Raw genomic sequence first — 72,089 nt, forward strand, 5'->3', positions numbered from 1 at the left:
CTTTTTAAATTCAGTTGGGGTAATTTCTATAACATCATCGGAATTCTCGTCGGAATCTGATTCATCGGAGAATTGGTAATCCTCCCAATATTTTGCTTCCTTGGCGGAAACACCATTGACCATAATTAACCTTGGTCGGTTGGTTGAGGATTTTCTTTTACTTAACCGTTTTATTATTTCCCCCACCAGTTCTATTTCTTCATCCAGTTCCGATTCTTCTTCCGGTTCCGATTCTTCTTCCGGTTCCGACTCTTCTTCCGGTTCCTCTTCGGGAACTTGTGAATCAGTCCACGAATCATTCCAATTTACATTTGACTCTTCATTATTATTAGGTGAGTCAATGAGACTTGTTCTAGAGGTAGACATCTATCACATAATATCAAACGCGTTAACAGATTAATATATCACATAATATTCACATGTTAAAAATATATAGTTTCCAACAAAATTTGTTAAGCAATCATTTTTCAAGTAAACACGGTCGAAGTCCAGACTCACTAATGCATCCTAACAAACTCGATAAGACACACTAATGCAAAATTCTGGTTCTCTATGACCAACGCTCTGATACCAACTGAAATGACCCGTTCTTATTGATTAAAAACGTTCCATATTAATTGATTTCGTTGCGAGGTTTTGACCTCTATATGAGACGTTTTTCAAAGACTGCATTCATTTTAAAACAAACCATAACCTTTATTTCATCAATAAAGGTTTAAAAAGCTTTACGTAGATTATCAAATAATGATAATCTAAAATATCCTGTTTACACACGACCATTACATAATGGTTTACAATACAAATATGTTACAACAAAATAAGTTTCTTGAATGCAGTTTTTACACAATATCATACAAGCATGGACTCCAAATCTCGTCCTTATTTAAGTATGCGACAGCGGAAGCTCTTAATAATCACCTGAGAATAAACATGCTTAAAATGTCAACAAAAATGTTGGTGAGTTATAGGTTTAACCTATATATATCAAATCATAATAATAGACCACAAGATTTCATATTTCAATACACATCCCATACATAGAGATAAAAATCATTCATATGGTGAACACCTGGTAACCGACATTAACAAGATGCATATATAAGAATATCCCCATCATTCCGGGACACCCTTCGGATATGATATAAATTTCAAAGTACTAAAGCATCCGGTACTTTGGATGGGGTTTGTTAGGCCCAATAGATCTATCTTTAGGATTCGCGTCAATTAGGGTGTCTGTTCCCTAATTCTTAGATTACCAGACTTAATAAAAAGGGGCATATTCGATTTCGATAATTCAACCATAGAATGTAGTTTCACGTACTTGTGTCTATTTTGTAAATCATTTATAAAACCTGCATGTATTCTCATACCAAAAACATTAGATTTTAAAAGTGGGACTATAACTCACTTTCACAGATTTTTAATTCGTCGGGAAGTAAGACTTGGCCACTGGTTGATTCACGAACCTATAACAATATATACATATATATCAAAGTATGTTCAAAATATATTTACAACACTTTTAATAAATTTTGATGTTTTAAGTTTATTAAGTCAGCTGTCCTCGTTAGTAACCTACAACTAGTTGTCCACAGTTAGATGTACAGAAATAAATCGATAAATATTATCTTGAATCAATCCACGACCCAGTGTATACGTATCTCAGTATTGATCACAACTCAAAATATATATATTTTGGAATCAACCTCAACCCTGTATAGCTAACTCCAACATTCACATATAGAGTGTCTATGGTTGTTCCGAAATATATATAGATGTGTCGACATGATAGGTCGAAACATTGTATACGTGTCTATGGTATCTCAAGATTACATAATATACAATACAAGTTGATTAAGTTATGGTTGGAATAGATTTGTTACCAATTTTCACGTAGCTAAAATGAGAAAAATTATCCAATCTTGTTTTACCCATAACTTCTTCATTTTAAATCCGTTTTGAGTGAATCAAATTGCTATGGTTTCATATTGAACTCTATTTTATGAATCTAAACAGAAAAAGTATAGGTTTATAGTCGGAAAAATAAGTTACAAGTCATTTTTGTAAAGGTAGTCATTTCAGTCGAAAGAACGACGTCTAGATGACCATTTTAGAAAACATACTTCCACTTTGAGTTTAACCATAATTTTTGGATATAGTTTCATGTTCATAATAAAAATCATTTTCTCAGAATAACAACTTTTAAATCAAAGTTTATCATAGTTTTTAATTAACTAACCCAAAACAGCCCGCGGTGTTACTACGACGGCGTAAATCCGGTTTTACGGTGTTTTTCGTGTTTCCGGGTTTTAAATCATTAAGTTAGCATATCATATAGATATAGAACATGTGTTTAGTTGATTTTAAAAGTCAAGTTAGAAGGATTAACTTTTGTTTGCGAACAAGTTTAGAATTAACTAAACTATGTTCTAGTGATTACAAGTTTAAACCTTCGAATAAGATAGCTTTATATGTATGAATCGAATGATGTTATGAACATCATTACTACCTTAAGTTCCTTGGATAAACCTACTGGAAAAGAGAAAAATGGATCTAGCTTCAACGGATCCTTGGATGGCTCGAAGTTCTTGAAGCAGAATTATGACACGAAAACAAGTTCAAGTAAGATCATCACTTGAAATAAGATTGTTATAGTTATAGAAATTGAACCAAAGTTTGAATATGATTATTACCTTATATTAGAATGATAACCTACTGTAAGAAACAAAGATTTCTTGAGGTTGGATGATCACCTTACAAGATTGGAAGTGAGCTAGCAAACTTGAAAGTATTCTTGATTTTATGTAACTAGAACTTGTAGAATTTATGAAGAACACTTAGAACTTGAAGATAGAACTTGAGAGAGATCAATTAGATGAAGAAAATTGAAGAATGAAAGTGTTTGTAGGTGTTTTTGGTCGTTGGTGTATGGATTAGATATAAAGGATATGTAATTTTGTTTTCATGTAAATAAGTCATGAATGATTACTCATATTTTTGTAATTTTATGAGATATTTCATGCTAGTTGCCAAATGATGGTTCCCACATATGTTAGGTGACTCACATGGGCTGCTAAGAGCTGATTATTGGAGTGTATATACCAATAGTACATACATCTAAAAGCTGTGTATTGTACGAGTACGAATACGGGTGCATACGAGTAGAATTGTTGATGAAACTGAACGAGGATGTAATTGTAAGCATTTTTGTTAAGTAGAAGTATTTTGATAAGTGTATTGAAGTCTTTCAAAAGTTTATAAATACATATTAAAACACTACATGTATATACATTTTAACTAAGTCGTTAAGTCATCGTTAGTCGTTACATGTAAGTGTTGTTTTGAAACCTTTAGGTTAACGATCTTGTTAAATGTTGTTAACCCAATGTTTATAATATCAAATGAGATTTTAAATTATTATATTATAATGATATTATCATGTATGAATATCTCTTAATATGATATATATACATTAAATGTCTTTACAACGATAATCGTTACATATATGTCTCGTTTAAAAATCATTAAGTTAGTAGTCTTGTTTTTACATATGTAGTTCATTGTTAATATACTTAATGATATGTTTACTTATCATAGTATCATGTTAACTATATATATATATATATATCCATATATATGTCATCATATAGTTTTTACAAGTTTTAACGTTCGTGAATCACCGGTCAACTTGGGTGGTCAATTGTCTATATGAAACTTATTTCAATTAATCAAGTCTTAACAAGTTTGATTGCTTAACATGTTGGAAACATTTAATCATGTAAATATCAATCTCAATTAATATATATAAACATGGAAAAGTTCGGGTCACTACATCCCTCGACCCATTTAATTTTTTCAGCAACCGAAATATACTTGTTAAGTTCCAATCTGTAGAGTCTTGGAAAAGCAGTTCGAAAGCTTTCATCTCCTAAGTTCCAATCTGTAGAGTCTTGGAAAAGCAGTTCGAAAGCTTTCATCTCCACACCGTGATTAGTCTCAAATGCTTGTCTCCATTCCCTGACCTATAACCTTAACAAAAGCGTTAGAAATATCACACCCTAACTTGTTTAGAGTGTGTTCAACATTTATAATATTGTACCAAGTTCTTCCCAAGAGTTTATTATTTCCATTACATGATAAGTGTGAAATACAACCCAAACCCCCATTTTTTCCATAAATGCTTTTGATAATTCTTTCCCAAAAAGAGTTGTTAAAGCTAAGAAACCTCCACCACCACTTTGTTAATATATCAAGGTTTTTTGTTTGAAGTTAGCCGACATTTAAACCACCATATTCATAGGGTAACATGATTTGGTTCCAATTAACCCACACCATTTTCCTTTGATCAAAGGAACCTCCAAAAAAAATCACAACGCAAACCTTCTAATTTTTAATTTTAATGAAACTAAGCGGGGCTTTGAAAAGCGAGAAATAATAAATAGGAAGACTATTTAAGACCGAGTTAATTAAAGTGAGTCTTCCTCTAAAAGAAATGGATTTCGCTTTCCAATCCGATAGACGATTCTTGAATTTTTCATAGACGGGTTTCCAACTTTTTTGTATTTTTAAATTTTCACCTATCGGGAGCCCGAGGTAATTAAAGGGAAAAGGAGCCCTCCTTGCATCCAAACCAAAATGCTAACAAACTTAATTCGTCTTTTGAGGTTCCAATCTTGTAAGACCCTGTTTCTGTTTCAGTCCTTTTCAGTTGATTGGGACGCCGTCCAGATTGGAGGACGCCGTCCAGCAATGAAGGGTTGGACGCCGTCCAAGTTTTGGGACGCCGTCCAACAGAACTAACGGGCCAGCTGTGATAAATTGAGTTAATAAGGGGTATTTTAGTATTTTCACTTGAGGGTCAGTTTATGAGCCACAAAACTGATCCATGGGCTATCTTATCCTCATTTCACCTCTTTTCACTCACACACTTGTATCTAGAGAGAGAGGAAGGGTTTAGAGAGAGAGAAAGAGAGCTTGATTTGGAGAAGAAGGAGTCGGATTCTCACCAAGGCTCGGGTTTTAAAGTTGTTCATCTCGCTCCTAGCTACGTTGTGGTAGTATTGGTAAGCTCAAACCCTAACTTGAATATCAAATCTAACAATTGAAATTCAGAGTTTGAACTTACCAATACTACCACAACGTAGCTAGGAGCGAGATGAACAACTTTAAAACCCGAGCCTTGGTGAGAATCCGACTCCTTCTTCTCCAAATCAAGCTATCTCTCTCTCTTTCTCTAAACCCTCCCTCTCTCTAGATATAAGTGTATGAGTGAAAATAGGTGAAATGAGGATAAGATAGCCCATGGATCAGTTTTGTGGCACATAAACCAACCCTCAAGTGAAAATACCAAAATACCCCTTATTAACTCAATTTATCACAGCTGGCCCGTCAGTTCTGTTGGACGGCGTCCCAAAACTTGGGCGGCGTCCAACCCTTCATTGCTGGACGGCGTCCTCCAATTTGGACGGCGTCCCAATCAACTGAAAAGGACAGAAACAGAAACAGGGTCTTACAACTCTCCCCCACTTAAACATGATCGCGTCCTCGCGAAATGTGTCACTTAACCGAACGGACCACACTCAACGATCCTCAATCATAAGTCCCAATCTGACCTTCCTAGGCAATTCTTCTCTATAAATCACCTTTAACAACTAAATCGTCATCCGCGATTTATCAAGTCCGCAAATTCGAGCACTAAAACTTGCCCAATCCCTCACATCGGGAAAAACTCAACCAATCTCTTACCGAGATATCAATCCCTTAGCGTACCCTTACCAAGTACAATGCTAAAAGCAACCAAGTCTCAACCTAAGGTCAACAACCCGAAATGATGAAGACCGAACAAAAACAAATCCTTACGGATATCACTTATCACAAAACATCCCTTGTAGTGCGCAATACGACCAATACGCATCTATCACAAAATCGTAAGCAACGACTAAATCCGATAGCGCCAAAAATGACTATGGCAACGCTAAACCCAAGGTGTACAAAATTGACTATTGTCACACCCGTAACAACATGTGAGCGAAACACGACTATCGCATCACTAATCGCACAACATGGTCCTCACGACCCCACCATAGGCGTATAAAACAACTAATAGTTCACACAACATGGTCCTTATGACCCCATCATCGGTGTATAAAACAACCAATAGTTCACACAACATGGTCCTTACGACCCCACCATCGGCGTATAAAACAACCAATAGTTCACATAATATGAAGGCTGGCCGAAAACTACACGCGCCCTAGTGAATCCGCACCACACGCGACTCAACTACCTCCACCGCACAACAATCGGGATTTGCCGAACTACACGCGCCCCAGTGAATTCAAACTACACGAGAATCACTATCCCAAAAGAATGATCGCATCCACACGTGTCATTGTGAATCCAAACTACATGCACTTTGACCCGAAACTAGCTTCTTCCTCTTTGGATTGAGCTTTCTCACACTAAAACCCTTCTCTCTCTCAAGAATTTAAGTGGATAAGAAGTGGTGGTTTAAAATGGAGTGATGACACTCAATAAACTGATCTAGGGGCCTTAAACTCGTTCCATAAGTAAAATTACCAAAAAGCCCCTTTTATATATCCAAAGTAAGACAGCTGGCCCGTCCAGATTTGATATTCAAGTTAGGGTTTGAGCTTGTTTAGTTGTAAAACCCTTTTAGATGATGAAGTGGGTTTATGGTGACTAGGTATTTTTGTTACTTGGCGGGTTTTGGGTTGGTTGACGTTTTGGCCATGTCTAGGCCTTGATATTGCGTTTAATCACTAGGTTTAGTGATTATGGAAGTGTTGGAACCCTTTTGGGAGCATTTGGTTGACTAATTTTAAAATGAGTCAAAATTAGGGCTTGGTGTCAATTTGGGCAAGACGAGTGTTTACCACTTGTGTTCGGGTTTAATTAGTGTGTTAGGACCATTTTCACTCGTGCTGGTGATTACTGGTTAGTTTGGGCGCGGTTTGTGTTTGGAAGTGCATTTGGGTCGAAATTACACTAAGTGTCAATTGGGTTGGTTTGTAAATCCACCTTAATTGTGTTGTTGTATTGTGATATTGGAATAGGTACATTCCATCGGCGAGTTGCGGATTATTCGGTTGCATTCATCAAGGCGACAAGGTGAGTGTTAATATCATATGTGCATATGTATGTGTAGGATGGGTGCGGGTCGGGTAAAGTGGTTCTCGGTTATAGAGCTCACTTCACATATAGGTGGATTTGATGGATTTGCGTATAGTTCCAATTGGCACGGTTGTGCGTTTTGGTTGACCACCTTTGGCGAGGTGCACACTTTGTGTGTACGTTATCACATGTGCTTGTGATGTGGATTATACAACCCTAATGGCGAAGGGTTGGTATTGAGTATGTGATTGGAGAAGTGGATCACGTGTGGATGCGGATTCACGATGACGCGTGTAGTTTCGGTCATCTTATTGAGAAAATGATTCTCGTGTATTTCGGGTTCACGATGACGCGTGTAGTTCGGTCATCTTATTGAGGTAGTGGTCTCGTGTAGTTCGGATTCACTAAGGCTCGTGTAGTTCGGCCAACCTCGATGTTGTTGTGGTATTAAAGATAGTAGCCTCGTGTGGATGCGGATTTACTAAGGCTCGTGTAGTTCGGCCAATCTTCTTTTGGTATTTGGGTTAAGGGGTTAACCTTGGGCGTTTTACGCTTTATTGTTATATATATATATATATATATATATATATATATATATATATATATATATATATATATATATATATATCTTCGTATTGTTGTGATGTAGCTAGCCCTCCGGGTGTAGCTTGTGGGTGTTGTTCATAGCGTCGTTGGTGAACTTACTTGTTGATTATTAGCTTGTTATATAGCGATTGAACGGTATGCTTAGTTTGCCTTATACGTGGATGCTCCGGTATGTGTTAATTGATTATTCGTGTGGCGTGTCCATTTTATGCATATATATGTATGTAATATATTCTCACTCACTAAGCATTAGCTTACCCTCTCGTTGTTTACTCTTTTTAGGTTCCGGCGTGGACAAGGGTAAGGGTGTTCGGTTGGATTAGTGGCCTCCCGCTTTGTTTTGATAGGGGACGCATTTGGAATGTTTAGCTTTTGAAGTTTGGCCGAGATGTGGGTAGTTTAACCCCAAACACCATGCTCTAGGTGTCGTTTGGAATTTAAACTCTTATGGTCGAACTTGTATTTTTGAACGAAACTCGTAAAACGGCCGATATGAGCCAGATGTTGTAAAACTTGGTTTTATTGTGGAAACCTCTTAGTTTTAATTATGTTAACATGTTGTGAAAAGGGTTTCGTTTAAAAGTGTCGGGAAGCGGGTTTTCCTCTCGAGTAAGTTGGAACCGAGGTCAGAAACTTACAGTTCATTTGGACGCCGTCCAGATCTTCTGGACGCCGTCCAAGTCTTCTTTGCTGGACGCCGTCCAGATGTGTTGAAACAGAAAAAAAAATTTGGGGTCATATTTTGGTATAACGAGGTTTGGGTCGTTACAAATCTCGTAAGCACAACTTTTGTTTAGATTGATTTTTAGACCCGAGAGGTCTTCAAAACATTTTAAAATTTTGAAGGTGTTTCTCACTTTCATTTTGTTTAATTTTCCAAAAATAATTGTATCGTCGACATATTGTAAATGAGATATGACGACTTTATCATGACCAACCTCAACACCACTTATTATATTTTTCTTTATTGTCAAATTAAGAAGATAGTTTAGTCCTTCGCTAGTAATGATGAAAAGAAAGGGAGAAAGCGGGTCTCCTTGTCTTACTCCTCTTTTCGAAAAAAATTGCTTGGTTGGGGATCCATTGATGAGCACGGAAATAGAGGTGGATGTAAGACAAGCGTTGATCCATTTGATCCATTTCTCTCCAAAATCCATAAAACACATGATTTTTAAAATAAAAAAAATTCTAATCAAGACAATTAAAGGTTTTTTCAAAATTAACTTTAAAAATGAAACTCTTTTGTTTTTTTCCTTTTAGGTCGTCTATTGTTTCAAGTGCGACTAAAACACTGTCAAGGATATATCTATCACTAATAAAGCGTTTATGCTCCTCACCTATTACCACATCTAGACGACTAGACATCTATTTCATTTTGATGTTATATTTTACAACACAATTACCATATCTATACATCTATTTCATTTTTTGATGTTATATTTTACAACACAATTACCATATCTATACATCTATTTCATCCTTTCCTTTCATAATTGATAAAAATAAAAATAAATAAAAATATTGGGTGTTTGTGTTTTCTGTTCGAACCAAACATAAATCACCATCATCAAAAAACTTGTACGCACATAGAAAATCATCAAACACGTGTATATTTACTTCTATTATTCAAGTATGTCAAATTACTCTTACATTTATATAACTTATAAGTAGTAAAGTAGATGTCAGTGATGCGATAACATACAAGTTGAAATAAAATCATAATTATCGGGTTCAACAAGGTTCAATTCAAATTGCGAAACACCAATAACATTACCATATTACCTATTAGACAAAGGTTATGAATAGTACCGAGAGCATTTTCGTCCTTTCATTTTTTTTCTTCTCCAAAAAAACCCCACACTTTGTTTAAAAATTAAAATCGACCCCCCAAACAGGGGGGTAAAAAGTCAAATCAACATTTTCATAAAAAATCTTAAATAAACCTCACTTAAATATTCAACTGGTCATATCTTCTCGCCCGCAACGAGTTAAATTTTTTCCGACACTATCGTTAAGCTCGAAATAACTTTACAAATACAATGTCACTAACTATACGCAAAACGGACGCTTTTTAAAAAACGTTAAATATTTGAGTCCACCTTTAATACACGTTGATTTTTTCCTCACAGGCTCCGTAGCTATTTTCATCTATTAACAACATATACATATGGGTCTTATTATTTTAAAAAAAAATTATTTAGTAATTTTTTTGATATTACTCAGTAGATATTATATTCTTAAATCATACGCAGTGTTAATATAAGATAACGAGTTAATTGCGTTAAGTTTTAAAAAGTCAACAACTCCATAGCGAAACGCGGAAATACACATATATTGTTAATTTAAGATAACATCTAAATCTTTGACGGGTTATACCTTTTCGTTCGACTTGATTTGCGCTTCAACGACATCATCGTTAGCCACGAAATAATTTTGCAAAATAAACGCAATAAAATACATTGTAAATCGAACCCGGCGCAAAGCGAGGGTTAAAAAACTAGTTTTTACTAAATTGGTTAAGTCATCGTAGTGATCATATTCCGTGAAGTCCGGATATTTTTACAGTTTAACAGCTTTTTTCCAGAAATGCTTACACCATAAGTCCTCTACACGAAAACTTAATATTTAACCTACATAAAATAACTTAACCTTGTTCCATGGAATACTCCGAATACTTGGCCTTCTTAACAAAAACAATCGATTTTATTAACCTCATTGGTTGATCTAATCTCAAACTGACTTTGCATGTTAATCGTAATGTTCAAAATCAATCACCCATATAACCTAATTAGTTACACTCAAGCCTGTTTGATTAAATATTATCCTCACTTCATTATCATTCATTTTTGTCGAAAAAACTGCCCGTACAACTTAAAGTTTGTACTGATAAGAACCCTACGTCAAATTAAGTTGTTAGAAACATACTTTATACTTTAAAGATTGCTATGTAGGAGTCACTTGTCTTGATTCTATCTAAACAAATTACAATTCCATTAATTTCTTCCCCCTCCTTTCTTCTCAAATTGTCAAACACACACATACACTTTCTATATTGATATTTTTTTTGAACAATTGAGAATTTTATAAATAACACCCCCTAGCAAGAAGCTACGAAAGACCAAAACTTACAACGACTTAATGAGCCAATAGTTCCAAGATACGTTACATTTACTTCTACTTTTAAACCATAAAAAAGCAGTAAAACAAATAGTATCAAACGGAGAGTTTTTCTTCATAGTCGGCTAAAAAATCACTCTGTTCATGTATCTATACAAAAACCAAACCACGGCTGCAACAATTGTGTAAAATTTGTTCTTTACCTCCGATCTAACTTGCCAACTATCGAACAAAGCAATCCATTCGGGCCAATCTTTGAACCTCAGAAAATCAATGTCGACCCATCTTCGAACCTTACTCTAAATATCTATATCTATATGACGATCGAACGATACATGATTAATAGTCTCGACGAAACAACCACACGACACGCACCCAATATGTTGAATCTCTACACAAAATTAGAAATTCACTGAGAGCAAGTGTCACCCCCGTCCCTTAGTAGTTTCGCCCTTGATTACAAGACCAGGTCTATATTGATATTGATTAAAATGAATAAAATTAAATGGATATCGATTAAAATGAAGAAAACTAAAGAATAAAAGATTTAATTTTTCTATATTACCTACCTTAAAGTAATCTAAACATACACCTTCAACCCCTTTAGCTTTGTCACTTGACAGATGCACATTTAGTCCCCCATCTTAGTCTGTAGCCATATTTACAACCAAAACTTCTGTGACGCCCCGTACAAAACCATCATGTACGGATCATCAACAACAGGTCCATTACACGGTACAATACTACATGTTGCTTTAAAACAAGTTTTGCATTCATGAAAAGGTGACGTATTTACCAACGTCAAATGTTTTACAAAGATATCGTGCTTCTACGAATAGAAAGCATTAACATAAGTACGTGACACAAAGGTCATTACAAGCCATTGTTCAAATGTAACATAAGTTGTGAATGCAAAGTAAAAGTTCCATGATTGAGTCATCTCTAAGTAATGCAGCGGAAGTCTAACACAGCAAGTCTATAACACCAAGACTATAACAGCAAGTCTAACAGCAGAAGCAACAACGTCTAAGCACCTGAGAAATACATGCTTAAAAAGTCAAGACGAATGTTGGTGAGCTATAGTTTATTTGTAATCAATAATGTAATGTAGACCACGAGATTTCAGTGCTTCAACCAGCGTTTCAAATCAGTATGATAAAGTATATGCTTATCCGTGGGCACCCGGTAACTAACTTAACGTAATATTATCCCTTAAAAGTACACTTGGCGAGTGTGTCTGTTTACGAAGTATTAAACACCCGTTGAATGCTAGCGCGACTAGCCCGAGTGGGGATATCAAACCCTATGGTTCCATATCTAAGATTCGCGTTCACCGGTTCATAAACCAATGACTAAACGTTACCGAGCTAAGGGGAATCTTTGTGTCGTTATGTCACCCACACATATATAAAGTTTAAGTACTCGTGTCTAGTATGTAAAACATAAAAAGCGCATGTATTCTCAGTCCCAAAAATAGTAAAGTAAAAAGGGAAGCTATAACTCACAGTGAACAATGCGGTACAAGTCGATATGAAAAGTATGCAAGTAGTAAGTCGGTCCAAATAAGTAAGTTGGTCGATCCAAAAGGTCCTCAACCTAAGTCAAAGGTTACTACGTCAGTAAATTGTCAGAAAAAGTTTAAACGTGAATAAATTAAGTCTTAAGTATCATCATCATCATCATCATCATCATCATTTGTAAAAGCTAAAGTAAGTTTTCAACAAGAATAGAGATCGAAACAAAAGGCTGACTTCGGACAGCTTCTACGACCTCTATACAAACCTAAAAGACGCGTGGTCAGTGGCCAAGGCTCTGTATGTGAGTCCTCTAACCGCTGTCCAATTTTCAGATCCTAACTCGATGTCATTTGACTGTGGCGACTGTTCAAGCACGAGTAGGTCAGAATTTTCAGCACGTCGTTACAAAGGCGTAGTGATTTTTGGAAGGCTATAAATCCTAAACCGTATATCGGATTTAGGCGAGTCCTAAACGAAAAGTCATCTGCTCGAAACGAACTATCTGAAAATCAGTTTTTCAGAAGTCCCAGGAGTCTGATCAGACCCCGAAAAATAGAAAGCAAGTGCTCCAGTGGGTTTCTTGGTGCTTGATGCTCATCACGGTTCTCATCCTTGATGCGTATAATCTTCAAGCGTACAACTCTTTGACGTTTTAGCATCATTATGACCAAGTTTCAACCATCAAAATACAACTAAGAGTAAAGCTAACATTCTACAAGTTTTGAACATCAAGGTTGTCTCTTTATTGCATAAACACAATAAAGCTTCAACCTTTGTCCTTTTGACACAAGTTTATGCATCTTCATCATATGAGATGATGAAGACTTGATTTTTATCACCATAAAAATCATAAAAGGTTCCAAGTAAGTGAGATCTACAATAATAACTTAGATCTTCAAGTATTAAGAAACCCTAAGCTAGAAAGCTTGGATCTTTACAAGATTAATGAGACCATAAGCTAGAATACTAAGATCTAGTAAAAGTAATGAGACCATAAGCTAAAAAGCTAAGATCTTCAATAAAATAATGAAATCCTAAGCTAGAAAGCTTGGATCTTTAATGTTCTTGAAGATCCTTAAAGCAAAAGGCTGGATCTTCAAATTTCATGAAGATCATAAACACAAGTTTTGATCTTTTTAACAAAATAAAGAGATCAAAAGCTAGAAAATTTAGATCCAACAAAGTGATGAAGATTCAAAGCTAGAAAGCTTGAATCTTTCATGTTCTTGAAGGATTCAAATCAAAGTTTGAATCTTCAAGATATAACAAGATCAAGAAGCTAAAAAGTTTGATCCTTTAATGATGATGATGATGTCGTGTAGAAGAAGAGAAGAAGAAGAAGAAGAAGAAAATTTAAACTTACAATTTTTAGTGTGAGAAAGACTAGAGAGAGAATTAGAGAGCATGTGTGTGTAAAATGAGAATGAGATCAAGTGTAAAATGGATGAAATGAGCTTGGTATTTATAGTGTGGTGGTGGTGCTTGTGGCCGTGGGTAATGGGGGGACAAGTGGGGGACAACTTTTTCTTTTTGCATGGTGGTGGTCTAAAGGTGGTGCTTATTGTTGGGATCCCATGCAACATGTGTGGTAATGGTTAACAAAAATGCTAGTATGTTAGCTCACCTAAATGGGTTTTTGTCTTACATTTTAATGTGTCATAATTCCATTAAAATTGGGTTAATTTAAAAGTCCATTAGCTAGAGTAGGGTGGGCTTAAGTCCATTAAGGTAAAGAGTCCATCAAGACTAACTAGTGTGCATTAGTAAATTACTAAGCGTAATTAAGCAACCAATAAACCAAGTAATTGTCATTAGAAAATAACAATTAGTATTACGTAGTCATAATATTCCAATTATGACAAAAGTTAAACGTGTACCAAGTACGTAGCTCGCTTTAAACGTCAAGTGACACTAACGGTCGTAAAAGCATTCGAGGATCAAGTTAAGTGATTAAACACTTAATAGCACGTTGCAAGGTATTAACGAAAGTTTATCGTGAAATAAGATCCCAGAGCATAAACTAGCTCAGTACGCACGAATATGCAGTTTCGTGAAAGTATTGCCCACAAAAATATAAGTCGAAAAAGTCGGGTCGTTACAACTTCTATATTGTTTTCATTAGTAATTTAATATAATCCATTCCCTTATTTATTTAAAGTCCGTTATATGATTATAACATCTTCCATTAAAATGCGTTTTAAAATAACTCGTTTAGGTAATTCACGCACCCACTTTTAAAGTCGAGGGACTAAACTTGCCAAGAAACCAAACTCTTGACTAGGTCAACTAGTCAACTATGAACTCTCATCCATTCATTCACCTCCTTCTCTCTTTCAATACTTCAAATTTTTCTCTCAAACACCAATTAAAAGATTCATCATCCATTTCCAATCTAGCAATCAAACATTAAAACAAATTACATATTTGGAATCCTTGCATCTTTTTCTTCAATTCCATACCGATTTCATCAAGTTTGGGTAACTTTCTAAAATCACTAGATTCTTTGTTCTTGATGTTTTTAACTTATAAAAGTGTTAATTAGTGTCTATGGCTCAAGTCCAACATGAATATATGATTTGTATGCTTGTTCTTGTCATTTTGATGTAACTAGCTTAAACTTGAAATGAGTGTGTTTGATCTTGAGATTTGGTTGCTTAAATGTTGTTAGAGGTTAAAAGTGCATGTATTAAATGTATTACTAGCATCACTAGCTTCAATTTGGTATGTAGGTTGGCATGGATTAGCTTCATAAATAAAATTGTTAAATTTGTGATTTTGAGTTAGGGTTTTGGTAGAAGTAAAATGAGCTTTTGATGCATTGAATGTTTTTCAATGTGGTTTGTAAGTGTTTAGTTGTATTGTATGCGTAATTACCTACAAAATGGCGTATTATATGTGTGCATTTAATTCCCGAATCATAAATGTGCATTTATGAACTTGAAAGTATTTATGATGAACATTAAATGAGCATTCAACTTGGATTTTGATTTTTGTAAATGATGTTTTTAATTGATGAAAGGTGTTTAGTTATGTTCCTTGTTAAATTACCTTTACAACGATGTATGGTATGCATTTTAGGTATTTACGGTTCATTAGTTATGATAAATTGAAGTTTGGATGAGACTTGAACAATTGAAACAGCCCAGGTACCAGCTCCCGCACATCGTCGCGTCGCGGCGTGGCCCTTCTGTGTCGCGACGCGGCAATAGCCGCGTTCAGGGACTGACAACCTTGTCACTTTTACGAAAAATGTTTGCTATGCTACGCACCTTCGATTCACATGTAACTTGTTCTAACATGCTTATATATGATTAAAAACCTCAGAAAAATAGTTCGGGACCCGACCCGAACGTGTTGACTTTGACTTGACCAAAGTTGACTTTTATTCAAACTTAACCAAACACTTACGCAATCGTTCTAACATGCTTATATACTTATATCTTGCATGAAACTTGGCAATTTGATTCACATGCTATATAATCGAGTCGTAACGAACCATAGGACTAATTGAACAACTTTGACCAATCGTGTTTACCGTTATAGATACAACCTACTTGTTTAGGTCAAGACTAGAAATTGTCCTTGCACACGTTTACTTGTGAAGTACTTTATTACTCGTGCACTCAAGGTGAGATCATAGTCCCACTTTTACTCTTTTAAACTTACATTTGGGATGAGAAAACATAAACGTTTCATTTTACAAAGTGAACACAAGTACGAAAACAAACATTCTACATACGAGTTAGAACAAAATCCTCAATTCGATTATCATTAGTTACACTTGCCGGGTGTAAGCGAGAACTTATGTTGTATGGCCATACGGGTTTGACAAACCCTCATTTGGACGGTTCGCTATCGTTATTGGATGAAATATCTTTTCGAGAAACAGTATATGTTCTAACACTATTGTGATGGGGTTCTATGGATGGAAAGTTAAGCCTTGATAATTAGGTGCTCGTGATAACAAATTTTAGAATGGTTTACTATTATTTCAATGTTATAAATCTTGTGGTTCATTTGTACTTACTTACTTACTTACTTAAACCTATGATTTCACCAACGTTTTCGTTGACAGATTTCTATATTTTTCTCAGGTCCTTGAACGTTTTGTGATACATGCTTCCGCTCATTATTTTGATACTTGCATTGGATGTCAAGTATATATGCATACATGGAGCGTCTTTTGGCTACTTTTAAATTGTGTCGCATAGGTTTCATTTGTACTTATAACGTTATAACGTAACTTGTGGTTGAACTATTCTTGTAAACTTTGAAACAATCCTTACATTTGAAATGAATGCGACATATTTTTGGTCAAACGCTATTTTAAAGACTTACGACCACGTAATGGGACGTAAGTAGACGGCGCCGTCAATGACGATTTTGTCGGGTCGCTACAGATGGTATCAGAGCGTTGGTTGTAGGGATTTAAAGTTCATTGGTGTCAACCCCGAGTCATAGGGTACATTAGTGAGTCTAGACTACAACCGACATACAGACTTGAAGTAGGAATTACTTGACTACTTGTGCATTTATACTCGAACTCTTTTATTAATACCTAACTCTTATTCTATCTTTATCTCACGTTATTTAATTTGATTGACACGCCACCTTGACTTAGTGAAATAATGTCGAATGCACATATGAATTAGGGTAATATAATTGCCAGGATTATATTACGGTGACTCATATGAATGTTCCGACATTATGACATAAAGAATTTAAGGCGAGTCAAGGAAAATTTTCTCTTTATCCTCATTCCATATCACGGTTAGTATTATTGAGAATACTAATCAACGATATTCTTGTGTTTTGAAGGAACAATGCCTCCTCGCCGTATACCACGCCATGAAACACCCGAACAAGCTCTATAGCGAATGATAGCCACCGCTGTGGATGCGGCCATGGCCAGTCACTCATCCAACAACAATAACAATAACAACCACAACAACAATAATGGAGCCGGTAATTCAAACGAGGGATGCTCCTATAAAGCTTTCATGGGGTGCAAACCTCACACCTTCGATGGAACCGGGGGACCGGTTGTGCTCACCCGATGGTTTGAGCAAACGGAAGCCGTCTTTAGCATAAGCAGTTGTCGGGACCAAGACAAGGTCAAGTACTCCACCCACACTTTCGCCGGTGTCGCGCTCACTTGGTGGACACCTATGTACAATTGGTGGGTACCGATGAAGCCCACGCCCTCTCTTGGGCCGATTTAAGGGAAAAGATAATCATCGAATATTTTCCTCGTGAAGAAACCTGAAGGCTCGAACAAGAGCTAAGAACTTTAAAAGCGGTCGGAAACGATCTCAAGGCCTACAATCAACGATTTTCCGAACTAGCCTTGATGTGCCCAAACCTTGTGAACCCCGAGTCTTTAAGGGTTGAACTTTACATAGATGGTCTTCCAAAGAGCATCAAACACGGGGTAATGTCATCCAAACCCGCTAATCATCAAGAAGCTTTGAAGATGGCCCGCAAATTGATAGAAACGGTGGACGAAATTGTAGTACCGGCACCTAAGGTAGAGGATAAAGCGGGTGGCAACAAAAGAAAGTGGGAAGCCCCCAATCAAGCAACAACAACAACAACAACTTCGCCAAGAAGTCTTTCACCTCCGACGGCAAGAAGGGTTATGCCGGAAACCTACCTCTTTGCAACAAATGCAACAAGCATCACTCTGGTGAATGTGGTAAGCTAATTTGCCATCGGTGCTAAGGAATTGGTCATAAGGCCAACGATTGTAAAAGTGCCGCCCCCGTTACTCGAAAGGGGCCCAATACACCAAAGACGGTCACTTGTTACGAATGTGGTCAAACGGGTCATTATAGAAATGCATGCCCAAAGAAGAAAGATAACCCCAATATGCTTGGCCGAGCTTTCAACATTAACACCGAGGAAGCCTGAGATGACAATGAACTAGTCACTGGTACGTTTCTTCTCAACAATTCTTATGTCACTTGCTTATTCGATTCGGGTGCCGATAAGAGTTTTGTATCCAAGACTTTGACTCATTCTTTTAGCACTCCACCACTCCCACTAGATACTACTTATACCATTGAAGTGGTCAACAGGAAACTATTGAGTGCCGACAAATTTTATCGGGGGTGTACGTTGAACTTAATGGGTAAAGAGTTTGAAATTGACTTGATACCTATAGAACTAGGGAGCTTCGATGTAATCATTGGTATGGATTGGTTAGCCAAAACGAAATCTCACATTCTTTGCGATCTTAAAGTGATTCAAATTCCTATCGAGAATGGTTAACCCTTGATTGTCTATGGCGATAAGAGTTGCACCGGACTCAACCTCGTCTCGTGCCTTAAAGTTGAAAAATACCTTCGTAAAGGTTGTTTCGCGATTCTAGCCCATGTTAAGAAAGTCGAGATCGATGAGAAGTATATCGATGATGCGCTAATTGTTAGTGACTTTTTCGATGTATTTCCCGACGAATTGCCAGGTCTTCCACCTCATCGACCGATTGAATTTAAAATCGATCTTGTTCCGGGAGCCACACCCGTAGCACGTGCACCGTATAGACTTGCTCCATCCGAGATGCAAGAATTACAAAGTCAAATCCAAGAAGTACTTGACCGTGGTTTTATCCAACCTAGCCATTCACCATGGGGCGCTCCGATTTTGTTCGTTAAGAAGAAAGATGGATCCCTACGAATGTGCATTGATTATCATGAACTAAACAAATTGATGGTTAAGAACCAATATTCTCTTTCTCGCATCGATGACCTCTTTGATCAACTACAAGGGTCTTGTGTATATTCAAAAATCGATCTCCTCTCGGGTTATCATCAACTAAGGGTTAAGGGGGAAGATGTCTCCAAAACTACTTTCCGGACTCGTTATGGTAGTTATGAATTTCTTGTAATGCCATTTGGTCTCACTAACGCACCGGCAGTGTTCATGGACCCCATGAACCATGTGTGCAAACCATACCTCGACAAATTCATTATCGTGTTCATCGATGATATTTTGGTCTATTCTAAAAGCGAAGAAGAGCACGAACAACATCTCCGACTTGTGCTTGAACTCTTGAGACAAGAACGACTCTATGCCAAATTCTCCAAGTGTGAATTTTGGTTGAAGGAAGTTCAATTTCTTGGTCATGTTGTGAGTGATCAGGGTATTAAGGTCGATCCATCAAAAATCGAAGCCATTAGAAAATGGGAAACTCCTACAACTCCTACTCACATTCGTCAATTCTTGGGTCTCGCCGGATACTATCATAGATTCATCAAAGATTTCTCCTTGGTTGCTCGTCCTATAACCGTGTTAACTCACAAGGGAAAGAAATTCATTTGGGCAACCGAACAAGAATCCACATTTCAAACCTTGAAGACAAAGCTAACCACCGCTCCTATCTTGTCACTTTCTGAAGGTAATGATGATTTTGTTGTATATTGCGATGCCTTGAAACATGGTTTTGGGTGTGTATTAATGCAACGAAAGAAGGTCATTGCTTATGTCTCTCGACAACTAAAAATTCATGAACGAAACTACACGACACATGATCTTGAACTCGGAGCCGTTGTCTTTGCACTTAAAATGTGGAGACACTATCTTTATGGAACCAAGAGTATTATCTTCACCGATCACAAAAGCCTCCAACACATCTTCGATCAAAAGCAACTAAACATGAGACAACGAAGGTGGATTGAAACTTTGAACGATTATGATTGTGAGCTTCATTACCATCTTGGAAAGGCAAATGTAGTAGCCGATGCCTTAAGTCGAAAAGAGAGAGCGGTGCCTCTTCGTGTTCGAGCTTTAAACATCACCATTCACACCAACCTCAATAGTCAAATTCGGGTAGCCCAAGATGAGGCTCTCAAGGATGAAAATATTCCTCATGAACATTTGAACGTCCTCGCCTCTCGATTCGAAGTTAAGGAGACCGGGCTCCGATATTTCGCTGGAAGAATTTGGGTGCCTAGTTATGGGGAGTTACGAAGCCTTATTCTAGACGAAGCCCATAAGTCAAGATACTCGATTCATCTCGGTGCCAATAAGATGTACCATGACCTTAAAGAATAATATTGGTGGCTGAATATTAAAAGGGACGTTGCTACCTATGTTGCAAAGTGTTTGACTTGTTCCAAAGTCAAAGCCGAACACCAAAGGCCATCCGGGTTACTTCAACAACCCGAAATCTCGCAATGGAAGTGGGAAAGAATAACGATGGACTTTATCACCAAACTACCAAGAACGACGAGCACTAAATCCGCCCACTTCCTAGCCATGAAGGAAACCGACAAAATAGAGAAACTTGCACAACTTTACATTAAAGAGATCGTAGCCCGTCACGGTGTACCTTTATCGATTATTTTAGATCGAGATGGCCGTTTTGTTTCTAGATTTTGGCGTACCTTACAAGAAGCATTGGGAACGCGTTTAGACATGAGCACCACATATCATCCACAAACCGACGGACAAAGCGAACGCACAATCCAAACTTTGGAAGACATGTTACGAGCTTGCGTTGTCGATTTTGGAAAAGCTTGGGACAAGCATTTGCCACTAGTCGAGTTCTCTTACAACAATAGTTATCACGCGAGTATTAAAGCCGTACCTTTTGAAGCGTTATATGGCCTCAAATGTCGTTCTCCTCTTTGTTGGGCCGAAGTAGACGACACACAAATCACCGAACCTGAACTCATTCATGAAACAACCGAGAAGATCGTTCAAATCCGAGATAGACTCCGGACGGCCCGTAGTCGTCAAAAGAGCTATACGGACAAAAGACGCAACGACCTCGAATTTCAAGTCGGTGACCGCGTAATGTTAAAAGTCGCACCTTGGAAAGGTGTAATCCATTTCGGGAAACGCGGGAAACTAAATCCGCGGTATATTGGTCCTTTCGAAATCTTGGAGCGTGTTGGAACCGTTGCTTATCGTTTAGATCTTCCGCCTCAACTGAGCTCCGTCCATCCTACTTTCCATGTATCGTACTTGAAGAAGTGTTTTGCCGAACCCGAACTCATCATCCCTCTCAAGGAGCTTACTATTTGTGACAAACTTCATTTTGTGGAGGAACCGGTTGAAATTGTGGACCTCTCCGTCAAAACGCTAAAACAAAGCCGAATTCCAATTGTCAAGGTCTGTTGGAACGCCAAAAGGGGACCCGAGTTTACTTGGGAAAGACAAGATCAAATGCAAAGGAAGTACCCTCATTTATTCGTGGATTCGGAAACGCAAGATCTCGAGGAAGAAACAACGACTACTACGCTTACTTAAATTTCGGGACAAAATTTCTTTTAAGGAGTAGGTAATGTAACATCCCGCCTTTTTCCGTTTACTTTCCGTTTATTTATTTAAAGTCCATTATATGATTATAAAATCTTCCGTTAAAATGCGTTTTAAAATAACTCGTTTAGGTAATTCACGCACCCGCTTTTAAAGTCGAGGGACTAAACTTGCCAAGAGACCAAACTCTTGACTAGGTCAACTAGTCAACCATGAACTCTCATCCATTCATTCACCTCCTTCTCTCTTTCAATACTTCAAATTTTTCTCTTAAACACCAATTCAAAGATTCATCATCCATTTCCAATCTAGCAGTCAAACATTAAAACAAATTACATATTTGGAATCCTTGCATCTTCTTCTTCAATTCCATACCGATTTCATCAAGTTTGGGTAACTTTCTAAAATCACTAGATTCTTTGTTCTTGATGTTTTTAACTTATAAAAGTGTTAATTAGTGTCTATGGCTCAAGTCCAACATGAATATATGATTTGTATGCTTGTTCTTGTCATTTTGATGTAACTAGCTTAAACTTGAAATGAGTGTGTTTGATCTTGAGATTTGGTTGCTTAAATGTTGTTAGAGGTTAAAAGTGCATGTATTAAATGTATTACTAGCATCACTAGCTTCAATTTGGTATGTAGGTTGGCATGGATTAGCTTCATAAACAAAATTGTTAAATTTGTGATTTTAAGTTAGGGTTTTGGTAGAAGTAAAATGAGCTTTTGATGCATTGAATGCTTTGCAATGTGGTTTGTAAGTGTTTAGTTGTACTGTATGCATAATTACCTATGAAACGGCGTATTATATGTGTGCATTTAATTCCCGAATCATAAATGTGCATTTATGAACTTGAAAGTATTTATGATGAACATTAAATGAGCATTCAACTTGGATTTTGATTTTTGTAAATAATGTTTTTAATTGATGAAAGGTATTTAGTTATGTTCCTCGTTAAATTACCTTTCCAACGATGTATGGTATGCGTTTTAGGTATTTACGGTTCATTAGTTATGATAAATTGAAGTTTGGATGAGACTTGAACAATTGAAACAGCCCAGGTACCAGCTCCCGCACATTGTCGCGGCATGGCCCTTCTGTGTCACGACGCGGCAATGGCCGTGTTTAGGGACTGATCAACCTTGTCACTTTTATGAAAAATGTTTGCTATGCTACGCACCTCCGATTCACATGTAACTTGTTCTAACATGCTTATATATGATTAAAAATCTCAGAAAAATAGTTCGGGACCCGACCCGAACGTGTTGACTTTTTCGTTGACTTTGACTTGACCAAAGTTGACTTTTATTCAAACTTAACCAAACACTTATGCAAACGTTCTTACATGCTTATATACTTATATCTTGTATGAAACTTGGCAATTTGATTTACATGCTATATAATCGAGTCGTAACGAGCCATATGACTAATTGAACAACTTTGACCAATCGTGTTTACCGTTATTGATACAACCTACTTGTTTTGGTCAAGACTAGTAATTGTCCTTGCACACGTTTACTTGTGAAGTACTTTATTACTCGTGCACTCAAGGTGAGATCATAGTCCCACTTTTACTCTTTTAAACTTACATTTGGGATGAGAAAACATAAACGTTTCATTTTACAAAGTGAACACAAGTACGAAAACAAACATTCTACATACGAGTTAGAACAAAATCTTCAATTCGATTATCATTAGTTACACTTGCCGGGTGTAAGCGAGAACTTATGTTGTATGGCCATACGGGTTTGACAAACCCTCATTCGGACGGTTCGCTACCGTTATTGAATGAAATATATTTTCGAAAAACAGTGTATGTTCTAACACTATTGTGATGGAGTTCTATGGATGGAAAGTTAAGCCTTGATAATTGGGTGCTCGTGATAACAAATTTTAGAATGGTTTACTATTATTTCAATGTTATAAATCTTGTGGTTCATTTGTACTTACTTACTAACTTAAACCTATGATTTCACCAACGTTTTCGTTGACAGATTTCTATGTTTTTCTCAGGTCCTTGAACGTTTTGTGATACATGCTTCCGCTCATTATTTTGATACTTGCATTGGATGTCGAGTATATATGTATACATGGAGCGTCTTTTGGCTACTTTTAAATTGTGTCGCATAGGTTTCATTTGTACTTATAACGTTATAACGTAACTTGTGGTTGAAATATTCTTGTAAACTTTGAAACAATCCTTACATTTGAAATGAATGCGACATATTTTTGGTCAAACGCTATTTTAAAGACTTACGACTACGTAATGGGACCTAAGTAGACGACGCCGTCAATGACGATTTTGTCGGATCGCTACACTATTAATAAGGAAACAAAGAAAAATATACTCGTTCCTAGCATTCTGAAAGAGAGTGTTTGCTTTAAGTTGCAGGTTTTTCGCCGTTTTCCTAGAAAGGCGTATGGATATTAAAAACCAAGAACCTTGACACATTCATTTCATTAAGAGAAAAAAAAATTAGAAAGTAAACAAGAAAAACAACAAAGAAAATCCATCACGAAAATTAGTAGTAGCAAGGAATAAATCTTAGCCTGCTAGTAAATTGTTCAAAGCCTCTAGGGGCAAACTCGTAAACCATTACCCATGTCTCCATTGTCGGACACCCTTTGTTATGTCTTGCCGTTTAACGTGCGCTTCACTTGTACAGAACCTTTTATAAACACCTGCATCACAACTTATAAACCTTGTTGAAACTCTGGAAGTCTAAAAGGTAATTTCTCTACTAAAACGAAAGCATTCAGTAACAAACGAAAAATATACTTTGAAACGTGGATAACAGTATTTTGGTCCACATAAAATTGATCAAGCTAATTGCTACAGAGTATTAGTTTTTTTCTATCTAAATGGAGGATATTGCAAAATACATAACAAAAACCAATTGCCAAAGTTTATAAAAAGAAAAAAAAACGAACTTCAATCACAGTAATTAACCACTAATTTGTTAAAAAATTATTGGTTCGGGACTTACATCAAACACCTTGAAGGCAACTTCCCGTTGATAAAAAAACTCATCAATAAACCTGACCAAATTATCATCATCATTATATCCCTCTTCACACTGTTCCATTTTCCTTTTTGCTTTACTTCAACACACAAATCTATAGTTAATATTAAAATGCTATAATGATGATGTCATTATTAGGCTAATTCTTTTGTTAAGAAAAAATCAAAAAGAAAAGGAAAAAAATCTAAGCATGATGGGTGATGTCATTAATCTAAATAATTTTGAATTAAAATTAAATCTTACTAATTAATTATTATTATTAAATCTTATTAATAGTTATTTTAATTACTAAAATTAAATAATTTTGAATTATTTAATAATATTAACTATAGATTATTTTTAATTGAGTACGAAAAGGTATAAAAGCTAGGCCGAAGGAAACCAATTTTGAATTTATATTTTAATTTACATTTTTAAAATAAAATGACAACCAATATTATCTCTTATGATTGGATGTGGATTGTTTAATATGCATTTTAGGTTTTTAATGAAATGTTCAACTGTCGAGTTTCTTAGTCGGACTTTGTGGTTCCACAGGTCATTAAACTAAATAACTTTAGTATTTACTGTTAAATTTATACAATCTTATTCCTTCTGTTACAGTCTGAGTTTTTTGGTTTCTCTGTCAGGTTGCAGGTATATTTCTGGACTTATTTTGCTATAGTTTTGAAGGCTAAGGTGCTGGGCTGCTGATATAATTCTTGAGGGTGCATTTTGTCAATTTCTTCTTTGTTCAAGGGGTCCAGCTGTCTTCTCCAGCTCATACGCTCCACTTTCCATTCGTATAAATGGCTCCTCTTTCCTGCCCTTTTAGCAGCAATACGATCTGCACTCCCTAAATCCAAAATTAGGGTTATTGTTCATCATCTCTGTTATTTCAATTATTTACTTCTTCAAGAGTTCTTTTTTTTGTAATTTCTATTCAAGTGTGTTTAAGTGTGTAGTGCTGCTCTCACTGAAGTGTAATTAAGTTTGGATCGGTTTATTAATTTATGGTTGTGATTTGGATTTGGTGATTCATTGTGATTGTTCTTGTAATCTGGTGATTTCGTTCATGGTATCAGAGCTATAGGCTCTCGATTATTGGTGTTCCGTTTGCTCATGTGAAGAAATTGAAACCCTAATTCCATAATTAGGGCTTGAACGAGTTCATCTGTGCTTCATCTTCTGTCTTCCGCCGTTCACTTATTGCTTTACCAGAGTTTATGCTCTGTAGGGGAGTTCCGTTCTCTCTCTTTTTATTTTCTGTCTCTGCTGATCTTTACACCCTGTCTGACCTAATCCCAGTGCCCAACTCTTGATCTACGTTCCTGAATCGTATGAATACCTGATCAAGCACTGGTTGATTTTTGGCCCGTTTATATATTTATTTATATTTTTCTGTTATCTGTCTCTGTGTTTGTTTCTGTGCATCTTTGCTGCTTGTGTATTTTTTCGTGCTTAATCTGTGTACTTTGCCTTTATGGCTGGTGATGATGGTGATGGATCATCAAAGATTACTCAAGTGAGTAATCTTGATTTCGGTGACCCTCTCTATCTGCATGCCAGTGATACTAGCACCACTGCTCTTGTCTCCTTAAAACTCAAGGGGACAGAAAACTACAATGTCTGGAGTAGAGCTATGACCTTAGCCTTGCAAACTAAAAATAAATATGGATTTGTTGATGGTACTTGTAAAAGAAGTCAAACTGATAATGTTCTTATGCTTCAATGGGATAGATGCAACTCTGTTGTACTATCCTGGATTTTGAACTCTATTTCTGAAGAATTGTTTTCTGGGCAAGTGTTTGCCAAATCTGCTCAAACTGTTTGGGAAGAATTGAAGGAAACCTATGATAAAATAGATGGATCTGTCACTTTTAGTCTGCATCAAAAGCTAAACTCTTTAACTCAGGGTAGCACTACTGTGTCTGATTATTATCACAAATTAAATGCTTTATGGAAACAATTTGATGCTCTTGTTAAATTACCTACTTGTGTTTGTGATGCTAATAAGGAATTCAAATCTCACAATGACCTAATCAAACTTATGCAATTCCTTATGGGTCTTGATGAATCCTATTCCTCTGTAAGGAGCAATATTTTGTTAATTGACCCTTTGCCAAGTGTTAAAACTGCTTTTGCCATTGTGTCAAGGGAGGAGTCCCTTAGGATCTCCTCTCAATCCAGTGGGTCTGGTCCTATCAAAAGTCAAAACTCTGCCTTTCTTGTGTCCAAAACCTTTGATAACAAAAGAAGAATTGGTAATGGCCCTAACCCTAATCTTAAGTGCACTAAATGTAAAAGACTTGGTCACACAATTGATAGATGTTATGAAATTGTTGGTTATCCACCTGGGTGGGTTAAGAAGAGTGATCACAGACCTGCTGTGAGTAATAATTCTGTCTCCAATGTTGCTACTACTCAAAATGTGTCTCAACCTTTTACCACTGAACAAATTTCTCAACTTATGAGTCTGCTACACAACCAATCCACACAAGGGAATGCTCAGGCCAATATGGCAGGTAGTTTTTTAAACTGTAATGTTGTCTTTAATTCTAAGTTTGACACTTTTTTTAAATCCAATGGCACTACTGATAATTGTTTTAATGATAAATGGATAATTGATTCTGGAGCAACCAGACACATGACTGGATCATGTGATGGTCTTGTTAATGTGTTTGATGTGTCAAAACTCAATATGACTGTTGGACATCCAAACGGCACTTTAGCTAAAATTACCAATATTGGAAACCTTCAGCTGTCAAAAAATTTTGTCCTAAAGGATGTTCTTGTCATACCTGGATATTGTGTCAACTTACTGTCTGTTAATAAACTTTCAAAAGATTATAACATGTTCATTGGTTTTACAAGTGGCAACTGTTTTATTCAGGACTTGGATCTAAAGAAGATTGTAGGGATTGGTAATGCTGTTGATGGTTTATACTTGTTTGATAAATGTAGAGGTATTGTTTCTAATAAGAGTAGTATCTGTCCAAATTTAAGTGACAAATGTTATGGATCTGCTACTCTATGGCACAACAGATTGGGACACCCTGCCATTCAAATCCTTAAGGTCCTTAAGGATAGAATAGGGGTCAATCCTGAATCTGCTAATGAGGTGTGTGACATTTGTCATAGGGCAAAACAATCAAGGGATCCTTTTCCCTTAAGTGACCACACATCCTCCAATGTTGGTGATCTTGTTCATCTGGATGTGTGGGGCCCTTATAGGGTCAATAGCCATGGTGGGTTCAAATCTTTCCTCACTATTGTTGATGACTACTCTAGGGCTGTGTGGGTTTATCTTTTGAAAACCAAATCTGATGTCTTTGATAATATTATGTGTTTTGTGAATCTCATCAAAACTCAGTTTAATGCCAAGGTTAAAATTTTTAGAAGTGACAATGGGTCTGAATTCATTAATAAAAGAATGGAAGATTTTTGTGCTCAAAATGGGATTATTCATCAAACTAGTTGTGCCTATACACCTCAACAAAATGGGATTGTTGAGAGAAAGCATAGACATTTATTAAATGTGGCAAGATCCTTGTTATTTCAAAGCAAATTACCTTTGTGTTATTGGTCTGACTGTATCCTGACTGCTACTTATATCATCAACAGGCTGCCATCATCTGTGTTACAAGGAAAGTCCCCTTTTGAAATGATTTATGGTTACTCTCCTAATCTCTCCCACATGAGAGTGTTTGGTTGTCTGTGTTTTGCCAGTGTTTTAAACAATAATGATAAGTTTAGCAGCAAGTCTGAAAAGTGTGTTTTTTTGGGATATTCAAATGTAAAAAAAGGGTACAAACTCTTAAGTCTTGAGTCAAACAACATCTTATTCTCTAGAGATGTAAAGTTTTATGAAACCATCTTTCCTTATAATCCTAAAAACAAAACAAATATTACTACTAGTGATAATGATCACATAACCTTTTTTGAGTCTGTCTTTTTTGAACCAAACACCTCTCAAAGACCCAATGATGATGGGGGAAACAATAATGAAGGCAGTGGCAGTGATCATGATCTCATTGATACTCCAGAGGAGGAGACTAAGAGTAATGATACCACTGATTCAAGTGACTCTGAGTCAACCCCTGAGGGCACCTCTTCTTCTGAAAATGTCCACAATCAAGTTAACACAGATCATGGTAGCACAAGTGAACCTAGTGGCAGTCCTGAAACTCTAAGAAGATCTAGTAGGACTAGAACCATGCCCTCAAAATTCAATGATTATGATGTCAACTTCAATGTAAGGTACCCCATGAGCAATTACTGCAATTACTCAAATGTGCCAGAGGACATTAGATATCTTAGTGCCTCTCTTGATAAGGTTGTTGAACCTCTTTCCTATGAGGAAGCTAGTAAAAATCCCAAATGGGTTGAAGCCATAAACAATGAAATAGAAGCCTTGCACAGAAACAACACTTGGGTTGTTGCAGACCTGCCAGTTGGTAGGAAAGCCATTGGGTGCAAGTGGATATTCAAAATCAAGTACAAGTCCAGTGGTGAGATTGAAAGGTACAAGGCAAGACTTGTTGCCAAGGGGTATAGTCAAAAAGAAGGTCTTGACTATGATGAGACCTTCTCTCCTGTGGTTAAGATGGTCACCATTAGATGTATGCTTAATCTTGCTGTGCAATATGATTGGGACTTGTTTCAACTAGATATTAATAATGCTTTTCTATATGGTGACCTGTGTGAGGATGTTTATATGGAACTTCCTGAAGGTCTTAATTCTAATAATGAATCTAAAGTCTGCAAATTAACAAAGTCTTTATATGGTTTGAAACAAGCCCCTAGAATGTGGAATGCTAAGTTAACCTCTGCCTTAACTGATTATGGGTTTGTTCAAAGTGATAATGACTATTCCTTGTATGTTTTATCTAAAGATGGCACCTTTGTTGCCCTTCTTGTCTATGTGGATGACATCATCATAACTGGTAACAATAATGCTGAAGTCAATAATGTTAAAAGTTTTCTAAACTCTAGATTCATGATCAAAGATCTTGGTAAATTAAAATATTTCTTGGGGATTGAAATTATAAAAGGCAATAATGGTTTATGTATGTCTCAAAGAAAATACTGTTTAGACCTATTGAGTGAGTTTGGCATGTCTAGCTGTAAACCCATTGAAACTCCCTTGGAGGCTAACTCTGTGTTGGCTTCTGAAGCCACTAAGGGAGATGATTTTCTTGAAAACATTACAGAATATCAAAAACTCATTGGAAAACTCATCTATCTAACTCATACTAGACCTGATATATCCTATGCTGTCCAAACCCTAAGTCAACATATGCATGCCCCTCTTCAGTCTCATGTTAAAGCTGCCTTAAGGGTTTTGAGATACCTAAAGGGATCACCAGGTAAAGGTGTGCACATAAAGAAATCTGATGACATGTTCAATCTATTTGCTTATTCTGATGCTGATTGGGGAAAATGCCTTGAGTCTAGAAAATCTGTGACTGGGTTCTGTTTGTTCTTATGTGGATCTCTCATATCTTGGAAAAGTAAAAAACAAGAAACTGTCTCCAGATCCTCTACTGAATCTGAATATAGATCCCTAGCTGCTACTACATGTGAAATTATATGGGTTCTAAAGTTATTAAAAGATTTTGACATACAAAATTTGCTCCCCATTAAACTTTACTGTGATAATAAGTCAGCTATTTTACTTGCTGCCAACCCTGTGTTTCATGAAAGATCCAAACACTTTGAAATTGATGTTCATGTGGTAAGGGAAAAAAACTTGTCTGGAATGTTAAAACTTGAATATATTGACACAAAAAACCAAGTGGCAGATGTATTCACTAAAGGTCTTCCAAAAGCTCAACATCACCTTCTATGTAAAGAATTGGGGTTATTGGATTGTTTCCAGAATAAGATTGAGGGAGGATGTTAAATTTATACAATCTTATTCCTTCTGTTACAGTCTGAGTTTTTTGGTTTCTCTGTCAGGTTGCAGGTATATTTCTGGACTTATTTTGCTATAGTTTTGAAGGCTAAGGTGCTGGGCTGCTGATATAATTCTTGAGGGTGCATTTTGTCAATTTCTTCTTTGTTCAAGGGGTCCAGCTGTCTTCTCCAGCTCACACGCTCCACTTTCCATTCGTATAAATGGCTCCTCTTTCCTGCCCTTTTAGCAGCAATACGATCTGCACTCCCTAAATCCAAAATTAGGGTTATTGTTCATCATCTCTGTTATTTCAATTATTTACTTCTTCAAGAGTTCTTTTTTTTGTAATTTCTATTCAAGTGTGTTTAAGTGTGTAGTGCTGCTCTCACTGAAGTGTAATTAAGTTTGGATCGGTTTATTAATTTATGGTTGTGATTTGGATTTGGTGATTCATTGTGATTGTTCTTGTAATCTGGTGATTTCGTTCATTTACGTTCACTTAATATCTAAAACATATCATTAAACTGTTTCGTTTAAACAACCTCGTGGTGAACCACGGGTCATTTCACTAGTTGTAATAATAATCATGTAATAAACGTCAGGTGACATGTAAAAGTTTATACTCCGTATAAATCTTAAACCAACCTGAGTTATAGATTTATGTATAGAGCTACAAAACTCAAATACAATATTAGACACAGATCAACACAACAAAAATATTTATTATTTGAATTACTAATTGCTGACCTTTCAGAAAAACTCCGGTGTCTCGGAGATGTGGATGCTTGAATTTTTTAGGAGATATAATTTCATTCATTAACACATCGATGTGGCAGGGGTTGTGTGTCAATTGAGAGGTAAAACGTGGCATTTAAGGATTAGAAGTCAAATGAAGCTTATCGTGAGTAAGAGGGAGCAAGTAGCGTCTTCTGAGAATGATACATGGTCTAATAAGATTTTGACAGCTAGCACTCAGTTGGGATGCTAGAGCCAAAAACTTGTTTCTTGATGGGCCTCTCTAACTCCATATTTTGTAATGGGTCGGGCAAGGATAGAAACGGGTGCCTTTTAAATGATTGCATCGACCAACAGAAAGCTAACACGTGGAGCGAGAATAGGAGTGGTCGGTCAAAAACTTCTTTATGTATGGTAGTAAGATAAGATATCTTCAAATCTGTATTTTTTTAAAAAACCTAAAGATATATACATAAAAGAATCAAATGATCATCAGGAACAATTCTATATTATCCCTTATCAAAACAACCACTCGGTTTAAAACACCACTCAAAAAATAACTTAATCCATAGATCGCACTTCTTCAATTTAGTACACGGTCAATGTTATTAGTCAACCAAAAAATAAAAAAAATCCATAGATTGCACTTCTTTAATTAATAAAACAATTAAATATTTTAATATAAATATTCCGTTTAATCTATTACAAAAAAAAATATTAAAAGACCAAAAATGCCAGCCATGAAATACAAGGATGAAAGCTTTGTTTGTAGGTCAAAGCTGGCACTTGTTCTCACATTTAAACCCCCCCATTCTTTCTTCTTTCTCACTCCCACTTCTTTTATTCCCATTTCTCTTTTTATTTAAAAAAAAAAATTGAAATTCACTCAAAATTCTTAACCCTTTTTTCACTCTTTCATCGTCAACAAATTCACGCCCAAAATCCATGGCCTCATCCCCTTTTCATTCTCATGGATGTATTGAACAAAAAAAACATTGGTGGCTTACAAACAAAAAGGTATCTGTTAATTCAATTCACTCCATTTTTTATTTTATTTTTTGTTATTTGTAATTATAATTTACTGACAATGTAACGTTTTATATTAATTTTAGATTATTGATTTATACATTAAAGACGCCAGATCGTTAATTGCGTCACAACAACAACACAACATTGCATCTGCAATCAATCTGCTTGATTCTGCACTTGCATTATCACCTCGATTTGAAACCGCAATCGAATTAAAAGCTACTTGTCTTCTTTATTTAAGAAGATATAAGGAAGTTGCTGATATGTTACAGGATTATATTCCTAGTTTAAAAATGTCATCTGATGACACGTCATCATCTTCTTCTTCCTCCTCGTCTGATAATAGTTTACAACCGCTTGCTAGAGAACGAGTCAAGCTTTTATCGAGCGGATGTAACTCACCGTCTCGATCTGAACAACCGTTCAAATGTTTCTCTGTTTCCGATTTGAAGAAAAAAGTCATGGCTGGACTCGCTAAAAATCGTGATAAAGAAGCTAATTGGAGGTATTTAATTAATTATTAATTAATAATTATTATTAATTATTAAATATTAATTCGTTTTGATTAATTTTGATTAAACTAATCAAACTTATGATTTATTTCAGGTATTTGATTCTAGGTAAAGCTTGTAGTCATTTAGGATTAATGGAGGACGCAATGGCGCTTCTGCAAACCGGAAAACGCCTCGCCTCCGCCGCTTTCCGCCGTGAAAGTGTTTGTTGGCGAGACGATAGTTTCACATCCTCCGGCGAAATATTCATCTCCGGCAACCAGCCACAAACACCTCAAGATTCCGATAACATCTGTCATCTACTCAGCCACATCAAACTCCTCCTCCGCCGTAAAACGGCAGCAATCGCGGCGGCCGAGGCCGGATTATACGCCGAATCGATCAGACATTTTTCGAAAATTGTCGATAGCCGGCGCGGTGCGCCGCAAGGTTTTTTAGCCGAATGTTACTTGCATCGAGCTTCAGCTTACCGATCATCCGGTAGAATAGCTGAAGCCGTTGCGGATTGTAATCGAACGTTAGCGTTAGATCCGTCTTGTATCGAAGCGTTATCTATTCGAGCTTCGTTATTCGAAACCATACATTGTCTCCCTGACTCGCTGCACGATCTCGAACACTTAAAGTTGTTATACAACTCGATTTTACGTGACCGAAAACTTCCCGGACCGGCTTGGAAACGTCAACACGTTGCGTATAGCGAAATCCCTAGGAAACTTAGCTCGATCGCGAACAAAATTCAAGAGCTCAAACTTAGGGTTGCATCGGGCGAAATAGGAAATGTAGATCACTATGCTTTAATGGGATTAAGGCGTGGTTGTTCACGAGCCGAATTAGAAAGATCACATTTGTTACTTACATTACGACATAAACCAGATAAATCGAATAGTTTTATCGATAGGTGTGAGTTTTCGGATGAGCGTGATATAGAATCGGTTAAGGATCGAGCTAAGATGTCGAGTTTATTATTGTATAGATTGATCCAACGAGCGTATACAAATCTAATGCGAATAGTGTTGGATGAAGAAGCGGCTGAGAAACAAAGGAAGAATGCGTCTATTGCGATACAACAAGCGATAAAACGCGATGAACAACAACAGTCATGTAAATCGGTTAAACTAGTAACAATAAAGAAGGGGTGTAATCGAGTCGAGAACAAGAATGCATTTCAAGGAGTGTTTTGTAGAGATCTTGCTGTTGTTGGGAATTTGTTGTCACAAACCGGGTTTAATCGCCCGATTCCAGTTAAATATGAAGGTTTAAGTTGCTAGATTATCAATAATTATATGATGATTAGTAGTTAATCATTAATTAAAGATGAAAAAAATGGTTATGTACAAATGGGGGAAATTTTGGTAAACAGTTGCCTGTTGTTGTATGTTGTTCATTTTCACTTTTTTTTTTTTTTTTTTTTTTTTTTTTTTTTTTTTTGTACATGTACAATATCATATACGGATTATTTCAGTAGCAGAAGTTTACTACTATTACTACTATTCATCATTATTCACAGTAAAACCTATATCAATCAATTTTATGGAAACAGATTCACAATTATTGATAACTTTTTCCCCTCCTAAAAGTTTTCTGTTTGATTCTTTATTTTTATGAATATATTGAACTGATTGTGATATGTACTATGCGGTCAAAATTGTTACTATATGAAAAAACAGAAAAGATTCAACTTTTATGTGAATTCATTTTATATAAGCCATTAGATAATTTATGTGTATATCCATCCATTTAACTCATTATATAAAGTTATGATGGATAAGTATATACGGTGCAAACTCACGTTTTATTTGGGAGCGCAACCCATGGACGTTGATTTGGCAAGCATATGATCATTTTTGGTTATTTTGTTAGTTTTGGAGCAGTTAGCATGATGTTTGCTTGTTTGTTTTTGGTTCAGTTAGACAGGCAAGGTCACATTTATCTTGTACAAGTTTGTTTTTGTATTGGGCCTTTTGGCTCTGTAATTCTCGTTTCCTTCGTCTTTGGATTCTATTTATTTAATATATTCTTTTTTGCCAAAAAAAAAAAAAAAAAAATACTCACGTTTTATATTGAAAGGTAATTAGGTCGACAGTCCCTGTGATTTTCACAAATTACGTGTTGAGTACCTAAACTTTTTATTACTTGGTCCATCCTCGTGGTTTTCACTTATTGCGTGTACGGTTCTTGACGCTGACGTTTGTTAAAAGAATCCATTAAATCAGATGCTAAAAAATTAAATACACGTAAAAAGTGATAGCCACGCAATTTGTGATTTAACAGATTCTTTTGGCAAATATGAGGGTCAATATGTGACTTTTTCGTGTACAGGTAAATATGTAGTTTTCTAATTTTGGCAAAACTAACGAAACTATAACCAGAAGGAAAAAGAAAGAACCGAATAAGAATACAACCGAGGCGAAATGACACAGCTAGACTGTAAACTAAAAACTCTGGCAATTACGAGTACACGCTATCTACAACCGATTTTTAATATGCTTTGATTGGTTTAGTTTTATTAAATTTGATTCGGTTATTGATTTTCATAAATATTCTTAAAAACAGAATAAACTAAACCGAATGAACTACATAAACCACGAACCGACCGAACGAACACCCTAAGATCAAGTATTGATATCATGTCATTTTGTAATATTATTTGTAATTCTCATGTGAACATATCATTTCTCAAATAAAAAAGATTTGCAGGGACTTTAAGACCACGTCAATTATTGCGCAATTTTCTTTCATCACGGGCTCTTATATCACCTTCATGTCAACATTTCCACCCCATCATAATGAGTAGGAGTAACATATTTACTCTCAAAGAGCACACACTTTCTCAAACTAATTGTATTCACTATATTAATTAAGTAATGTATAAATATTAATGCAAATGGTACAACATATTACAAATACTTCGTCGTACAATATGCTTTAAAGTTACGATGAGGTGGGCGTGGTCATGGAAGGCAATGAAAGACGACTCAGTGTCATCCATGTCATGGATGGCAATGTGGAAGACAAGAGCTCAAATATGTAGGGGTGTGACTTGTGAGTGGTCTAATAAGTAGTAACAAAAATAAGGTACATAGTCTAATGTTTTTTTCGGATCAAATTAGTGGTCACATATCTTATAGAAACATTATCATATAAAAATGTACATAGAATTTGCATACAAGATCTAATTCTAATACTTGGAATTAAAAAATTAATATAAATGAGGAGTTGGTGATTGAGATGAGTAATGTGAAAGGGAGGTTGAAATGAATTGAATGCAATCACAAAGTGTGTGAAGGAAGTGGATGGGGCAGGCTGATAGCAGAAAGAAACACAGAAGCTTTTGGTTTGAGGTGTGTGTCTTATTGTGGGTACGAATGAATGATTTCCTCTTTTCAGCCTTATCCACTTTTTTTTTTCAATCTTTAAGTAAGTTTTTTATTTATTTATTTATTTATTTATTATACGAGAGAGTTCAAACTTTACAATGAGTAAGACTGAATGCGTTTTATAAAATCGATTGATTAAACATTGAATAGTTCATAATCTAAATGATTCAAATGTTATGGATGATAATAACTTGTTTGATAATAATTTTAAACGAATAATATGAATTACATAAAATTATCTTATTAACCTTTGACATTAATACAAACGATAATATAGTTGCTTAATAAATGTTCTTAATATAATTTAAAGAAACTATTACATAAAATTTATAATTAGGTGTTTAATGGTTAAAAGGAACTCCAGCTCTAAATGGTTTATAACTGAATGGTATCATCTGCCATTCAGAAGTCACAGTTAGACGTGTTGAATGCTGAATAGTTCAGAATTCAGCTCCGAACCATTCAATTAAAAGGTAAACAAATGCACTCTAAGAATATTTTCACTTATATATATAGTCTATTTAATTACGTCGTAATTATTTTATTTACCGGTCATTACGAGATATGTTGGTAGTAAAAATTAAACATATAATCTGTTACATATGTTATATGCAGTGTTGTAAAAGTCGGCCGATTTGGCCGACGAGTCGGTCGATGCGTCGTTTTTTTTAGTTCTCCGTCCCTTTTTTTCAAAAACGACTCAAAAGACGGTCAAAACAAAAAGTTCGGTCAAAATCTGTCAAAGATGGTCAAAGTTGGTCAAAAACGGTCAAAATCACTCAAATTTTTGTCAAGATATGATATGTTTTAAAATTAGGGTTTGTTTTCATTTTTTGGGCCGCTCTTTTCTTTGTGTCCTTACTGGTTATGTACTCTGTAACATTAATTGAGTTTGAAGTTTGATTGCATTTAAATTCAAGTTCTTATTTAAGAAATTTATGGTACAAAATCAACTATTTTATACATATATAAATATATATTTAAGAAATTATTAATAAAGTCAACGTTGGTCAACGACCATGCGTCCCCGACGCATCCCCGACTCGGCCGGCGCGTCCTTTTTAGGTCTCGACCGATGCATCTCCGACTCGCAACTTTTACAACCTTGGTTATATGTATATGTATATATTGTTGAGAAATTACGGTCTCACTAATTGTAACCACCAAGCCCAATAATAACAGTAAAGACATAAGAACAATTCACAACACGAGAATTTAACGTGGAAACTCTAAAACATGAGAAAAATCACGGGCCTCCAAAGAGAGAAATACACTATATCACATATTGTTACAATGACATTGACGATTCTCTTAAGCCAACTACACTCTCCAAAGTATTTAACTAATACAACTCTCAAACAAGGGTAAGAAAGAAAGAAATAATCAGATACTTAAAGTGTATTGATTGGTGCAAGTTGAAAGTATGCACATGACCTCCTTTTATATCCAAGTAAGTCACCCACATTTTTTCTATCTACCAATGTTGGACAAAACTCATTTTATACTCAAAGAGTTTACCCCTCATTTTTTCCATCCACCAATGTGGGACAAAGAACCATATCAATTCTTCTAACCAAAATATATTTTCTCTATTATTTTGTTACTTGTTTGGACCCATAAATACACACATTCATATTTTAAATACAACAAAAAAGGGTCATCTTTTTTACTTTGGATGGTCACTTTATGTTCAAAAGGTATAAGTTTAACAAGCCTGGTCCAGGATTTTTTTTTAGAAATCCACCATATTCACCTCGAATCAGTCAAATGCCGGAAAAGTACCTTCACCGGATCCCTACACATGCGACATGAGAAACCATCATCCCAATGCCACAAGAATTTTTTCGCGAGTGGAGATTGAACATGTTCATATTTTATATTCATGCTTTCACATGACGGGTCCTAACTTCAAATGTATCATGTATCACAGAGCTATTACTACAATGGTTTGGATGGTTACTTTAGCGTTAGTTAGAGTTGATTGTTTTAATTTTTTTTACACCAATAGATTTTTAAGTATTCATGGATCATAAGCGACCAACAACTATCGACCCGTTTGATTACGTTTGGTATAGTGATGATATCAAATCGGGTAATTTGGGTCAGGTCTAAATAATCCCGGACCCGAAACGGATTAAAAAACTCTATCTCAAACCTGGACTCATACCTAGAGATGACATTGTCTACCCGATCTATTAGATATCCATCCGATCCACCCACTTCGTGATGGATATAGATGAACCTAAATGGATATGGATATGGATATTGATGAACCAAAATAGATATGAATATGGATGAAAAGTTTTATCCATGGATATATCCATTTAACACCTGAAATACATATATAAATACATTAATATAGATATATGCTTACATAATTATTATAACATATGCATTTATCGTTAAATTTGCATTTTGCTTTCAACATTATTATGAAATAATTGAAACATGTATATCCAACAAAATAAATATACAAATTACATATTCAATTTTTCATAATATATGTTTAATAGTAAATTTAGCAAATTGTGTACTATCTTCGATAGAGATTACATATTCTTGTGGACATATTTTTATTATGTCATGTTATATGTATTATTGTTATAGCACATTTCGTTTTCATTACATATTACGAAATATTGTAACATTTATTAATACCCGGTGGATATCCATTAACCATTTAATCCAGCGGATATGGATATGGATGGATGAACTAAAATTAAATGGATATGGATATGAGTAGTGATGTTTTCAACAATGTATTTGATAAATTCACTCACTTTATCCATTAACATATTTTACAGTACAATTTGTTAATACATAAAGTGAGTGGATTTATCAAATACATTATTGTTATTATTGTTACACTTTGTATTATTGTTATTATTGAAATTGAAATAAATCTCCATCACCACATTGGATACACTTTGTATTATTGTTATTATTGAAATAAATCTCCATCGAGTCGAGTATGAGGGTTTATAATTATATCTAAATCCATTTTCAGGCTCGAACTCGCAAAAAAATTAAAACCATCCTACTATTCAACCTTAGACCCAAACCCGACTTAAAATATAAAGTTTCGGTTAATCATCAGGTACAAGTCTTTTGCCATCCCCAATTTGATCAGAACAAATCACAGGAAGATGAAATGATTTGATTAGTTAAATAATAATCATAATCATGAATAATAATCATGTTACCATGTGGGAAAAAACTTACATAACTTTTCCTCGATTTCAAGAAATATACTACCACAAGGTAAATGTAATGTCACCTTTGATATTTGTAGAATAATAGAATTTTCTGTGAGGTTTATCATACTATTGATTATTATTTACAGATTACAAATACTAGATACCCTAATATAAAACCCTGATAGATCAAGCCCATACATACATTTGGGATGGATTATATTTACATTCTAATACTCCCCTGAGTTTGAGCCGTAGGAAATGAAATACAACGTTCAAACTCGAACTTAAATATAAAAATACAAGTTCTAATGATACATAATAACATAATGTATATATGAACAAAGTCTTCGTAATGGAGCTTGGATATTCTGTACTTCTCGCCTTGGCTCTTCACTCCAAAACTCTTTTTTTAGTGGAATTTATGTAATTATAGTATAAATAAGAAGTGGCTAAATAAAGACATGAAAGAGACGGAAAAGAAAGAACAAGTTTTTTTGTTTTGTTTTGTTTTAAAGATGGTATAAATATAAATATAAATATAAATATAAATGGGAATGGAATGTTTAAGAAAGGAAATTAACACCACAATCAATGATAAATAAAGAGAGGATCTTAAATGAAAATAAAAAATAATCCGTAAGAAAAAACAAGAAATTTGTGAATGAAAAAGGAAATGTGAATAAAAGATAGAGATACGTGATTTTTTTATTTTTTTTTTATTTTTTTTTTAAATTATGGGGAGAAGACAATAAGATAAAATAAGGATATGTAGGATAGAGATATGGTAGATCTCTTCTCTCCTTTTTTCTGAAAAAAAATTAAGAATAGCAAAAGGAGTGAACATAGATTTACCAAGTTTTCCTTTTTTGTTTTTTTTTTTTTTTGGTAGAAAAACAGAACAAATTAGAAAGTAGAAATCAATTGGATCTTATATTAGCCAAATAAGATAGTGACTATGAGATGACGATAAAAATAAAAATAAACTAATGCTAGCGGGTCACGTGAGCACTTTTTTTTTTTTTTTCGAACGGCGGAATTTTAATTAGAAAGCTAAAAGCTAGAAAATATACAAGAAAAAAAATACAAAAATTACAAAGAGGACAAAGGAGACATCATGTAAGTGTTTCAATTACATCTATTTTTGCGATATCTAGCATATAACCAATTAAAAGCCGTCGTCACGATAGAGTCGAATACGTGAGATTTCCGGAAGCCTCGATCTTTGAAGATAATGTTGTTTCGTAGCCTCCAAATAGTCCACAAAGTTGAAAAAATTACAGTTTTTACGATGAGCCTTTTATTACCATTTATGGGTACCCGTCGATCCACGCCCAAATGTTGTCTATAGAATGCCAATTCGGGATAGTAAGATTTAACCACCGAGAAACTTTTGACCAAACTTGCTTACTAGTCTCACAATGAAGGAAGAGGTGGAGGTCATCTTCATTATGAACATCACAGAGGCAACATCTCGGGTTATCAATAAGAATCCCGCGATCCAGTAAATTTGATTTTGTCGCTAACCTTGAGATCTTTAGACGCCACACGAACACGTTTATCTTGATTGGAACTTGAGTGCACCAAGTCGTTGCTATCGAGAAATGGGCCAAGTCTCGGTTATCAATTAACTTGCAGGCCTTTGAAACAGAATATCCATCACCGTCCCAAGACCAATAATCCGGCGAGTCAGAAAGAGATATGCCACTGATCAAAGATTACAGCTCGCGCAAATTATCGATTTCGACCCGGAATCTAGGTGGTCTTCTCCAAAAAAATTGCCAAGACTGACCAGCCCATCGCGCAGCTAAATTTGAGGTATTGTTTATGTCTAATGCCAGCAATCGCGGGAAAATAGATGCCAGCGCGGTTCCATTAAACCACAAATCAAACCAGAATTTTGCATTGTTCCCGTTAACAACATTTAAACGCAACAGAGAAGCGTCCAAGTGGTAGTCCTGATGAATACAATCAATAGCGCGAGAGATAGAGTGCCAAATACCTGAGAAGTTCGGTGAACATGGAATAGTTGAACCAAAGCTGTTGCCGTGAATAGTCGAGATAAGAGTTGCCCAACTGGAGTGCTTATTAGTCACGAATCTCCATCTCCACTTGTATAACAGAGCGAGGTTAAGAGAATTAAGGCTCGGGACTCCTAACCCGCCATGTTCTAACGGGTTTAGAATGAGGCGCCAATTGACCCAATGAACTTTGCGAGTGTTTTCTTTTTTGCCCCATAAAAACGATGCTCTCATAGCTTCTAATTTTTTAATGACCAATTTTGGAGCGCGAAATAGAGACATATAGTATGTTCCCACCGAACCTAACACTGATTTGATTAAAGTCAAACGACCTCCCATAGAAATTAAATTTGATTTCCATGCAGCTAATCGTTTTTTGGTCTTTTCAATTATTGGTTCCCAACTAGACATTTTTCTCATATTACATCCGACCGGTAAGCCTAGATGAACAAAAGGAGTATTCGATGACAAGCAGCCGAGGGTGTTAGCTGCTGCGTTTACAATAGCTGGAACCACCCCAACACCAAAAAGAGATGATTTGTGCATGTTTAGTTTCAACCCCGAAACTGCAAAAAAGCAGGCTAAAACCTCAAAAATACAAAGTAAATTTTCCATGCTCCATTCACCCAAAAAGATAACATCATCAGCGTAAATACAAATGGAGAGATCGTGAGCATGAATCGGATTACCAATGGAAAGTGGCTGATATAAAGCGGCATCTGTAACGTCTCTAATTGCTGCATTTAAGCCTTCCATACCAATAATGAAAAGAAAAGGCGATAAAGGGTCGCCTTGGCGAAAGCCCCTTTCTATCGAGAATTCAGTCGACGGGCTACCGTTAAGAAGAAGCGAAGCTTTGGACGAGACTAGGCAAGCTCTGATCCAGGAAATCCAAGTCTCATTGAAACCCATAAATTGCATCATGCGAAAGATATAATCCCAGTGTATTGAGTCAAAGGCTTTCTCGAAGTCGATTTTAAAGAGAAATGCTTTCTTTTTTCGTTTTTTGCACCAACTAATAGCTTCATTTACCATGAGGGGGCCATCCAGAATTTGCCTGCCTTTGACGAAGGCAGTTTGATTTGTGCCGATAACTTTATTGATTACAGAGGCGAGACGGGCGGCTAAGAACTTCGCGATAATTTTGTATTGGATACCGATAAGACTGATCTGTCTAAAATCTTGAACATAAATCGGGTTGTCTTTCTTCGGAATAAGTGAGAAAACGAACTATTGCAACCTCTCGGAATGAAAGCATTGGTTGTGAAATCACGAACCATATCAATGGTGTCCAGTTTGACTAGATCCCAGAAGTGTTTCATAAACTTGAACGTAAAGCCATCCGGGCCAGGAGATTTATCACTACCGCAAGACCAAACGGCGTCTTTTATGGCCTTTTCTGAGAACTCATCAGTAATACAATTTTGACAAGGTCACGTGAGCACTAGTCACCAAAAGAAAAGAAGTTTTGTAAACAAAAAGATTGCGACTCTTTATGCGACCCAAGAAATTCAGAACTAAATTGCGAACGAAATATGCAAAAAGAAATTAGGGAGAATCACGGCATAAGGGTTGCACCGTAAGGAAGAAAGAATAAGTTAAGGAAAGTCTCAAGAATGAGGAAAAGATTTCTAGATTCGCGGTGGGGAAAGCGAAGAGACGGTATTCGGTGGCGGCGGCGGCAGACCGGTTTTCGGTGGCGGCGACAAAGAAAGAAAAGAAGAGAGCGGTAGAAAACCTTAGCATCTGATACCATGTAAAATAATAGAATTCCCCGAGGTGTATCATAGTATTTGAAAGGACCCGTCCTAATCCATCCGGACGAAGTCCATATCGATTATAAACGATTCACAACAGTTGATTACATAGCGAGGTACTTGACCTCTATATGATACATTTTACAAACATTGCATTCGTTTTTGAAAAGACAATCTTTCATTACACCGAAAGTTGACAGGCATGCATACCATTTCATAATATATCCAACTATAATTGACTTAATAATAATCTTGATGAACTCAACGACTCGAATGCAACTTCTTTTGAAATATGCCATGAATGACTCCAGGTAATATCTATAAAATGAGCAAATGCACAGCGGAAGATTTCTTTCGTACCTGAGAATAAACATGCTTTCAAGTGTCAACCAAAAGGTTGGTGAGTTCATTGGTTTATCATAAATAATCATTTCATAATTTAATAGACCACAAGATTTCATATTTCCATTTCTCATAAATATACGTCCCATGCATAGAGACAAAAATATCATTCATATGGATTGAACACCTGGTAACTGACATTCACAATATACATATAAGAATATCCCCATCATTCCGGGATCCTCCTTCGGACATGATATAAATTTCGAAGTACTAAAGCATCCGGTACTTTGGATGGGGCTTGTTGGGCCCGATAGATCTATCTTTAGAGTTCGCGTCAATTAGGGTGTCTGTTCCCTAATTCTTAGATTACCAGACTTAATAAAAAGGGGCATATTCGATTTCGATCATTCAACCATATAATGTAGTTTTGATTACTTGTGTCTATTTCGTAAAAACATTTATAAAACTTGCGCATGTATTCTCAGCCCAAAAATATAAAGGGTAAAAAAGGTAAATGAAACTCACCTAATGTATTTTGTAGTAAAAATACATATGACTATATTGAACAATGCAGGATTGGCCTCGGATTCACGAACCTATATCAATTGTATATTTATTAATACATGTAATCGTAATCAAATAAATTTATTTGTATTATATCTTAAATTATATGTCTTATATATCTGATTTGTGTAAATATTTAAAATAATAAATATTTATATTATTTAATATATCTATGTGATTAGTATTATATTAAAAATCAATAATAGCTTATATGTAGTTAGTTAATATATAATTATAAATATATTCTTCTATAGAAAATATTGATTTATTATAATAATATTGTTAATATGAAAGTATTAATAATAATAATAATAATAATAATAATAATAATAATAATAATAATAATAATAATAATAGTAATAATAATATTGATAATAATAATAATAATAATAATAAATTTTTTTTTAAAAATTGATAATATTAATAATAATACTAATTTTTATAGTAAAAGACACTTTTCATAATAATCTTAATAATAATGTTAGTTTTAGTAAAAAATGACCTTTTTAATAAAAACGATAATTTCCAATGTTATTAATAATAATAATAATAATAATATTTGTAATTTGATACTAATACTAATATTAATAATGTTAATGATAATAATAATAATAATCATAATATTAAGGTTATAAATAATTAATATGATAATAATAATAATAGTTAATAATAATAATAATAATAATAATAATAATAATAATAATAATAATAATAAATTATAGTTATCTGTATACCTCGTGTATATACCACACGAATGGCGGCTCCCAAAAACAGATCGGGGTAACAAAAAAAAAAAACAAAGATGCAGAGGAGAAAAAAATGTCATCCCTAAACATTAATCAACAATCATCATCATCATCATCCACAGATTAATCAAATGACGATCATCGATGAATAGCGGTCAATCGATTGTCATCATCCCCGTTTAACTTCATCATCGGCCTTCTTCCTCATCGTTAATCGTCATTCTTCTTTAATCGATTAAGTAATCGATTAGTCAATTGATCAGGTAAGAAATCAATTCATTGAAATTCTCTGAATTTCTTTAATCCCTCTAAGTTTCTATATTCTTATTTAATCGATCAATAGTAGTAATTGCAGATTTTCTTGGTGGTTCTGGTTGATTGAATAAGTTAGGAGATAATGAATTTAGTTGTTTTCAATAATAGGTATTAAGGTTGTGGCTGTGTGGTTGTTTTCGACAGTTTAAAACAGAAACAGAAAGGATAAGTGTAACAGCAGGTTTTGTAGTTGGTTTGTAGTACAGATGCAGTAGCAGCAGCCTTGTTTTATGGTGGTGCTACGGTGGTCGTTAATGATAGTTGTAGGGTGGTCTTGTGATGTTTAATTTGAACACAACATGAGACAACAAGCTTTGCTCGATCAATAGTAGAACCCAAGTGGGTTTTCAGTCATAGTAGTAGTATAACAGAAACATGGATGGGGTCCGAATAATGGGAAAAAAGAAACAGAAGGGTAAACACAGGTAGTTATAATATTCTCGAGTGACGACAGGAACAAATAGTCAGGAGATAGTAGTAGTAACAAATACCTTAATGGTCTTGATCGAATAGTATACAGAATATAAACTGCAGCAGTAAGTAACCTGATGATGATGGTGTCGATTTTAAATGGGTTTTGGTGGTGTTAGGAGGTGATGGATGATGGTGTATTGTGATAATGGTTGTTTTGGTGTATCCCTGAAATGAAACAGAATCAAGTAAACATAGGTGATGTGCCTGGTTTGTGTTTTGATTCGAACTAGGACAGGGAGTAGCAGTAACGAATGATAGTTGATGATGTTGGGTTTGGTTTGTATCGAATAGAACATAAGTACTTAGTAAATTGGGTGGGTTTTTAATTACGGTGCCAATGTTGTGATTTTTGGGCGATGGTTATATGGTTGGTGTTCATAGCTTCACAAAAAAAAATGGGAAGAAGAACAACAGCAACAATAACTTGACATCAAAGGGTTGTAGCAGCAGTTAAGACAAATGAGTAGCAGTTTTTCGGTTATGGTGATCTGTAGTTTGGAGAGGGTTTGTGTCGACACAAGAAGGGAGAGAGGAAGGAAGAATTATCTTGTGATAATTCTTTATCATGGCCGACACTTTTTTTTTTCCTTTTTGAAATTCTATTCCACCGTATCAATTATTAACTATTTTATTTGTTTGTAATATATAAAGAAAAGTTTAAGATGGGAAAGGATAGATAGAGATAGGTAACAACTTAGTAACATGTATCAAATTAGTGGGTCTATCATGTATCATATAGAGAAAAGGATAGTTTAGGTAACATTCGTTGTATGTAAGCATATGCATAAATATTATGTACTAATCTAAAATAAAGCAACAAGAATAGTGATGTTTAGTGGGTTGTTGTGTTGAGTAAACAAGGAAAGAAAGGAAATATTAAGTGCAAGTGGATAATTGAGGGTGTGGGTTGTAGGATGATTTTCATATTCTACAAGTATGTATATAGTATCATGAACATAATATAAACGATTAATATTCAAATAGATAACTGTCTACCATTATGAATTCATCATGTATTGATTATACAGTACATAATTTTGATTGATAAAGATATAAAGTAAAGATTGCATATCACGACCCACTTATAATCTTTAACTACACATTATGAGTCATAAAAATTGACCAGCTCTTATTGAAGTAGACAAACTGAATCCATTTTAATCACAATTCACGTCCTTTATGAATAGAGATTATGAATCAACAATTAAATTGGCCTTCCTTGACTTCATACATAACGCACAGTGGTGGTAGTGAAGTGGGATAGATAGAGTAGTGGATAATTAGTCATACATACATGAATCCTATTTTTATGATTTCAAATTATTATACATACACTTACATATACGTATATATATATATACATATATGTATTTTTATTTATAATCTATTGTTCGTGATTCGTCGGGAGTAGTCAAAGGTTCACTGAATCCATATAAGTAGATCAAAGGTCGAATGTATGCATGAACACAGTTCAATGTTTATGAGACTTCATCATTACAAACTTTGCTTATCGTGTTGGAAACATATAAATATCAAGTTTAAATTTGGTCGAAAATTTCCGGGTCGTCACAGTACCTACCCGTTAAAGAAATTTCGTCCCAAAATTTGAGTGAGGTGATCATGACTAACAATAAAAATGATTTCATGACGAATATGAGTTGATAAATTGAGTTTTATCATCATTGAGTAATATGGATAAAAATAATTCGATTATGCGAAGAGTATGAATGAAGCTATCACTAAAGAGTGAAATAGGAAAGTAAAGATTCATCTTAACTTTTGACAGAGTCAGGGTTGAATTTAGAAAATAAGACTCGTCTTAACTTTTGACGTCGTCTTGATTGAATTCCGAAATTCAAGAGATTTAAAGAAAATCTTCGAAATCTAACATATTTGATTCTTCGGCGAGTAAGGAAATTGAGACCTCTATAATTAAATACGGTGATCTGCCTCGATTACTCTGTCTGATATTTCCATTATAAATTAAGCTCTTTCGTTCTATTATTCTCACCATTCCTATACTTTCTTTTTTAATTCATACATCCAAAAGATTGTGAAAATGCTTAATTTCGTTCTAATCCTTGATGTTTTCTTAATTATCATTTCTGTCATCCTTCTTTTCAATCTTCCGCTAGAAGAATCTGTTTACTCCTACTATTACCTTGGGGTAATACTATTCTTAATTATACCATGTCTTTATATTGTTATTCGTATTAATATCCACGGTTTGTAACCTCCGTGTTGTTATTGGGTTTTATATTTTCTCTTATATTTTGGAGCTTTGTCCCTTCGTTTCTTCTTCTTGCGATTAAACACCGCTTGTAATGGTTCAGAATTTGCAGATATAAACTTTGGAATGAACATTGTTAATGTTCTAAGAATGAAATCGTAATGGCACGATTTGATTTGTCAAATTATCAGAATCACTGAGAATAGAACTATCAAGAATATATTTTCTTGATATGTTCGGAAGTGAAGTAGAATGAACGAGTCGTGTAACATGACACATGATGACGTTATGATCTGTGAATTATCATGTTCCATTAGAACTAAGCATGACTTACTGTAATATAATCACGTTGATCAAGTGTCATTATATTATACTAACTCATGCATCAATTCCCAACATTACTTCAATAACATTCATATTTTAAGCTCGAAAGTTTACAGAATATAGAAACTAACAGTTTCTATATGATGTAATACTGATAGCAAGAAGAGATTAATAATTTCAGATAAGATTAGTTATGAAAATATATTCATAAATATCGAGGATATTTATAATGAAAGATACGATAATATCTCGGAATATCTAAGATCAGAGGATAATAGAAATTATTGTCCGCAAGGGTTTAGAGTAAAGAGCAAGATATTCGCTAAAGACTTTAGCAGGCATTGAATCATTTGGATTCTTTGAAGTCAAACTTATTCTTTGTGATTTGTCCACGGCTTTCTTCATAGTTTCGCATAATCTGCTTTTCAATACTAAATTTTCTATTGAATGTTTCCAATATAATGATACACAGGAAGCACGAAGAGGTATATAATTTCAAACGCAAATATTTATGAAAATATCCTCAGAAATATCGAAGATATTGATGAGGATATTTTAGAATTTCTAAGTTCGATGGTTGATGGAGAAAGGTTTTCCGCAAGATTTTAACATGACTTCGGAGCAAGATATTCTCTAAAGATTTCAACGGATCCAGAATTATCTGGATTCTTTGAATATAGGGTATGGTCCTTGTATTTGTCCTTGGTCTCCTTCATGGTTAACTCTATCCGTTTTTCAGTTCCAACGTTTCTGAGCTTTTCCAACATATTATTCTTTATCATCAAACTTTCGACGACTAAGGTCGTTTACGGTTGCCTACAGTTTCTGCTGCTTCATTCAGGTTTTTCAACATTCAGAGTATCGATTCGTAAACTGGGTACCTTTTCAAAATTTCAGAATTGAAGATCGTAATTCTAGGAGATAATTGTTATAGGTATACATATAACTATTGATGTAGAAATGCTACGAGATTCGAAATACTGAATTCCCGGTAATTGGTATGGCAATTATTGTTACAGGGTATAGATGAATACAAGATGGGGTTTCAATGAATATAATGATTTTTCGGAAAGTCCAAATTCATTGAAGTTGCTGGTAATTTTACTGCTAATGTGGTGAAATATAAACGGTTCTCCGGTAATGATGACGACAGGCAAACTTATATATCGAGGTTATAATAAGGCTAATTCGAATGGAAGTTGAAGTTGATTTGCTGAAGCTGTGATAAAATTGGGTAATTTGAAAAAGAGTTGCAATGTTATTTTCGGTAATAACAATGCCAAAGGAGCTAACACAGACACGTGTTAAACTTTTACTTAGGGTCCGGGAGTTTTCAGGTGCATAACTATATGCGTCAATCTTTTCTTCCATAGATGAAGTGCGGTTGGTTCATCCTTTCAATTGAGGTGTTTTCAAGAATCATGAAAGTTTGAACGCAGATTGGAATCGTCAAGATACAAATGAGGTTTAAGATGAAATCAAGTGGCAAACTTGAAGAATTGTTTAGTTTCATATGTTATAATCAATAATTTTAATTCATTTTAATTGTCCAGTGTTGGTAGTCCACAGTTGATAGTCCACAGTAACAGTCCAATAATTCATATATAGTTTAATATATAATATTCGAATTAATTAATACGTATCGTGACCCGTATACGTCTCAGACTCGATCACAACTCAAAGTATATATATTATTATAGAATCAACCTCAACCCTGTATAGCTAACTCCCGCATTACTGCATATAGAGTGTTTATGGTTATTCCAAATAATATATATAGATGGGTCGATATGATATGTCAAAACGTTGTATACGTGTCCCGATATTTAAAGTGCATAAAATAAATAACAGCAATTAAATGAAGATAAATAAAATTGCGAGAATATAAATTGCGATAAATAAACTGCGATAAATAAATTGCGATAATAAAATTGCGATAAATAAATTGCGATAAAATAAAATGTAATACGAAATTAACAGTTAGCTAGGAACAGTTAGCTAGGATTTTGTTAGCGTGGATTCTTAACAAAATTTCGCATAGTTAATTAGTCTGTTTCTAACAAATTTTATTTTATCAAATGTTTTCTTCATTATGCCACTTGTTGGATTCTGATAGGTCAAAATCCAAATTTAAAATTGAATGAAAAGGGTTATTCTGCGGTGAACGGATACGTATAACGGTGGTTGTAAGTAGGATAGTAAATGACTGTTGAATCAGATTCGAAGAATGTACAGTTTAACTTATTAATGTGAAATCTAAATATTCCTCGGGTATTACCTACCCGTTAAATAATATTCACCATTAACAGTTTGTACGAAAGAATTTTTAATTACAATCTTTATGAAAATATATATACATATATATTCTCTTCAGATGTAATCATGGATTTAATGAGTTAATATGATATTAATCTCATTTGATTTACCGTTTGAACAAGAATATAAAATCTCTAAAACATTAGAGATTACATAATCGCCATGTCAAACGAAGATAATTGATGTAGAATGATATATAGTATGATGATTATAATCGAGGTACCGAATGAGATGTTGAGGCATAGATTGTTGATGGTACTGGTGCTGTTATTGATGGTATTGTTGGTGCCGGTGATGGTGCTGAAGCTGGTACATTTTGCACCATATTCTCCAAATTTATTTTTCGAGCGCTAAGTTTGTTGACTTCTTCTATTATTCCGGGGTGATTGTCGGTTGGAACGAGCGAATGAATAAGGTTTAGAATTTTAGATAAAATATAATCGTGACGAGATATCCTGGGAATAAGGGTGAAAATGGTGTTTCGTGCTGATTCGCCAGTAAGTGTTTCAGGTTCATCGTCAAGAGGGTAATTTGGTTGGTGGAAAGGATCGCCTTCTTCACGTCTCCATTGATTAAGTCGACTGCAAACTCATCAGATGAATTGGGGATGGATGATTGGTTGATCCATTTTGGTGACACTGCTTTCGGAACTTAGGTGAACATCCATGTCGAAATAGCTGTCGGAATAACTATCGGATTAGCTATCGAAGTCTGAGGGACTCGAACTGGTTGAGGGATTCATCTCGTACGATCAGATGAAGTATTTTCGATAAGAAACAGATTATAGGATGTAGATTAGTACCCTGCAATACATAATTCACATATGCATATACAATACTAAAATCCCATATGTTACGGAGGAATCTACGGAAGTTGTCAGACAAAGTCTACAGTACAAGATATGCTAAGATATGAATTAGCAGATACGCTAAGATACGAATTTTGTCTATACACTGTTCATGCAATGTAACGACCCGGAAATTTCCGACCAAATTTAAACTCTAATCTCTATATGGTTCCGACACGATAAGCAAAAACCCTAAAGTTGACCCGCATTTTTTTTTCGATCGTTCTATACTTATAAGATTAATATTTACATAAATTAAAACTTACCAACATGATAAGTAATCCAAATTGTCGAGATTTATATTTCCGAAAAGAGTTTTACACAACGTTTGACCGTCTAGTTTGACCGACGATATCACGAACTATACAATATATGATAATTATACGTTTGCGTATATATATGTATATATACATATTTAACATGATTAATGAATGTTTTAATATCTTATTTTGTATCAAAAACTATAAGTTATAAGTATATTTTGAAACTACTAACTTAAGTTTTCAAAACGATAACTATACGTAACGTTATTTGACATAAATACTTAAGACTTATAATGTTTATACATATATCGTATAAGTAATGTATTTACTCACTTTTAAGACTTAAATACATAAAATCATATAAGTGTATTCACAAAAGATAGCTATATTTGAATCCTCATTCCATTTTTCACAAAATTTCTATACGTATATCTAGAGTATTTGTACTCGTATCATACCTAGCTTCTATACGTATTTACTATTGGTATATACACATCAAATCACCACCTAACCAGCCCTTGTTACTACCCTAGGTATAAGGTAATTGCTTTTGTATTATTGTTTGACAAATACATAAGATTACAAACTAAAATTTTGTCATGTTATCCTTAAAGATCACATTTTTAGGAGTATATATGTATCATCATTTTGATTCATTTACTACTTCAATCTCCTAGCTAAAACACACACACTTATAACCCTTAAACACCTTCAACAATTCAGTAAAGTTCTAAGAAGATCTAGCTTCAAAAACCTTACATAAACACCATAAGAAAACCATACAAAAACACTTCAAGAAAACCTTCCAAGAACACCAACTTACTTCCAATCTTTCATCCACTTCTATCACCCTTTTGATTCTAGCTTCTTACTCCTCTTTTACAGCAAACTTATCCAAGGAACTTGAGGTAGAATCTATGTTCATAACCTTGTTCGATTCATATATATATAGCTATCTTATTTTGTGGTACAAAAGTTTAACAACAAGAACATAGTTTGAATGTTTTCAAACTTGTTTGCAAACTAAATAGATCCTTCTAACTTAACTTTTAAAATACTTCAAGACCTGTAATATAACTTAAATATATGCTAATTTAATAAGGTAAAACTTGGTTTTTCAAAGTATAAGTATTTTTAGAAAAATGGTCATTAAATGATTTTTTTTTGTAACAAAATGTTTAACTTCATATGTTTCACTAATGTTTCACTTATGCCGTATGATTTTGAATACAAACCAAGGTATTTACAGTTCATAGTCTTAAAGAAGAACTCGATCCAAGAAGATGGCAATTTGAATCAACGAAAACGGACTTGTAACGAAGAAACTATGACCGAAACAAAATTGGTTATCCTAGATCATTTCAACTACGGGATCAATTGGAAAAAAAGATATAAATCACATATTTCTAAGATAACATGATATTTTATATATATGTACTCATAATTCAATTTCATATGGTTCAGGATCACCCGTAAACAACACGAGAAGATTAATCATAAGATCCCATGATTGTACGCAACACGTCATTTGACAACACCGGTACTTTATGTACGCAACACGTCATTTGACAACACCGGTACCATGGGTCAAGATTAATCTCGACCAACACATATACGATGGGGTTTTATGGGAGTTTTATTTATTTCGTTGGGGGTTTATTTATTGCGGGTATATTAAACATCTAAAAATGAACCATTAAAATTGAATTACTAACATCGAAACGCTAACTACGGACTAAGGAATTATTCAAAGTATTAAAAGTATTATAAATATATATACGAGATGTTTGTTTAAAATGAAAATATATTGATATATTATATATGGATAGGTTCGTGATATCAACCGGAAGACCAAGTCAAAAATATATATATCTTCGAGACAACAGTGAGTATATAGTCCCACTTTTAAACTCTAAATATTTCGGGATGAGAATACATGTATTTTATGTTTTACGTTATGGACACAAGTAACTGAAAAATATATTCTACGTTGAGTTGTACCACTGGCATACTTCCCTGTAGCTTGGTAACTATTATTTACAGCGGTATTGTAAACGCGAATCCTGTTGATAGATCTATCGGGCCTGACAACCCCAACCGGACTGGACGACCAGTATTCAACGGTTGCACAGTACTTCGTTTTGCGACTACACCTTGGTACGGTGTAGTAAGATTTCATATTAAAGGGAATATGCGACGTGATTAAATGTTAAGTATGGTTACCAAGTGCTCAACCACTTAGAATATTTTTATTGAAATGATTATATACGAAATCTTGTGGTCCATTGTTATAACGCTGCTAGCATCAAACCTATATATCTCACCAACTTTATGTTGACGTTTTAAAGCATGTTATTCTCAGGTACGAATTAAGTCTTCCGCTGTGCATTAGCTCATGTTAAGGATACTACTTGGGACCATTTAAGCTATGATACAAGGACGTTGCATTCGAGTCATTGAAGTTCATTAAAGACTATTGTTATGAAAATGGCAGATTAGATCATTTGGTTGTTATAAAATGTTAGGCTAATATGTCAACTCTCGATGTAATAATAGATTGCCTTTAAGAAATAAATGCAACGTTTGTAAAATGTATCATATAGAGGTCAAGTACCTCGCGATGTTATCAACTATTGTAATTCGTTTTTAATCTATATGGACGATGTCCGGATGATTAGTTTCGGATCCTTTCAGTTGGTATCAGAGCGTTGGTCTTAGCGAACCAGGCCTTGCATTAGTGTGTCTAACTAGTAGTTGTTAGGATACATTAAGTGAGTCTGGACTTTGACCGTGTCTGCCTGTCAAAAGTTTTGCTTATCAATCCTAGTCGGAAATCATCTGCTTATCATCCTTAGGGAACTGCCTGCTTATCATTCTTAAGTCTAGACACGTCTTACTGCATTTAGTGCATCGATAGTGTATAGACAAAATTCATATCTTAGCGTATCTGTTACTATAGACATTGCCTGACGTATTTCAAAGATTCTCCGTAATTCATGGGATTTTGATATTATATATACATATGTAAATTATGTATTGAAGAGTACCAAACCCAACTCCTATAATCTATTCCAAACCAAAAATTCACTTCTCCGACTATACAAGATGGATTCTTCATCCAGTTCGAATTCCTCCGACTTCGATAGCTACGCCGATATGGATTTCCATTCGAGCTCCGAGAACAGCGTCACCGGAATGGATCAACCAATTTCCCATCATCTATTTTGGATGAATTGGGAATGGGTTCGTAATATACTAAATCTCTGGAGGCAAGAAGAAGGTGATCCATTCCATCCACCAAATTGTCCTCTTAACGATGAACCTGAAGCACTTACCGGTGAACCTATTCGAAACACCATTTTCTCGCTCATTTCTAGAGTATCTCGTCATGATTACATACTATCCCATATTTCGAATCTTGTTCATTCGCTCGTTCCAACCGTCAATCATCCCGGTATAATAGAAGAAGTCAACGAGCTTCGCGCTCGGGTAGTGGCTTTAGAAAATACGGTGCGAAGGTTACAAACACCAGCAGCAGCACCAGCAGCATAATCTATACCACCATCATCAACGCCGACAGTACTCTTGTCACCCCCAAAATCTCAACATCACAATCTGTATCTCGAATATCAACATCACACGACTCAATATCTGTACTTCGAGTATGATCTTCGTTCTATATATCGTTCTACATCGATTATCTTCGCTTTACGTATCGTATGACGATTATGTAATTTCTAAAGTCTTAGAGATTATGTAATCTAGAATTAACGATAAATCAAATGAGTTTATTATCTTATTGACTCATTAAATCTATGATTATCTCTGAAGAAAATATATATGCAAGTATATTTTCATAAAGATAGTAATTAAAAATTCCTTCGTACAAACTAATAATGATGAAAATATTTTAACGGGTGGGTAGTACCCGAGGAATATTTAGAATTCACATTAATAAGTTATATTGTACATTCTTGAATCTGATTCAACGGTCATTTGTTATTTTACTTACAACCATCGATATACGTATCCGTTCACCCCAGAATAACCATTTCCATTTAAATTTCATATTTGAATTTTTTTTTACCTATCCAAATCCAACAAGTGGCATAAAGAAGAAACATTGGACAATTAAAATGAAATAAAATGTTGATTATAACATATGAAACTAAACAATTCTTCAATTTTGCCACTTGATTTCATCCTAAACCTCATTTGTACTTCGACAATTATAATCCTCATTCAAATCTTTTCATGATTCTTGAAAACACCTCGATCGAGAAGTTGAACCAGCCGCACCTCGTTTACGGAAGAAAGATTTATGCATACAGTGATGCACCTGAAAAATTTTCGAAACCGAAGTTATAGTTAAAACGTATCCGCGTCGAATTCCTTATCATTCATTATCAAAAACAATCATACGATTCCTTTTCAAGAAGCTAATTTTGTCACAGCTCCACTTCGACTTCTCAGTGAGACTACTCCTATTATAATCTTGATATTTATACTTTGTCCTTTCGACGTTGTTACCGGAGAACCTTTTTCACAACATCATCAGCAGACGTACCAGCAACTCGTTATCTCTTTGGCGAAACCCGCAATCAGTATTTTGAAAATCTCGTAGAAATTCTCCCAGTTATACCGAGAACGACTATCCCTAAGAATTACATTTTTCGAATGTGAAGTTCTGAAAAACATCCTGGACTATGAAGTAATTCTTGAAATGCTGAAGAAGCAGAAAAAAAAAAAAAAAAAAAAAAAAAAAAAAACTGTAAACGACTTTAACAGTCAAAAGTTTAATGATGAAGTACATTGTATTGGTAAAGCTTAGAAAAAGAGGAGAGTTGGAACTGGAAAACGGATTGAGCAAAGTATGAAGGAGGATGTAGATAAATCACAAGAACTGAATCTGCTTTCAAAGGATTCAAACGATTCAGTGCTTGCTGAAACCATTAGTAAAAAAAAAAAAACCTACCCCTTATCCTAAATCTTTCCCGATGATATTCTTCATCATCATCTTATCTTAGATATTATAAGATATCTTCATATCTTTTGTTATACATATCCTCCATATTTCTGGAGATATTCTCACAACTGTTCTTATCCAAAATCATGTATTTCTCCGTAATATCTGCGTTACAATATAAAAGAAACTGTGTTAGTTTCTAAGTTCTAAAACCTTCAAGTTTAAAATAGGAATGTTTTGAAGTAGTGTTGGGAACTGATACATGAATTAGTATAATATAATGAAACTTGATCAACTTCATTATATTACAGTAAGTCATGTTAAGTTTCTAATGGAATGTGATGATTCACAGTACCGTCATCATGTGCCATGTTACACGGCTCTTACATTCTATCAAGTCTCCAAACATATTAGAACGTATCACCTTGATAGTTCTATTTTTCCGGAATATTCGAGTAATTTAACGAATCAAGATCGTGCCATTACAATTTTATTCTAAAACCAATAGCTAGGTTCATTCCAAATTTTATACCTACGAATTCCGAACTATTGATCGCTTGACTCAAGGACGGGAAGAAGAAACGAAGGGACAAAGTCCCAAAATAGAAATTGAGGTATAGATCACAGCAAATAGGAGAGAATATTAACTATGGATGACAATGATTATGGAAAACAGAAGCAGGAGCATCGAAGTATAAGGAAAGATATCAAACCCAACAACCACCCAGAAACTACAAACCATGTATATCAATACGTATGGCGACGTAAAGACACGGGAGAATTAGAAACATTATAATTCCAAGAAAATCATAAAAGTGAATAGATTCTTCTGGCGGTAGATGGAAGAGAAGAATGAAAGATATAAAAGTTAGAAGTATAACAAAAATCAGAACGGGATGAAGCATTTCAAAGGATACCTTAAAGTAGGAATTAAGGAGAAAGAGTAGAAGATGCGAGTTGTGAAAAATAAGGAAACGAAGGGGTGGATTTATAGTGAAATATCCGACAAAGAAATCGAAACAGATTACCGCATTAAATCAAAGAAGATTCTGATCGCCGAATAACCAAATCTTATTACGTAAGATTTTTCCTAAATCCCTTAAATCCCGGAAATCAATTCTAAACCACGTCATCGATTAAAAACGATTCCATATTTACTCATTTCATTTTTTTTTTTTGTGATAGCTTCGCTCGTGCGTCTCACATAACCAAATCGTTTTATCTAAATCTTTCAATAATGATAAAATTTCATTATTACCTCATATTCGTCATGAAAACATTCCTATGGTTATTTATGACAACCTCTACCAAATTTCGAGGACGAAATTTCTTTAACGGATGGGTACTGTAACGACCCGGAAATTTCCGACCAAATTTAAACTCTAATCTCTATATGGTTCCGACACGATAAGCAAAAACCCTAAAGTTGACCCGCATTTTTTTTTCGATCGTTCTATACTTATAAGATTAATATTTACATAAATTAAAACTTACCAACATGATAAGTAATCCAAATTGTCGAGATTTATATTTCCGAAAAGAGTTTTACACAACGTTTGACCGTCTAGTTTGACCGACGATATCACGAACTATACAATATATGATAATTATACGTTTGCGTATATATATGTATATATACATATTTAACATGATTAATGAATGTTTTAATATCTTATTTTGTATCAAAAACTATAAGTTATAAGTATATTTTGAAACTACTAACTTAAGTTTTCAAAACGATAACTATACGTAACGTTATTTGACATAAATACTTAAGACTTATAATGTTTATACATATATCGTATAAGTAATGTATTTACTCACTTTTAAGACTTAAATACATAAAATCATATAAGTGTATTCACAAAAGATAGCTATATTTGAATCCTCATTCCATTTTTCACAAAATTTCTATACGTATATCTAGAGTATTTGTACTCGTATCATACCTAGCTTCTATACGTATTTACTATTGGTATATACACATCAAATCACCACCTAACCAGCCCTTGTTACTACCCTAGGTATAAGGTAATTGCTTTTGTATTATTGTTTGACAAATACATAAGATTACAAACTAAAATTTTGTCATGTTATCCTTAAAGATCACATTTTTAGGAGTATATATGTATCATCATTTTGATTCATTTACTACTTCAATCTCCTAGCTAAAACACACACACTTATAACCCTTAAACACCTTCAACAATTCAGTAAAGTTCTAAGAAGATCTAGCTTCAAAAACCTTACATAAACACCATAAGAAAACCATACAAAAACACTTCAAGAAAACCTTCCAAGAACACCAACTTACTTCCAATCTTTCATCCACTTCTATCACCCTTTTGATTCTAGCTTCTTACTCCTCTTTTACAGCAAACTTATCCAAGGAACTTGAGGTAGAATCTATGTTCATAACCTTGTTCGATTCATATATATATAGCTATCTTATTTTGTGGTACAAAAGTTTAACAACAAGAACATAGTTTGAATGTTTTCAAACTTGTTTGCAAACTAAATAGATCCTTCTAACTTAACTTTTAAAATACTTCAAGACCTGTAATATAACTTAAATATATGCTAATTTAATAAGGTAAAACTTGGTTTTTCAAAGTATAAGTATTTTTAGAAAAATGGTCATTAAATGATTTTTTTTTTTGTAACAAAATGTTTAACTTCATATGTTTCACTAATGTTTCACTTATGCCGTATGATTTTGAATACAAACCAAGGTATTTACAGTTCATAGTCTTAAAGAAGAACTCGATCCAAGAAGATGGCAATTTGAATCAACGAAAACGGACTTGTAACGAAGAAACTATGACCGAAACAAAATTGGTTATCCTAGATCATTTCAACTACGGGATCAATTGGAAAAAAAGATATAAATCACATATTTCTAAGATAACATGATATTTTATATATATGTACTCATAATTCAATTTCATATGGTTCAGGATCACCCGTAAACAACACGAGAAGATTAATCATAAGATCCCATGATTGTACGCAACACGTCATTTGACAACACCGGTACTTTATGTACGCAACACGTCATTTGACAACACCGGTACCATGGGTCAAGATTAATCTCGACCAACACATATACGATGGGGTTTTATGGGAGTTTTATTTATTTCGTTGGGGGTTTATTTATTGCGGGTATATTAAACATCTAAAAATGAACCATTAAAATTGAATTACTAACATCGAAACGCTAACTACGGACTAAGGAATTATTCAAAGTATTAAAAGTATTATAAATATATATACGAGATGTTTGTTTAAAATGAAAATATATTGATATATTATATATGGATAGGTTCGTGATATCAACCGGAAGACCAAGTCAAAAATATATATATCTTCGAGACAACAGTGAGTATATAGTCCCACTTTTAAACTCTAAATATTTCGGGATGAGAATACATGTATTTTATGTTTTACGTTATGGACACAAGTAACTGAAAAATATATTCTACGTTGAGTTGTACCACTGGCATACTTCCCTGTAGCTTGGTAACTATTATTTACAGCGGTATTGTAAACGCGAATCCTGTTGATAGATCTATCGGGCCTGACAACCCCAACCGGACTGGACGACCAGTATTAAACGGTTGCACAGTACTTCGTTTTGCGACTACACCTTGGTACGGTGTAGTAAGATTTCATATTAAAGGGAATATGCGACGTGATTAAATGTTAAGTATGGTTACCAAGTGCTCAACCACTTAGAATATTTTTATTGAAATGATTATATACGAAATCTTGTGGTCCATTGTTATAACGCTGCTAGCATCAAACCTATATATCTCACCAACTTTATGTTGACGTTTTAAAGCATGTTATTCTCAGGTACGAATTAAGTCTTCCGCTGTGCATTAGCTCATGTTAAGGATACTACTTGGGACCATTTAAGCTATGATACAAGGACGTTGCATTCGAGTCATTGAAGTTCATTAAAGACTATTGTTATGAAAATGGCAGATTAGATCATTTGGTTGTTATAAAATGTTAGGCTAATATGTCAACTCTCGATGTAATAATAGATTGCCTTTAAGAAATAAATGCAACGTTTGTAAAATGTATCATATAGAGGTCAAGTACCTCGCGATGTTATCAACTATTGTAATTCGTTTTTAATCTATATGGACGATGTCCGGATGATTAGTTTCGGATCCTTTCATGCAATCATTGCAGTAAGATGTGTCTAGACTAAGAATGATAAGCAGGTGATTTACTAAGGATGATAAGCAAATGATTTTCGACAAAAATGATAAACAAAACTTTTGACATGCAGACACGGTCGAAGTCCAGACTCACTAATGCATCCTAACGACTTATCAATTAGACACACTAATGCAGACCCGGTTCACTAAGACCACCGCTCTGATACCAACTGAAAGGACCCGTCCTAATCCATCCGGATGAAGTCGATATCGATTATAAACGATTCACAACAGTTGATTACATCGTGAGGTACTTGACCTCTATATGATACATTTTACAAACATTGCATTCGTTTTTGAAAAGACAATCTTTCATTACACCGAAAGTTGACAGGCATGCATACCATTTCATAATATATCCAACTATAATTGACTTAATAATAATCTTGATGAACTCGACGACTCGAATGCAACATATTTTGAAATATGCCATGAATGACTCCAGGTAATATCTATAAAATGAGCAAATGCACAGCGGAAGATTTCTTTCGTACCTGAGAATAAACATGCTTTCAAGTGTCAACCAAAAGGTTGGTGAGTTCATTGGTTTATCATAAATAATCATTTCATAATTTAATAGACCACAAGATTTCATATTTCCATTTCTCATAAACATACGTCCCATGCATAGAGACAAAAATATCATTCATATGAATTGAACACCTGGTAACCGACATTCACAATATACATATAAGAATATCCCCATCATTCCGGGATCCTCCTTCGGACATGATATAAATTTCGAAGTACTAAAGCATCCGGTACTTTGGAAGGGGCTTGTTGGGCCCGATAGATCTATCTTTAGAGTTCGCGTCAATTAGGGTGTCTGTTCCCTAATTCTTAGATTACCAGACTTAATAAAAAGGGGCATATTCGATTTCGATCATTCAACCATATAATGTAGTTTTGATTACTTGTGTCTATTTCGTAAAAACATTTATAAAACTTGCGCATGTATTCTCAGCCCAAAAACATAAAGGGTAAAAAAGGTAAATGAAACTCACTTAATGTATTTTGTAGTAAAAATACATATGACTATATTGAACAATGCAGGGTTGGCCTCGGATTCACGAACCTATATCAATTGTATATTTATTAATACATGTAATCGTAATCGAATAAATTTATTTGTATTATATCTTAAATTATATGTCTTATATATCTGATTTGTGTAAATATTTAAAATAATAAATATTTATATTATTTAATATATCTATGTGATTAGTATTATATTAAAAATCAATAATAGCTTATATGTAGTTAGTTAATATATAATTATAAATATATTCTTCTATAGAAAATATTGATTTATTATAATAATATTGTTAATATGAAAGTATTAATAATAATAATAATAATAATAGTAATAATAATATTGATAATAATAATAATAATAATAATAATTTTTTTTAAAAAATTGATAATATTAATAATAATACTAATTTTTATAGTAAAAGACACTTTTCATAATAATCTTAATAATAATGTTAGTTTTAGTAAAAAATGACCTTTTTAATAAAAATGATAATTTCCAATGTTATTAATAATAATAATAATAATATTTGTAATTTGATACTAATACTAATATTAATAATGTTAATGATAATAATAATCATAATATTAAGGTTATAAATAATTAATATGATAATAATAATAATAATAGTTAATAATAAAGATAATAATAATAATAATAATAATAATAATAATAATTATAATAAAAAATTATAGTTATCTGTATACCTCGTGTATATACCACACGAATGGCGGCTCCCAAAAACAGATCGGGGTAACAAAAAAAAAAAAAAGATGCAGAGGAGAAAAAAATGTCATCCCTAATCATTAATCAACAATCATCATCATCATCATCCACTGATTAATCAAATGACGATCATCGATGAATAGCGGTCAATCGATTGTCATCATCCCCGTTCAACTTCATCATCGGCCTTCTTCCTCATCGTTAATCGTCATTCTTCTTTAATCGATTAAGTAATCGATTAGTCAATTGATCAGGTAAGAAATCAATTCATTGAAATTCCTTGAATTTCTTTAATCCCTCTAAGTTTCTATATTCTTATTTAATCGATCAATAGTAGTAATTGCAGATTTTCTTGGTGGTTCTGGTTGATTGAATAAGTTAGGAGATAATGAATTTAGTTGTTTTCAATAATAGGTATTAAGGTTGTGGCTGTGTGGTTGTTTTCGACAGTTTAAAACAAAAACAGAAAGGATAAGTGTAACAGCAGCTTTTGTAGTTGGTTTGTAGTACAGATGCAGTAGCAGCAGCCTTGTTTTATGGTGGTGCTACGGTGGTCGTTAATGATAGTTGTAGGGTGGTCTTGTGATGTTTAATTTGAACACAACATGAGACAACAAGCTTTGCTCGATCAATAGTAGAACCCAAGTGGGTTTTCAGTCATAGTAGTAGTATAACAGAAACATGGATGGGGTCCGAATAATGGGAAACAAGAAACAGAAGGGTAAACACAGGTAGTTATAATATTCTCGAGTGACGACAGGAACAAATAGTCAGGAGATAGGAGTAGTAAAAAATACCTTAATGGTCTTGATCGAATAGTATAAAGAATATAAACTGCAGCAGTAATTAACCTGATGATGATGGTGTCGATTTTAAATGGGTTTTGGTGGTGTTAGGAGGTGATGGATGATGGTGTATTGTGATAATGGTTGTTTTGGTGTATCCCTGAAATGAAACAGAATCAAGTAAACATAGGTGATGTGCCTGGTTTGTGTTTTGATTCGAACTAGGACAGGGAGTAGCAGCAACGAATGATAGTTGATGATGTTGGGTTTGGTTTGTATCGAATAGAACAGAAGTACTTAGTAAATTGGGTGGGTTTTTAATTACGGTGCCAATGTTGTGATTTTTGGGCGATGGTTATATGGTTGGTGTTCGTGGCTTCACAAAAAAAAATGGGAAGAAGAACAACAGCAACAATAACTTGACATCAAAGGGTTGTAGCAGCAGTTAAGACAAACGAGTAGCAGTTTTTCGGTTATGGTGATCTGTAGTTTGGAGAGGGTTTGTGTCGACACAAGAAGGGAGAGAGGAAGGAAGAATTATCTTTGATAATTCTTTATCATGGCCGACACTTTTTTTTTTTCCTTTTTGAAATTCTATTCCACCGTATCAATTATTAACTATTTTATTTGTTTGTAATATATAAAGAAAAGTTTAAGATGGGAAAGGATAGATAGAGATAGGTAACAACTTAGTAACATGTATCAAATTAGTGGGTCTATCATGTATCATATAGAGAAAAGGATAGTTTAGGTAACATTCGTTGTATGTAAGCATATGCATATATATTATGTACTAATCTAAAATAAAGCAACAAGAATAGTGATGTTTAGTGGGTTGTTGTGTTGAGTAAACAAGGAAAGAAAGGAAATATTAAGTGCAAGTGGATAATTGAGGGTGTGGGTTGTAGGATGATTTTCATATTCTACAAGTATGTATATAGTATCATGAACATAATATAAACGATTAATATTCAAATAGATAACTGTCTACCATTATGAATTCATCATGTATTGATTATACAGTACATAATTTTGATTGATAAAGATATAAAGTAAAGATTGCATATCACGACCCACTTATAATCTTTAACTACACATTATGAGTCATAAAAATTGACAAGCTCTTATTGAAGTAGACAAACTGAATCCATTTTAATCACAATTCACGTCCTTTATGAATAGAGATTATGAATCAACAATTAAATTGGCCTTCCTTGACTTCATACATAACGCACAGTGGTGGTAGTGAAGTGGGATAGATAGAGTAGTGGATAATTAGTCATACATACATGAATCCTATTTTTATGATTTCAAATTATTATACATACACTTACATATACGTATATATATATACATATATGTATTTTTATTTATAATCTATTGTTCGTGAATCGTCGGGAGTAGTCAAAGGTTCACTGAATCCATATAAGTAGATCAAAGGTCGAATGTATGCATGAACACAGTTCAATGTTTATGAGACTTCATCATTACAAACTTTGCTTATCGTGTTGGAAACATATAAATATCAAGTTTAAATTTGGTCGAAAATTTTCGGGTCGTCACAGTATTGATCACTATTTATAGATTACAAATACTAGATACCCTAATATAAAATCAGAGCTCATACATATATTCGGGCTGGATCATATTTACATTTTAATAATATTTAGTAAATGTAATCTCACCTTTGATATTACATTATTGTTAACTATAAATACCACCTCTAGTAAATATATTTAAAAAAATATTTTAAAACACCATTTTCAATTTAAATACTCTGTATACACAAAACCCCAACTTCAATGCACACTTTATTTTAGCAATAAGTAAAATAATATCACGGTTATATGGGATCTTAGGAGACTATCTCAGTTTGTTTAGAGTTACGAGGCAATCGTTCGAGGAAGGAGGTTCAATTCTGCGTGAAAAAGTAACTGAAAAGGTGGTTAAATCGGGGTCTAATAAACGAAAGTCTCTGTAGCTTTGCGACGACTCATTATCTTAATGCGTTTGTTAATGTTGACATTTTTGGTGCTCTTGTTTGATTGTGTCGTTGGTTATGATCGGTTTGTTTAGAGTTATATGTTTTGTGTATCTTTTGTTCCTCTTTTAGTTGGGGTCTTGTAGTTAGCTCATGTCTGTTTAGGCGAGGATGTAGAAAGAATTGATCGTTGTGTGAGAGTAGTTCGTTTTCTAGTTTTCCTAGACCGTTAGACGTTTTTCATTCGATTGTATTCTTGTTTGACATCTTTCGATGAAATTGCTTTAGTTACACATTCTTAGTTATTTTTACAAAAACAACGGAGAATATGCCGGAAACTCGAATAATCTTTCACGACGTTTATGGTCATATAGAGTTACAACTAATCAACGTATACACATAATTACGCGAAACTGAATGTATCATCAACTATAAAATGATTTTATCGAACATACTTGGAGCTTCCAATTAATTATATTGCATATTCAAATGTTGTTTAAATTTGTAGCTTAAACTAGTTTACGAACCCTCGTTTCGCGCCGGGGGTTCGATTTTCAATGTATTTTAGTGCGTTTAGTTTGTAAAATTATTTCGTGGCTAACGATGATGTCGTTGAAGAGCAACTCGAGTCGAACTAAAAGGTATAATCCGTGAAAGATTTAAATGTTATTTTAAATTAACAACATATGTGCATCTCCGCGTTTCGCTATGGAATTGTCGACTTTTAAGAATTTAACGGAAAATCAACGTGTATGAAAAGTACCTCAAATATTTAACCTTTTTTAAAAAAAGTCCATTTTGCGTATAGTTAGTGACATTGTGTTCATAAAATTATTTCGAGTTTAACAATGGTGTCGGAAAAATTTAACTCGTTGCAAGCGAGAAGATATGGCCCGTTGAATATTTGGGTGGAGTTTAGTTAAGATTTTTTATGAAAATAGTTATTTGACACTTTACCTCCTGTTTGGGGGCCGATTTTAATTTTTGAACAAAGTTTTGAAGCGACCCGTCTAAATCTATAAGGACGAATACAATAACATATGGTTACATTGCGAGATATTTGACATCTATATGATACATTTTACAAACATTGCATTCATTTTTAAAAGACAGACTTTCATTACATTGAAAGTTGACAGGCATGCATACCATTTCGTAATATCCAAACTATAAATGACATAATCAGTCATTTACTTAATAATAATCATTATTGAACCCAACGACTTGAATGCAACGTCTTTTGAAATATGCCATGAGTGACTCCAAGTAATATCTCTAAAATGAGCAAATGAAAAGCGGAAGTTTTCTTTAATACCTGAGAATAAACATGCTTTCAAGTGTCAACCAAAAGGTTGGTGAGTTCATTAGTTTATCATAACAATCATTTCCATTATTTTAATAGACCACAAGATTTCTATTTTCATTTCTCATAAATATACGTCTCATACATAGAGACAAAAATCATTCATATGGATTGAACACCTGGTAACTAACCTTAACAAGATGCATATAGAATATCCCCATCATTCCGGGACAACTTCTGACATGATAAATTCGCCATCATTCCGGGACAACTTCGGACATGATAAATTTGCCATCATTCCGGGACAACTTCGGACATGATAAATTCGAAGTACTAAAGCATCCTATACTTTGGATGGGGCTTGTTGGGCCCAATAGATCTATCTTTAGGATTCGCGTCAATTAGGGTGTCTGTTCCCTAATTCTTAGATTACCAGACTAAAAGGGGGCATATTCGATTTCGATAATTCAACCATAAAATGTAGTTTCGATTACTTGTGTCTATTTCGTAAAACAGTTATAAAAGCAGCGCATGTATTCTCAGTCCCAAAAATATATATTGCAAAAGCATTTAAAAATGGAGCAAATGAAACTCACTATATTGTATTTCGTAGTAATTAAGCATATGATGGCATTGAACAAGTGCAATGTTGGCCTCAGATTAACGAACCTATATCATTTGTATATTTATTAATATACATAATGGAAATCAGACAAATATATATATATATATATATATATATATATATATATATATATATATATATATATATATATATTATTTATATCCCTTTTTATATTAAAAGTATATATATATTTCATATATTCATTTTGTATATAAAAATATTAATTTTTATTATGTTTTTAAATATATCATTTGTATGTTAATAATAGTAGTTATAATAATATCAAAATAATATTAATAGTGGTAAAAATGTTTATAATACTTAATATTATTAATGATATAATAATGTTAATAATTCTATATTAATAATAACTACGTTGGTGGCCCGCGCTGCGCGGCGGGTTTGAACAACCATAAATCGATGATACTATTGTCTTAATCTAAGATTCTGTGTATAACAGAGTATGAAAGAGCTTATACAAACACCAGAAAGTGTGGCCCACAATTGGGTAACCTCTGTACCCTAAAGTGTCTTCATCACCATCAATGTAGCAAATTGATTCGAGGATCATAAGTCTTCAAAGCCTTCTCATTATCCTATTGTAATCTGCAATAGTATCATAATATTTATATACCATGAGCTTCATCTCAATGTACCCATTACCATTTACCATATTCAACAAAAATAACATATTAATTATTGTAATACTTAATGTTATAATGCTAATCTAAGATTTAAACACCATTAACACCAAACGCATTCCAAATTCACAAACACAAATGCAAAACATATGTATTCCAACCCTGATAGAAAAATTTCTTCTGACAGGATAATTCTAAAATGTTATTATTAGATCTAATAGTTAAAGAGTTTAACTTGTTAATGTAATGGTATTATTACTAAAAAATAATAACATTGGATGAATCGTGTTCTTTTTTGACTTATTTTAAACTTATCACCCAACCCATCTGGCGCTAATTTTTACACTCTAGTCACGTTCTATTTTGAAAGAATAAAATATGAAACTTACTATTGATTCTGTGAATTATCGTTACTGCAGTTTCCAGCATTATATCAGAAAGGTCCAAGAAACCTATTCTTCGAATGGAACATAATCTTCAGTTGGATGGGAAATGGTGTCTACTGTTGTTGGAACCACCATGTTCACTTGTGTTATCTACTCGGTCAACTATCAAATCGCCCTCTAATTGGGTTCTACCCATCTACTTCAGCCAGAGATATAATGTAAAAAATATACATGTGAAAAACAATCCAGAATTTAAGACCTAGAAATATATACATGTACCTGAACTAAAATGAATATTCTTTAACGTGTCTAAATTGACATTCCTCATATTAAGGTTTCTAAATCGAAAAATTAACCAAAATCATTTGAACCCATTTTGTATTCAATCTGAAAATTTTATGGGTATAAGTATAGCTATGCTGATCTCAAAATACTCCATTTTTAGAAACAAAGTAGGTGGGTGGTCCGCGCACCGACGTGGATTTTGAACGACCAAAGAACATTTGAAATACGACTTTTCTTTTTTTATAAAACTTGAGGTTTAATCGATACAAACCTATTTCTTTCTTTAAATGTAAAGAACGATAAATACAATGAAAATAAAAACTAATGCTTTAAGACAGTCCAATCAAACACATATTCAAAGTCATAACTTAAATAGGTAGAGCATCAAAATACTCTCACATAAAGGAAGACTTACAGATTGCGCTAAACTACTTTGGAATAAATATTGTGCAATGTACAAAATAATGTGAGTGTGTCAACATTTAAGGATATCGCTCCGGAGTTACAAAAAGTTATCACGTTTTTACCACGACACTAATCACACAACTTTTGATTCGACTACTCGAGCATTAGTAACATCTAAAATACCTTCCCGAGTTAACAAATTACATAAGAGGTGCTTCAAAAATCCACAATCAAGTCGTTGTTCAAACATCAAAGATCGGCAATACTGACATGTCGAACAGTTTGAATTTTGAAATAAGCTTAAAAAAATACATTCTAGCCCACTAAACAACATAATTAACACACAAAAAATAGAGCAACATACCTCAATAGGAGTAGATACCTTATTTTTCAGATATTTTGTCATACTTCTGCTTCTTTGTGGTCCCTTTTAGAAAATATTGTTTCATCATAAAACACTGGCCCGGTGTTTTTACTATCGTTTACCGTTGTTTGTTGCCCACTGGGTCTGATCCCCTGAAAACCAACATGATAAGTGAAAAGGTTTTAATCATAAATTTATTCGATTATAAATCAGGTTGTTTGAGATGCTGATGTTAATGATAACACAGCTAAACTATGCAACCACTGTACAAATTGAGCTAGTTCATTTACATTAAACCCTTACTAAACATTTTTCCTATGATGTGTTATTGGTTAAAAAACTTATATTTGAAAACATATGTTCCATAATCTAAGTAATACACACGTATACATATACACATATATAGATAAAAATATATTACCAAAGAAGCACTTTTACAAGCTTTCGTGAATGGCCTGCATAAAAACCATCACTAACTTTTCAAATTATCATCATCGTCATCACCATTAGGTTATGAATGGTGATGATTTTGAGAAATCGGGTACTATTGGCTATGCTGATGAGACCAAATATCAATCTATTAAATTATGAAATATGCACCAACTTACCTTCAGGTTGAAGCGCAACAGAGAAGTTGGAGAAGTGCGGAGTCTAACATCCTGAACTTTGGCTCTGAACTGGGACAATCTCTGCAGTCCAAAAACCAACAATAGCACGCAAAAGTAGATGTAATACCAGCAAACAGTAAGCATAGTTCCATGCCTAAGTGTCTGTACATATATGTTCATAACATATTGATTTTAGTAAAAACACAATGATACTTTACATACACAATTACCAGTTGTATGTGTATATATGGTTTCCCATTTAGATATAACTGATTTATCACTTGTAAACTATACCCTCAAATATATAAAACAACAAAGCAATAAAAACCATATATTTTACTCCAAATATAGTACTTTTGGCTATAAATATAGAAATAGAAGTACACAAAAAGATCAATACTTTTTAGGATCAATACTTTTTAGAAACACAAATGATGAAACTGATTAACAATTAAGACAATATCAAGAAGCTTATGATTGTGAGTATTACTTTTTTAGTAACAAACTTACAAAGCAAAAAATAAAGATATGAAATACTTTAAGGAAACATAACATCTATAGCACAATCATATCCCTGAATCAAAATGAAGGAAACATCCCAATCATCTGACCTGATCAATTTCAGTAAACCGGTAAAAAATCATTGTCGTTCATCACGCCTGCCAATAGAAACGAAATGATTCGAACCCTAACAATTTATGTTAGTAGCAACAAAGGAAGAAACGGGTAAAGAGGAATTCTTTTAGGATCTATCGATTTTGATACACAAAATCGTACCTGGAGGAGTTTATTTGGAGGTTGAAAACCGGAATGGATGATGATAGAGTAATGAATTTGGCGTTTGGGAGACTTGACGATCGGTACTTACCAATTTTTTTTTTGGGTCGTTCAAGTTTGATGAGAGGAAACCCTATTTTTGTTGCAGGTAAAACAGATAGGAGGCAGATATTTGGCGATGGCTGTATATGGCTTTGTTTGTGTTTATCAATGAGGAAAGGATGAAAATGGCGATGGTGATTTAGGGTTGTGTGTTTAAAGAACGTCCCAGAAGGTTTGAAAAAAAAAAAAAAAAACTACAGTGATTTTGCTACAGTGCTACAGTATAACAGTGATTGTGCTGAGGTGGCGGGGCATGATTGGTCACCGATGTCCATATTTAGTATATAGTATAATAATGATATTAATGATAGTAAATGTGAATATATTAATTTTATTGTTAATGTTAATTATGATAATGATTCTTAGTAACTACATAATAATACTTATGATAACATAAATAATAATACTTATAATGATAATAATCATAATAATGACTATGGTACTTATAATGATAATTATAATGCTAATAATAATTATAATGCTAGTAATAATAATAATAATAATAATAATAATAATAATAATAATAATAATAATAACCATAAGATATATAGTAATAATACTTTTACTAATAATAATAATAGTGGTATTAATAATACTTATAATACTATTAATAATGATAATAACGGTAATAATAATTATAACTGTATTAATAATTATACTACCGCTTATAAATGATACTAATACTAATATTTGATGAAAATAATAATACGTTGATTATTTTTATAATAATAATAATAATGATAATAATAATAATAATAATAATAATAATAATAATAATAATAATAATAATAATAATAATAATAATAATAATAATAATTCTACTCCTATTTTTAATAACAATACATATATTAGTAATAATAATAATAATTATAATACTTGTAATAACAACAATCATAATTAATAATAATAATAACAACAACAATAAATATATAATAATATAATATTAATAATAATAAGTGGAATAATAATACTACCTCTAAAAGCCTTCAAAAAAATAATATGGCACAGAGCAGACTCGAACCCTCGACCCATAGCTAACCCTTCAATGCCCTAACCAACCCATCTGTATTGTTTTTCTGATTCTAACCAAGATGAAATATATATGACCGTATAATTACATAGTTCTTCTTCATCATCTTCAAAACCAAATCGACCCTGGATCAAACTAACACGATAATCCATCATCTAAATGTTTTTAGGATTCTTAACTAACGTATAAACGAACCATAAAAACTTTGGGATTAATTGGAAAACAAAAAAATAAAATTAAAACAGCTTAACTGCTGT

At 34.0% G+C, this 72,089-nt stretch overlaps 1 protein-coding gene and 3 long non-coding RNA genes across 4 annotated transcripts; 3 read left to right on the forward strand and 1 right to left on the reverse strand.

Moving 5' to 3' along the window:
* Window positions 1–24,057: 24,057 nt before the first annotated feature.
* LOC139899436 (uncharacterized) lies at window positions 24,058–31,413 on the reverse strand. The gene is made up of 3 exons (XR_011777502.1): window positions 31,285–31,413; window positions 24,624–24,738; window positions 24,058–24,318 (listed from the first exon to the last, which is right to left on the reverse strand). It is a non-coding gene; the product is annotated as an uncharacterized lncRNA (long non-coding RNA).
* A 709-nt stretch (window positions 31,414–32,122) lies between these two features.
* Window positions 32,123–34,167, forward strand: LOC139899437 (uncharacterized). Its single transcript, XM_071882261.1, has 3 exons — window positions 32,123–32,289; window positions 32,385–32,806; window positions 32,908–34,167. The coding sequence occupies exons 1-3, from the start codon at window positions 32,218–32,220 to the stop codon at window positions 34,079–34,081; spliced, it is 1,668 nt and encodes a 555-aa protein (XP_071738362.1). The 5' UTR covers window positions 32,123–32,217; the 3' UTR covers window positions 34,082–34,167.
* A 10,698-nt stretch (window positions 34,168–44,865) lies between these two features.
* On the forward strand, window positions 44,866–46,215 carry LOC139899438 (uncharacterized). The gene is made up of 2 exons (XR_011777503.1): window positions 44,866–45,080; window positions 45,173–46,215. It is a non-coding gene; the product is annotated as an uncharacterized lncRNA (long non-coding RNA).
* Window positions 46,216–62,566: 16,351 nt separating this feature from the next.
* Window positions 62,567–64,155, forward strand: LOC139899439 (uncharacterized). Its single transcript, XR_011777504.1, has 2 exons — window positions 62,567–62,794; window positions 62,887–64,155. It is a non-coding gene; the product is annotated as an uncharacterized lncRNA (long non-coding RNA).
* Window positions 64,156–72,089: the final 7,934 nt, after the last annotated feature.

The sequence above is a fragment of the Rutidosis leptorrhynchoides genome, chromosome 3 (assembly GCF_046630445.1).
Source record: "Rutidosis leptorrhynchoides isolate AG116_Rl617_1_P2 chromosome 3, CSIRO_AGI_Rlap_v1, whole genome shotgun sequence".
Lineage (NCBI taxonomy): Eukaryota > Viridiplantae > Streptophyta > Magnoliopsida > Asterales > Asteraceae > Rutidosis > Rutidosis leptorrhynchoides.

What these genes read in the sequence shown, in the direction of transcription:
- LOC139899437 (XM_071882261.1), top strand. Translation starts at nt 32,218, where the DNA reads ATGGCCTCATCCCCTTTTCATTCTCATGGATGTATTGAACAAAAAAAA. An exon ending in GGTGGCTTACAAACAAAAAG is followed by an intron (nt 32,290 to 32,384) that starts GTATCTGTTAAT and finishes TATTAATTTTAG; the next exon opens with ATTATTGATTTATACATTAA. An exon ending in GATAAAGAAGCTAATTGGAG is followed by an intron (nt 32,807 to 32,907) that starts GTATTTAATTAA and finishes GATTTATTTCAG; the next exon opens with GTATTTGATTCTAGGTAAAG.